The following is a 69,558-nucleotide window of genomic DNA, read 5'->3' as shown; positions in this document are numbered from 1 at the left end:
TTTTGTACTTCAAGTAGAGATGGGGCTTCACCATGTTGGCCAGGCTGGTCTTGAGCTCCTAGCTTCAAGTGATCTGCCTGCCTTGGTCTCCCCAAAGTGCTGGGATTACAGACGTGAGCCAGTGTGCCCAGCCTCCAAACTTTTATCAGAAAAAAATTTTGTCTTCTCTTTCTGTATACATATAAACATTTTTTTTTTTAAATGAGGCAAGGTCTCACCATGTTGCCTAGGCTAGTCTTGAACTTTTGAGCTCAAGTGATCCTCCAGCCTTGGCCTACCAAAATGTTGGGATTACAGGCATGAGGCACCACACCCAGCCCATATAAACACATTTTTAAGCAAAGTGACTGCACGTGGAAATCCTAGTGTTTTCTGCATACATCCCATTGGATTGTTTTACACCCACTATGTATGACTCATGTCAGAGACCACAGAGGTGGGGCCTGTCTATGGCAGTCCTCTGAGGTTGGCTTGGCATGCGTGGGTCTTAGGGAACCCAGGCCAAGTGCCAGGGATGAGCTTCCTCTATGCTCGCATCATTCCAGAGTCCCACAGTCACTGACATTACATTGGATTCCTCTTTCCCTCCTTTAAAATGTTTGTCAATAGATGGCTTCTTCTCTGTGAGTCTTCTTGTGGCAGGCCAGGTCTCACTAATGCAGGCCTCCATAACAACCGTTTCAGTACTGACTGAGTGGCGAAGTTAAATATTAAAAGCTGATAGAGCCAGTGCCCTATACAAAGGCTGGAATGTAACAAAAGCCCACCAAGAGTTCTGCCCTGGCCTTTCCTGGGCCTTGAAGCGTGACAAGATAATGAGGAATTTTCCACAGGACCCATTTGGGATTATACAGGTTTTATTGGGGGTCTGAAGAAACTCCCCAGGCCTCCACAGACAAGTTTATTGGGGTCTGAAGGAAGTCCCCAAACCATGATTTAGCAGGAAACAAGACAAGGGTAATCACCCCAGCACCTGGACCCATTTAGATTAAATAAATTTACTGAGGCTTCAGGGGAAGGTCTTCAGGACTCGGATCTTAGTTAGAGATCAGAAAAAGTCGACCACTTATGTCTGTAAATGAATGCACACTTACACACAGACATATAGCTTAGAAGGTATATAAGCTCTGGAACACTGTGATTTTGAGTTGGTCTGGGGATAATTTCTAGGCCTTCTCCCTGTATCCAGTTACAGAAATAAACTCCCTCCTTTCCCAGTTCATCTGCATCTCATTATTGGGCTGTGAGAATAAGCAGCCCTCGATTTGGTCCGGGAACATTCAGAAAAAGCATTATGAAATATTGTTTGTGTTTTTTCTCTTCCTTTGTTCAACTTTATATTAACTAGATTTGTAGTGCTTTAAAATAGTGAAATTTTTAGACAGATTAGCATAGGTGCACAAATCCAAGGATTCTATAAAATGTAAAGTTCACAAAGTATTTACATACGGAATTTTTGTTTCATTTTCTTTTAAATTATTATTGTTACTATTTTTGAGACAGAGTTTCTCTCTTGTCATCCACTGCATTCTTGTCATCAGACCGAGTGCAATGATGCGATCTCAGCTTACTGCAACCTCCATCTCTTGAGTTCAAGTGATTCTCCTGCCTCGGCCTCCCAAGTAGCTGGGATTACAGGCATGCACCACCACGCCTCACTAACTTTTCTGTGTTTTTATTAGAGACAGGGTTGCACCATGTTGGTCAGGCTAGTCTCAAACTCCTGACCACAGGTGATCCACGTACTTTGGCCTCCCAAAGTGTTGAGATTACAGGTGTGAGCCCCTGCACCCGGTCAATTTTTAGTAGAGGTGGGGTTTCAGTATGTTGCCCAGGTTGGTCTCAAACTTCTGGCCTCAAGCAATCCTCCTGCCTTGGCATCCCCCAGCGCTGGTATCACAGGGGTGAGTCACTGTGTCTGGCCTCATTTTCTTCTTTAACACCTGCTTCTCTGCTTACCTCTACTTGTCTGTACTTTCTTCGTTTCCATGGTTACCACCTACACTTTTTTCCATTTCCATGGTTAGAATAACTGTTGTGTATTTTTGAATGAGGACACGAATAGGTAAGGTATTCAGTTAAAGCAGATGATGATGTTTTATTGCATAAGCTTTTGCCACATGTGCTGATTCTCTAGATGTTAGTCCGAGAATCAGTGTCCTTGGCTGGTCCTTCTGGTTTGTTTCCTTGGACTGCTATAATGTCATTTCCTGCAAAACAGGCATGTACACATGTGTCCACAAATCCCAGCAGCAGATTTTTCCCACTAATAGATGCCAAGGCGTATTGTCAGGCCTGGGACTTTTTTTTTTTTTTCCTGTTGTAAGCAGGACTTTCAGCCAGAAAAGGATGTGTTTCTAACACTCTCGAATTCAGACATTTTATCATGCCTTAAATTATGGCTAATCTAGTGCAGGGCTGGATTTTCACTAACACTTATCAAATGCTCCCCACAAACCTTCCTGAGTCAACTGGTGGACAGAGATGAGCTAACCCAAAGGACTCCTTATGCATAAAGTCCACATGTTTGATTGCAACTGTCCAGGTCCAAAAGCTCTGAGATGGAAACTATCCCAACAGCTAGATGGAGTCTAGCTGTATTGAGTTGATTTTGTTGTACTTTAGTGATTCTCCACGTGATGGAGGTAACAAAGCCAGCCTCCTCTCACAGGTTTCTCATCACAATCTCTTGACCCTTTTGGATGTTCAGTCAAGATACCAGGAAATGAGGTTTGAAATAAATAGCTTTTCCTGTAACTATCTTCATTAAACCAGTTCATTTAAATACAAGGGTGAATTCCCTATGGCAATATGACCCCCCAGTGGGAAAAAACTGGTCCCTGGGGGTTGAAAAAAATTACTATTTTTATGTATAAAGCATAGGTGTACAGACTTGGCGCGGTGTCTCATGCCTGTAATCCAGCATTTTGGGAGGCCGAGGTGGGCAGATCACCTGTGGTCAGGAGTTAGAGACCACCCTGGTCAACATGGCAAAACACCGTCTCTACTAAAAATGCAAAAATTATCCAGGTGTGGTGGCACGTGCCTGTAGATGCAGCTACTCAGGAGGCTGAGGCAAGAGAGTTGCTTAAACCTGGAGGCGGAGGTTGCGGTGAGCCAATATCATGCCACTGCACTCCAGCCTGGGTGACAGAGCAAGACTCCGTCCCAAAATAAAGAAAAAAAGAAAAAGCATAGATACACTTACAGTACCTAGAAAGATAAAGAATACAGTACTTCTGTGTCATGGGTGGGGAAATTAATTGGGAAAAATGCCTTGAAGGGCTTAGGAGGATGGTCATGAAATAAAGGTGGAAACATCGATATAGACTAGGGTTTGGTGGTTGGATCCTTGTAGAATCCTGGTGGTTTACTTTTCCCTTTAATGTATTTCTCTATATGTAAATGGTGGGGCAGACTGGAAATAAGAGCTGAGGGTTCAGTATTGACCCAAAAGACAGTGGCTGAAATGATGTTTATTTCTGTCATGTAAGCAGTCTGGTTCCACAATGTCAGGGACCCAGGGTCCTTCCAACAAAAATGTCACAGTTGTTTTTTAAAAAATTTTTCTTTCGTGGCAAAAAAACATAAAATTTACCTTCTTAACCTTTTTTTTTTTTTTTTTTTTTTTTTTTGAGACAAGGTCTTGCTCTGTTGCCCAGGCTGTGATCTCGGCTCACTGAAGCCTCCACCTCCTGGGTTCAAGCGATTCTTGTGCCTCAGCCTCCCAAGTATCTGAGATTACAGGCGCCCGCCACCACATCTGGCTAATTTTTGTATTTTTAGTAGTGATGGGGTTTCACCATGTTGGCCAGGCTGGTCTCAAACTCCTGACCTCAAGTGATCTGCCCGCCTTGGCCTCCCTAAGTGATGGGATTGCCACTGCGCCTGCCTGATCTTAACTATTTGTAAATGTCCAGTTCAGTGGTATTACATTCATAATGTTGTGCAACCATCACCAGCATATACCTCCAAAACTCTTTATCTTCTAAGACTGAAACTCTATGCCCATTGGACCACCATACTGTTTCCACAGTGATTGTACCATTTTACATTCTCACCAATGGTGCACAAGGGTACCAGTGTCTCCATATCTTTACCAACACTTTATTATTTTCTGCTTTTTTATGTTTTGATAGTAGTCACCCTAATGGGTATGAGGTGGTATCTCATTGCAGTTTTGATTTCCATTTCCCTAATGATTAGTGATGTTGAGCATCTTTCCATGTACTTGTTGGCCATCTGTAGATCTTCTTTAGAGAAATGTCTATTCAAGTCCTTTGCCCGTTTTTGAATTGGGTTTTGTTGTTGAGTTTTAGGAGTTCTGTCCTGTGCTTGTTCTCATAGTCAGTGATCATAACATTTACATAACAGGTGGCAGAACAGAGAAAGAAGGGGAGGTGGAACTCCCCTTAATTTTGAGGGCACACCCAGAAGTTTCTTTCATTTCTTTTGGGGGTAACTTCAGCTGATGTATTCTATTGTTTTATGAAACAAAACAATTTTATATTTGCATTACAATATGTTTAGAGAAAAGATAGCCATCAAATACAGTGAATGTTTCAAGGACAACTGGTATATTTTCTCAGCCAGCTTTGAACTCTGTGATCCTAGATTCACTTAATCTCTTTTTTAGAAAAATATTTTTTATTTTTATTTTTAGAGATAGTATCTCACTCTGTTGCCCAGGCTGGAGTGCAGTGGTGCAATTACAGCTCATTGTAGCCTTGACCTCCTGGGCTCAAGCAGTCCTCCCACCTCAGCCTCCTGAGTAGTTGGGGGTGTTACCTGGAAGGGCAGAGTCCTCAGTTCTTAGTCTTCCTTGGGAGAAGGAATTTGGCCACGAGGCAGTTTAGCCAAAAAAGAGAGAATTGATTGAAGGAAAATAGAGAGCAGAGAGTTTATTTAGAGAGACAGAATACTCTGAAAGATGAGGCAGAGCCAGCTGCGGAGACAGAATGAGCCAGCAGCCACCCCGAGAGTTCTGTGGTGGGTTTTAATGATGTCAGATTTTTTCTGGAAGTTCCCACCTCTGTCTTAAGTCCCTGCCTTTTTTCTTTGTCTAGTTTCCCTGCTTCTGCCTTAAGTCCCTGCCTTTATCCCTGCCGCATTCCCTCCCAGGCTCACGGGACCCTCTCTTACTACTAGTTGGTGGGTATGTGTGGCCGGTGTTGGGTATGAACTCTACCAAATGGCTGCATTGCTCATTGCCGCCACCCCAGGAGGTTGTATAGAGGTCAGATCTATATTTATTGCACCTGGTATCTCTTAGGAATTTCTGCTTTGCCCTCTTTCCCTCCTTATCAGCACACAGCTAGCGACATTCTGAGAGGTTAACTGAAGAGTGGGTGATTACTAGGAGTCTTAAGGGGTGCTCCTTTCTGCATAGGTATTTCTCCTCCTCCTTGCTCACACTGGACTCATTGCCCACCCCCTCCAGCATTAGAGATGTTAATAATTAGCAAATTTTGGGTGGTCCCTGGGCATGAGGCTTCCCAGACCTTCCTTTTCTCAGGGGCTCCCCCTCCTGCTCATGTCTAGCTGTTTGCCTACTGTAACAGGACTACAGGCGTGTGTCACCACACCCGGCTAATGTTTGTATTTTTCTGTAGAGATGGGGTTTCACCATGTTGCCCAGGCTGGTCTTGAACTCCTGGCCTCAAGTGATTCTCCCTCCTTGGCCTCCCAAAGTACTGCGATTACAGGCATGAGACACTGCCTGGCGTGATATTTTCAGAAGTTTCATGTATCACTACTCATATCCCATGAACCATAACTTGGTCACATGGCTTCATGTAGCTACAAGGAAGCCTGGGAAATACAGCCTACCTGGGCAGCTTTGTGCCCAGCTAAAAGTTCTGTGATCATAGAAGAATGGATGTTGAGGAACCACTGGCAGTACCTGCCATTACTCATGTGAAAAGTACATTCTTTTGAAGGTTAAGGTTGATGTGTATGGCTTCAGGTACACCATTAGTCCCTCCCTTCCTTCCTTCCTTCCTTCCTTCCTTCCTTCCTTCCTTCCTTCCTTCCTTCCTTCCTTCCTTCCTCCCTCTCTCCCTCCCCCTTTCCCTTCCTTCCTTTCCTTCCTCCCTCCCCTTCCTCCCCTCCTCCCTCCCCTTCCTCCCCTTCCTTCCTTCCCTCCTTTCTTCCTTTTCTTCTCACTCTTCCTTTCTTCCTCCCTCCCTCCCTTTCCCTCTCTTTTTTCTTTCTCTTTTCTTTCTTTTTCCTTCTTTCTTTCCCTTCCCCTCCCCTCCCCTGCCCTCCCCTCCCCTCGTCTGCCTGCCTTCCTTCCTTCCTTCCTCTCCCTCCCCCTTCTTTCCTCCCTGCCTCCCTTCCTCCGTCCTTCCTTTCCTTTTTTTTTTTCTCTTTCTCTTTCTTTTCTTTCATCTTGCTCTATCACCCAGGGTGGTGTGTAGTGGTGCAATCACAGTTCACTACAGGCTCAAACGATCCTCCCACCTCAGCCTCCCGAGTAACTGGGACTACACCAGGCTAATTTTTTAATTTTTATTTTTGTAGAGATGGGGTTTCACCATGTTGCCCAGGCTGGTATGGAACTCCAGGCCTCAAGCGATCCTCCTGCCTTTGCCTTCCAAAATGCTGGGATTACAGTGAGCCACTGTACTTGGCCTGATGTCTTCTTGAATTTCAAAAACTCTTACTGTATTTAATACAATGTATAGGTGCAGCTGACTTGTCTGTTTACAGTAGATAGGTGTTACTGTTTTAGGGTTTTAATTAGCGATCATGCCCTTTGTATCTCATGTCCATACGTATTCTTGTTAGTTTTGTAAGGTATAACCTAGTTAGGAATATGGCTATGAAGCTCTTGTTCCACTTTATCTTTTTTGTTGAGACAGAATCTCACGCACTCTGTCGCCCAGGCTGGAGTGCAGCGGTGCAATCTTGGCTGACTGCAACCTCCGCCTCCTGAGTTTAAGCAATTATCCTGCCTCAGCCTCCCGAGTAGCTGGGATTACAGGTGCCCACCACCATGCCTGGCTAATTTTTGTATTTTTAGTAGGGATGGGGTTTCACCATGTTAGCCAGACTGGTCTGAAACTCCTGACCTAAAATGATCCACCCACCTTGGCCTCCCAAAGTGCTGGGATTACAGGTGTGAGCCACTGCGCCATGCCTTGTTCCACTTTGTCTTTCAAGAGTAAGTTTCATCAGTGGATTATGGTTAAAGACAAGTGCTGATTTGGTTTTCCTACCTGATCACGAGGCCACTCGATAGAACTAGTAAGCTATGCCTTGGGCCTGCAGGATGGCACCTGACTTGAAGATGGCACCTGACTAGCATTTGGACTGGTTTGCAGGTATACTTTTATTTTTATTTACTTTTTATTTTTTGAGATGGAGTGTCGCTCTTGTTGCCCAGGCTGGAGTGTAGTGGCGCAAGCCTGGCTCACTGCAACCTCCGCCTCCTGGGTTCAAATGATTCTCCTGCCTCAGCCTTCCAAGTAGCTGGGATTAGAGGTGCATGCTACCACGCCCGGCAATTCCTCAAAGATCTAGAACCAGAAATACCATTTGATGCAGCAGTACCCATTACTGGGTATATACCCAACGGAATATAAATCATTCTATCACATAGATACATGCATGTGTATGTTCATTGCAGAACTATTCACAATAGCAAAGACATGAAATCCAAATGCCCATCAGTGATAGACTGAAAAAATGTGGTACATATACACCATGGAATACGATACAGACATAAAGAGGAACAAGATTATGTCCTTTGCGGGGACATGGATGAAGCTGGAAGCCATTATCCTCAGCAAACTAGCGCAGGAACAGAAAACCATACACCACATGTTCTCACTTATAAGTGGGAGCTGATCAGTGAGGACACATAGACACAGGGAGGGGAACAACACACACTGGGGCCTGTGGTGGGGTGGGGTGGGAGGAGGGAGAGCATCAGGATAAATAGCTAATGCATGCAGGGCTTAATACCTAGGTGATGGGTTGATAGGTGCAGCAAACCACCATGGCAGATGTTTACCTATGTAACAAGCCTGCACATCCTGCATATGTACCCTGGAACTTTAAAAAACAACTGTCAGTACACTGAAGCTTTTGTCTGCATTTGCAGGCTGAGCACAGGGTTGCTCCAGGTGGACCCAAATGCTGAAGAGCCTCATGTTAGAGTTTTTCACCTCTGTGATGGAACTGTGGTGGACTCCAGTATCATCATTCCAGGGAGGCATAGCCGCACCAACTGGGTTCCCAGGTTTCACATGGAGAAGGGTTTTAGAAAGTGCAGATAGCCTTGAAACCACTGGTTTCCTACCACTGTTTATTCAGCATAACTTTTTTTATGTGGAATGCTAGCTCTGGAAGAGCAGAAATAAATACAGCTTAAGCTTTGAACCATATCCTGCTGTACTTTTTCTCATAAGCCGGAAATAGAATTTTCTAACACCGTTGTGGTTGGAAATACTGAATTTAAATGGGACTGCAGATATAAACAAAAAGAACAAGATATGGACTGATGTGCCTATTTCAGTAAAACACAGCCACATTATTTCTGAAATATGGATACTAAAGATGACAAGTAGAAAAAAAATTGGAGATGTGCACAGTTGTGACAATAAGCCTTTAAACGTCACTAGTAGGTGCTAATAAAAGTCCTGAAAAATGAATGTTTTATTTTATTGAGGGTCTATTCAGGTCCAGCTTTCCATTGTGTATACATTTAAGATAACATACTTTCTCATTTTAAAACCATACTTGATTATTACTGATCAATCCATGGTAGTAACATGGGTAATTATAAATATTCTTTTTTGTTTTTCCTTTTAACAAAGAAGTACAAAGCTGAGAAATCAGAAAGGTGAACTAGTTGGGTCTGAGCTCATGGCTAAGGATTCATGATTTTCTGATTTGTGCAAAAAATTTTTTTTTTTTTTGAGACAGTTTCATTCTGTTGCCCAAGCTGGAATGCAGTAGTGTGATCTTGGCTCACTGAAACCACTGCTTCCCAGGTTCAAGCAATCCTCCAGGCTCAGCCTCCCAAGTAGCTGGGACTACAGGCGTGTGCCACTACAACCGGCTAATTTTTGTATTTTTAGTAGAGATGTGATTTCACCATGTTGGCCAGGCTGGTCTTGAACTCTTGACCTCAAGTGATCTGCCCACCTCAGCCTCCCAAAGTGCTGGGATTACAGGTGTAAGCCACTGCGTCTGGTGACAATTTTTTTTTAAAGATGTTTTTAGATGTTTTAAGATGTTTTTTCCACATTTACCTAATATGTAGAATCCTTTTAAAACAAACACCCCATTGTAGAAGTACCTGTCTTATATGCATTTTTACAAATTATTATAGAATGACACCTTTTCTATCTGGATTAAGTAACACAACTGGTGTAAATCTGGTTGAGTTAGGGAGCAAAAAGCCACCAACACGTGATACGATTTTGTTATATGGCAGTAAGAATTTATATTAGATGCCTGACATTAAACTTTTTAATTCAAAAGAAAACCTTCTTACCTACATAATCTACTTTGGTAAGGCAAACACTTTAAACTGATTACCCTTTATTGGAAAAAAAATCAGATTAAAGAAACCAAAGCTGTCATAATCTTATAAACACTTAGTTCAAATAAAACTAGATACAGTATATTTATTAATGTACCACTAGAAAAGTGAGGTCTATAGTCCCCTAGCACAGCATGCAAACTGGATTGTGCTGTACACATAGGTCTCTGGAAATGGTTTCAGCATTTCATGCTCCGCTGATTTGGATTCTGAGATACACACCAAAACACACTACCTAAGTCAGTCTATCGTATGGCACCAATTAGTAACTTCTCTATGAATTTACAGGGCCAAAAATGTTCTCATTTTACATATTCACTGATTGACTTGGAAGAAATCTATGTATAAGAGTACGGACTTTTTCTTAGCTCTGCCAGTTTAATCAACAGCTCTAGACCAAAGCCAACTGTCACCTCCTCCCTACCTTTGAAGCTGGCTTTGGAGTTGCACGTGCTATTCATTATAAAGAGGTGCATTTAAGACTCTTTTCTTTATATCCTGGATTATTCAATTCAACTGTCACCCCAGCCAAGTGGATTAGTCACTGGGGTTACGTTGCACCATGGTTACATTTGCAGGCCGTGTGCTGTAGTCCCACACCACTGACAGGGTGAAGCCATGGGGGCCAACATCAACACCGTAAAGCTGTCAGGAGGCAAGCGAGACTTTTTATAGCTGCATTTTGATTTAGTTTATTATTTAATTATGCATTGTTATTTCAAACAAAGTGTTTGGCTTTAAATATCAGCGATGAAATAGGTTAAAGTCATAAAATATGGTTAAGATCTGTAAACAGGTAGACTATAAAAATTACAAAGGAAGAAACTAATTTAGTTATAAAGCACTACTATAAAAAGCTTTCTTTGTAAAAAGCCGTTTGCTTCCTGGTAGCTCTAGAGCACAAATTATACCATTGTTCTAGTTCAGAGGTCTAGTCAGAAGACTTTTTCTATCAAATAGGTGGTAAATTAGGTTTTGTGGGCCATAGAGTCTCTGTCACAATTACTCAGTGCTGCTGTTGTACCTTGAAAATAGCCATATATGATATGTACACACACAAGCATGGCTGTGTGCCAATAAAACTTTATTTGCCAAAACAGGTGGCAGGTTGGCTTTGAAGAGAGGGCCCTAGTTTGCTAATCTCTCTTCTGTACCAGCGCTGTCCAAAAGAAATATAATGTAAGCCACATATGTAATTTAAAATTGTTTAGTAGCTAAAGAAACAGGTAAAACTAATTTTAATATTTTATTTAAACCAAAATATCATTTCAACATGTAATCAATATAAAAAACTGTTAATACATTTCCTTTCTTTTTGTACTAAGTCTTTGCAACTGCTATGTATTTTACACTTAGATATTATAGTGGCTGCCACACTGGACCATACGTTCTAGAGCTTCCATGCTCGGATTCTCTAATTTGGAGGTTAGTGACACAGTTTCAGATTGGGTTCTTCTTCAAAGACAGGGGATATGATTATGTTGTCCCTGGGAAGCATGGGACGAAATATTTGGCCTTGGTCACTTTCAACTGAGGTAGCCCAGGATTCTAGGGCACAAATGGATAACCAGACCCACGATACAGTCAGATGATGTTAGCTTCGTCGATGCAACAAATATGTCAATAGCTGTCTGTATAGACTACAGAATGATCAAGGTGTGAACATATCACTGTAGTTTTTGGCCTTCACTAAGGAATGCTAATTCCTTAGTCAATAGCAGAACTAGTCTTTAGCACTTTGACTATATCAGAATTGAAAGCATATAAGCGTGTCACATTTGGAAGAGAAACTGAACTGGGTAGCAAGGAAAAAAACTTCAAAATTAGACTTAATTTTTAAAATGATTTTAAAAGCTAAATGCTTATTCAGTTTATCTTCGTGTAACAGTCTAATGCTAGTCAGCAACAGATTAACAAGTTATCAAGAGTCATCATAACCTTCATTTAACTCTTGGGAAGCTTTTAATTATTTACAACTTTCTAAGCAATAAAGTCATCATTTCCAGGAAAAGAATGAACACAACCTGTGGTTAATAGAACTTGGAGCCAAGTTTTTTTTAACAAAAAATTTATTACCAAAATACAATATTAAAGTCAATACATGACAAACTCCTGTAAAGCAAAATAAATTATTCTAACATTGTACAGTATTTCCAAAGGTAGTTAAAGAAGCACTACAGACCTTGCCTCACTGTTCTGAACAGATGAACTGCTCTCCCATGAACACAGTCCTAGAGTTTCCGCTTTAAGGCATGCAGCTCGATGTGCAGGATAATTTTACAAAATGCAAATCATCCTATTTTAATAAGATACAGTGTCAGAATTAACTGTAGTCTTTACACGTCAGTATTCCAGAAATTTTTATACTTTGGCTATAGAAGCAATGCCATAGTGTTACACAATACTTATTTCTTAAAAAAATACATGTATTCATGTTGATGAATATCAAACGCAAATTTCTATTAAATATATTTTATCGAATATTACTTAGAGCACCTTGCTGTACAATTTAAAAAGATTAAATAAGTGTCTATGAAAACTAAAAACACAATAAGTCTCAACAGAGAAGCCTGCTTGTCTTTGTCAAGCCAATTACAGCACGGGAAGGTGCAATGTAAACATGGATGCCCACCATTTACTTTGTGAGAAAAAAAACAGAAAATTATGAAGCCACCAGCAGCCACCTTCAATAGGAAGAAAGATCCAGAACAAAGGCTTTGGTCGGTGTCACAACATTGCACTATCTGGCCAAAGAACTTGGACTACCGATCAAATGGAATATTAGCATGATACTGTTGAACACTGGGACACCCGCCATATTCTGGATGATTAGAGAAAGGGAGAAAATGATAGAGCCCTGAAAAGTATTCTTTATAATGATCAGAATGCATCATCTTCCCCCCTCCCCACCTTTGCCATATGTAGTTTCTTTTTCAAAGCTATTTTCACTATCACGTCTTAGTATTTTTTAAGTGTTCGGAGCAGAAAACAAATACTATGAGCTCTGTCTAATAAGAAGTCAGTACCAATAAATAAAATGTTATTCCTATGAAGGAATTCCTACTCAATTTTTTTTTGGGGGGGGGTAAACAGAGGACCTCATCTGTCACCCCGGTTGGAGTGCAATGGTGCCATCACGGCTCACTGCAAGCCTCTATCTCCCAGGCTCAAGTGATCCTCCCACCTTAACCTCCCAAGTAGCTGGTGCTACAGGCACGTGCCAACTATGCCTGGCTAATTTTTAATTTCTTGTAGAGACAGGGTCTCCCCGTGTTGCCCAGGCTGGTCTTAAACTTCTGGACTCAAGCAGTCCTCCAGCCTTGGCCTTCTAAAGTATTGGGAATACAGGTGTGAGCCACTATGCCCAGGCTACTGATTATTTTAATAGCTATCTCTTCTACAGTTAGAATTGCATAATCTTCATTATTACTTTTAGAAAACTCAATTGTTCTTGGTAGACACACTGTTAAAACTTAAGGCTTGCCACAAAATGATAATGGGAAGGGAAAGAACCTCCTTGATATATGCTTCCTCCTATCGGCCAGGAGAAAAGCTTTTAAGGACAATTCTAAGGCCAGAATCAGATGAAACTTTAAAGGCTTTGAACTTCTGGGTTAGTTTTTTCCCCATGAGGTGGGGAAATTTTAAATCCATGATTCCAGGTGGAAAATTTAAGTAAAAATCAATGGAATTAGTTTAAAGAAATAAAGATAATTTAAAAATTCACATCATTGAAATTTTGGGGATGCTTTTCATTATTATTTTCTAAATATGATATAAAACTAAAGCCAAGGAAATTTTGTAAGACAAAATCCTTCTAAGGTTGTTGATTTTCAGAACAACAGATTTTTATAAAGAAATACTGAGTCATTGTACCAGCAATGAAAAAACTGACTTACAATATGAGTGGCAACAGTATGGGTAATAATAATGAAATCATTTTAAATGTTTTATTTGAATTTGAAATTAAAATGTTTCAATTCCAAAAAAAGGAGAAAATGAATATAAGTCCACATACAGTGGATCTGAGGAATATAGTATATATAAATCCATTTCATATTTTTAAAAACCACATATCAGAAATGGATTAACTTTCATAAATAAATTAAAGCTACCTAAATAAAAAAGCTGCAAAGTTACAATCATTTATGTTTGTTTAAATATTACCAAAATCAGATTAGAAAGAAAGAAAAAAAAATCAGAAAATGTTGCAAGATGCCTGGCCCCACTTAAATAATTCCTAATAATAATTTTATAAATATTAATCCAATCATACCTGGACTTTAGGAACAGAATACTTCCTAAAACGTGCCTACAGCGTATCCCATTCGAAAACCTTTACAGTGTTCCAAGTTGATCGGTCACAGCCTCATCCAGGTGTTAGAAATCAATATTCAGATATTCAGAAATAGCACCGTGAGGATGGTGCACAGAAGAGCGCACCGACCTTTTCACTTGTAGGCAGAATTTACTTAAAACAATGCATAAATGAGTAATCAGAACTACAAAAACAAAAACACCCTGTTTTCTTCACTCCTTGAAATAATTAAAATACAAAATGTGTAATTAATAAGATTACATCTATTTGATGGTGAGTTTTAATGCTAAAGCGCTTTGCGTTGGTTTTCTGTATGTCCTATCGCACTCTAACAAAATAGAATTTCCAGACAGGAAGAATCCTATAGACTTGCCAAATGCTATTTGTTATTAAAATTTTTACAAACAACCTGTATTTCTGCTATATTTTAGTCACATTTGGTTATATTCCTCTTCTGCTAAATATAACTAAATTAATATACCCCAGGAAGGAAAAGCTCAACACAGCAGTACTCATTTTCAGGAGCTTTTAAATTTCACCCCTCATCCCCTAAGGGATTTTTGGAAATAGTTCAAACTATTTCCAATGCCGGATAATCAAATGTAAATTTTCATACATTGTTTCTTTTACACACTTTCAGATAACAAGCATGGTTTCATTTAGCAGAGTATTAGAAGGTCTACATACTATGGAGAAAGTATGCCAAGTTCTGACAGACACTGAAAAGAACCTCTGAGAACACGCAAGACGATTTAGCATTACTATGAATTGAGATCTGGTTTGAGTCTGGTGGGAATTCACCTGTTTCGTCCTCTGCTCACAAGAAATTCATCGTAAATTTAAGACAATACTTCTTGAATGCCTATTTACAATCTAGCTTTGAATTTAGAGATCTTTCCTTTCTTTTTTAAGGAGTAAAGGAACATGTCCTAGATTAAGTATGATTAATTTCTATCAATTTAGGGATTTCAGTAGATCATTTCAAAGCCCTCTAATTATGTTTCCTTGTTGACTCTGTTGGTGACACTGAAAAAACCCCCTCCCAGAACTGCCTCCCATTTCTCACTGGAGGCCTCACAGTCTGCATTTGACAAGTGAGAAGAAAACTAAGCTCTGCTTAAGACTGTGACCCTTTTATGACTTTTAGAATAGTTCCTGAAAAGCCCTTTCTTAACTCTTGCTGGCATTTCTACACTCTAATAAGCTTTTATTAATAAATACACTCGACACTAAGAAGGGGTGACAGAGGGTTAATACAGGATTACACCTCTACTTCCTCTTCGACCCACTCCCCCTCACTCAAAATATTTAAATACCATTACTGCTTGTCCATTTGGAATTCCTTTTATTACAAGTTTGGTTCCAAAGTCACATCTGTCATTTCCTCAAAAATCACATCGACTTCTTCTGTGGCAGGAAGTTGTCTGACAGCGTAAAGGTGAAACTGTGGTGAAGGAATCCTCTTCTACTGCTTTCCTGCTCGAGTCATTATTCCACCTAATTTGTGTTTAGAGCTGTGTTGTGGTCCTTATTCAGGATGATGTTTACAATTTCACCCTCATGCTCTTTCATATGATCCAAGAGGTTTTCTTTGCTGGTTGATTCAAAACCACAAATACAACAGCAGAAGAGTAAAACGCAGTACTCCATGCTAGGAGGGGCCAGACTGGAGATTTTTTCTAAACTATATGAGGTATTACTTGTAGGGCTCAGTTTCTCATTCTCGTTGGTACCCAGAACTTCACTGGGAATCTGGGACATCAGTTCTGAAGATGACACCGCATTTTCCGAACTTCCAGTGACGGGATCTGCACTCTCTTCACTGCTCTTTAATTGAGTCTTTCCAGGGGATTTCCCCAGAACTCTTAAAAACAAAACAAACACAGCACACTGTGAGGAGGCTACAATGTAGGACTAGTAGATTTAATCCTGGCTTTAATTTACATATAGCAATAAAGGGAGGGGGTAGGATGAAATACCTGCCACTTTGTGAAATCGCGTCGTTAATAGCCTTGTTTACTTGTTCGTAGTTGTAATTTTGGTCACTTGCATGTTTCCACATATGAGACTTCAAAGAAGGAGGATGGCTACACACATACCCACACAGAGAGCATCTGGAAGACAGGCAGGCAAGGGAAAATCAGAACGGTCCCATAACATCAGTGAAAAATTATCATGATTCTGTAACAATTATTATAGCCCTTCCTCCGAACCCTTATTAGACATATCGTATTTCACTGAATCTAAGATGTTACTGATTCTAAGAGGTACACTGACTTCAGAGAGGTCCTAGAATGAAGTCCTGGAATCAATGAAAGAAGGTCTTTTATATTATAAAGAATTAGTAAGAATCAAGACAAACATTCCAGATTACTTTAGTTATTACAATATTTGGAAAGATTTTTGATGTAGTAATATGCAAAATATTTGCTCTAAATTATTTAATCATACACACAAAGAAAAACTTACACGATTAATACTTTGTACCACTCTACTACTTAATTGAGAAAGCAAAAAGGAACAAAATGATTTTCAACATGAACTGTGCATTCTTTATAGATCCACAAAAAATGGAAGCAGTCGTCTTGAAAAAGCTTCAGCAATTTAGATTTCATAAATAAAACAAATAATCTTAAAAAGTTTCTATTAGAAAACATAATTGTTCCACATACTTGAGTACACTTGGTAAAATCTGAATTTAACAATGAAAGATTTTTAGAAAAATTAATAGACTTTATTTTTTAGATGCCTTTAGGTTTACAGAAAAAACTGGTCAGATAGAACTGAGTCCTCATATAACCCCTCCTCCCCTGCACCCAATTCCTCCCATTATTAACATCAGTGTGCTGTATTTGTTATAAATGATGAATCTATATTGATAAATTTTTATTAAAAGTCCATAGTTTACATTAGGGTCCACTATTTGTGTTGTACAATTCTGTGGGTTTTTTTGTTGTTGCTGTTGTTGTTTGAGACAGAGTCTTGCTCTGTCTCCCAGGCTGGAGTGCAGTCTTGCTCTGTCGTGATCTTGGCTCACTGCAACCTCTGCCTCCTGGGTTCAAGCGATTCTCATGCCTCAGCCTCCTGAGTAGCTGGGATTACAGGCATGCACTTCCACGCCTGCCTAATTTTCATATTTTTGGTAGAGATGGGGTTTCACTATGTTGTCCAGGTTGGTCTTGAACTCCTGGCCTCAAGTGATCCACCTGCCTCCCGAAGTGCTGAGATTACAGGTGTGAGCCACCATGCCCAGCCAATTCTGTGTTTTGACAAAGGTATAATGCCATGAATCCACCATTCCAGTGTCATATGAATAGTTTCACTGCCCTAAAAATGCCCTGTACTCCACCTTTTCATCCTTCCTTCCTGCCCCTGAATCCCTGGCAACCACTGATCTTTTTGTTGACTCCATAGTTTTGCCTTTCCCAGAAGATCACATAATTGGAATCATAGCAATATGCATGTATGGTTTTTACATGTCTTTCAGGGCTTGATCATTCTTATTGCTGAGTAATATTACATTGTGTGGATGTATCATAGTTTGTTTGTTCACTCACCTGCTGAACAATATCTTGGTTGCTTCCAGTTTTTTGCAATTATGAATAATTGCTGATAGGAACATTCATGTGCAAAGTTGTTTTGTTTTGCTTTTGAGTCTGGGCCTTACTCTGTTGCCCAGGCTGGAGTACAGTGGCATGACCATAGCTCACTACAGTCTCAAACTCCCGGGCTCAAGCAATCCTCTTGCCTCAGCTTCCCAGCAAGCGCAGGTTTTTATAAGGAAAGCCCAAGTTTTTATAAGAATAAAAGTTGTCATCATTTGGGCAAATACTTAGGAGCATAATTGCTGGGTCGTATTGTAAAACTGTCATCTTTTTAGGAAACTGCAAATGCACTTTTCCAAAGACATTTTTGTTAAATACTTAATTACAAACCTAACAAACCAGATAACTTACCTGAACTCTTTCCTACCCCAATAAGAGACACAGTCAGCAATAACGAGGCACAAAGAAAATCAAACGGCATAGGAGTAAATAAAACAATTAAATACGGTCAAAGACTAAACTCTTTTTCTCACCCACCTCCAATTTAACTTTGTGATAGCATGCAGCTGTATTCTTTTATCATACACTCTGAGGAATCAGGTCCAAGGCCAAAGGTCTCTAAGAAATACCAGCCCACTTACAGGCAATACACAGGCAGTTAGTTCTTTTTTTTTGAGACAGGGTCTTGCTCTGTTGCCCAGGCTTGAGTGCAGTGGTGGAATCATGGCTCACTACAGCCTTGGCCTCCCGGACTCAAGTGATCCTCCTACCTCATACTCCCTAAGTGCTAGGATTACAGGCATGAGCTACCATACCCGGCCTAAATAGGCAATTCTTGATAGAACTTCTAATAAATTCAACTATATGAAAAGATGTTCAATCTCACTAACAATCAGGGAAATGTATCACACCCCTCAGACTGGCAAAGATAAGTAAGTCTGATAAAATGTGGAATCTGATAAATCTGGTAAGATTTTTCACAGATGTGGAAAAATGGAAATGTACAAATTTTATGTATGGCACTCTGAAGAGCAATTTGGCAAAATCTATTAAGGCTGAAGTGGCACACACCTGTAGTCCCACAATTCTGGTGTTCACAAGGAAACACATACAAGAATCATCCTAGCCATGAACACCAAAAAAGGATACAACCCACAGTGACTGTTCTTCCACAAGGATATGAAAACAAATTGGTTTATTTTCATATAGTGGAATGTTACAAAGTGGAAAAAAAAACAACCAAAAAACCCCCATGAGATCTACACTTAGCACCAGAAACCAATGTCAATAATGATCAGTGAAAAGAAAAATAAGATCTGTTAAGCTTTTAATTTAAATAAATTGTTAAAACACCAAAACCAACAGAATGTATTACTTAATACATCCATATGTATGTATATACACATACATATGTTATATACATAGAAAGTTATTCACGAATACCTGAAATGATACACATCACTGTCAAGACAATCGGTTACCTCTCAGGAGGAAGGGGTGAAGAAGTAAGAAAGTGAGGCTTTAGCTATATCTACAATGTTTTATTTCTTCAAAATGTGGTAAAATGTTTGACATTTCATTAAATATTTAAAAAAATTGTTCCCCTATTCTCTTTAAGCTTTTACAGCCTGCATTCTCCTTAAGACTTTATTACAGCTGGCATAATAAAACAAAATCACTACATTTTATTCTTGGTTATCTACAAAAAAACCCTAACCTTAATTCATTTTATTTTGCCCATTTATATCTGAGATGCAGCAATTTTTTGACAAACCTCAATAAATCTATAATATTTTCACTAACATCTTTATCAGAGGGTGGGCAGCTGGTAACTTCTCCACCCCCAAGCCATTAAACTCAGTGTCTGTATCTGTGACTGTGACACAGTCGTGGTGTGTACTGTAGTGTGGTCACAGTCCCCTGCTTAAATGTCTCTGGATCAGTTGCTTGAGAAGGGCAACTGCCCTGCACCATGATGGCTGGGCACCCAGCTCATTGCCAGCCAAGAGATGCCCACTCCCTTCCGCCTAGTGCCTCTACCAAGGTGACTTTACATATGTTGTGCTATCATACGTTAATTTTTATGTTATGCAGAGGGGAAACAGACACGAAATGCTGGCTCTTCAGACACTCGCCTCCTCACTTTCATTCAGACTGTGGTCCCGAGGCCTCACCAGAAAATTCTTTATCTGGAATGATCCCCCAGTGACAAGTCAGACTTATGCAACAAGAATTTCATACTTCTGAGAAAACTGGGTCAGAAAGTAAATGCCAGAAATCTCAAATTGATCCTATAGAACATCTCTAATGTTATTCCAACCTTTTAAAAATAAGAGTGATGAACTATTATTTACTGTTTTCCTTTTTTTTTTTTTTAAAAAAAAAAGCTTCTAATTTTAGAATAGTTACAGATATAGATACAGATATATAGAAAAGTTATTTCCCTTACTGTTAACATGTTACCTTCCTGGGGTACATCTGCCATAAATCAGGAGCCAATGTTCCTTACATCATTATTAACTGAAGTCCACACTTTATTCGGATTTCCCTGGTGTGTACTTAACATCCTGTTTCTGTTCCACGACCCCGTCCAGGACAACATGGCTTTTAGTCCTCACGTCTCCTTAGGATCTTCTAGACTGCAATTATTTCTCCTGCTTGCCTTGTCTCTTTGAGACGGAGTTTCACTCTGGCGCCCAGGCTGGAGTGCAGCGTTGTGGTCTTGGCAAACTGCAACCTCCGCCTCCCAGGTTCAAGCGATTCTCCTGCCTCAGCCTCCCGAGTAGCTGGGATTACAGGTGTGTGCCACCACGCCTGGCTAATTTTTGCATTTTTAGTACAGATGGGGTTTCGTCATGTTAGCCAGGCTGGTTTCTAACTCCTGACCTCAGGTGATCGCCTGCCTCACCCTCTCAAAGTGCTGGGATTACAGGCACTGAGCCACCAAGCCCGGCCAACTTGCCTTGTTTTTAATACCCTTGACAGATCTGAGGAACATGGGTCAGATATTTTGTAAAATGTCCCTCAAGTTGCGGCTGTCTGCTGTTTTTTTTCACGGTTAGACTGAGCTGATGGGTTCTTGGGAGAAAGGCTACAAAGGAAAAGGGCCATCCTCCCCACATCCCACTCTCAGGAGAACTCGCCCCTGACCTTCCTCCCCTGGCTGAGGTCAGGTTTCTCCAGGGTCAAGTTCCTCTTTCTCAACCCAGTTTCCATAGTGTACCACTGGGAAGGGGGTCACTGGGTGCAGCCCACACTTAAGAGCTGGGATAATCAACTGCCTCCTTTAGGGAGGGGTATCTACATCAATTATGTGGAATTCTTTTGCATGGGATGTGTCTATTCTCACCCACCTATTCAACCATTTATATACATCAGTATGGACACGTGGTTATTTTATACTTTGGGATGTGGGCAGCAAGCCACCTAGGTGCCGAGGCAAGAGACCGAGGGCACGAGCTGTTCCAGTATAATAAAATATATAAAACAACAAGAGTTATGCTAGATATAGATCATAGATATGATTATATATGAATATCATTAATCATTAGTTTGTAGCAATTACTCTTTATTCCAATACTATTATAATCTTTGCTCTATAATCATAACCTAGGAAAAACCAGGCCATATAGAGATAGGAGTGGAAGGGACATAGTGAGAAGTGACCAGAAGACAAGAGTGCAAGCCTTCTGTTATGCCCGGACAGGGCCACCAGAGGGCTCCTTGGTCTAGCGGTAATGCCAGCATCTGGGAAGATGCCCGTTGCCAAGCGGACCATGGTCTAGCGGTGCCGTCAGTGTCAAGGAAAAACACTCGCTACTTAGCAGACTGGGAAAGAGAGTCTCCCTTTCCCCACTCTATTCCTCCACCTCTTGTGGAGGGCCTGACATGAGTCAGGCCCGCCCACAGTTATCTGGAGGCCTAACCGTCTCCCTGTGATGCTGTGCTTCAGTGGTCACGCTCCTAGTCTGCTTTCATGTTCCATCCTGTACACCTGGCTCTGCCTTTTAGATAACAGTAGCAAAATTAGTGAAAGTACTAAAAGTCTCTGATATGCAGAAATAATGGTGTAAGCTGTCTCTCTCTCTCTCCCTCTCTCTCTCTGCCTCTGCTGCCAGGCAGGGAAGGGCCCCCTGTCCAGTGGACACGTGACCCACGTGACCTCACCTATCATTGGAGATGACTCAACACTCCTTACCCTGCCCCTTTGTCTTGTATCCAATAAATATCAGCGCAGCCTGGCATCTGGGGCCACTACCAGTCTCCGCGTCTTGGTAGTAGTGGTCCCGCAGGCCCAGCTGTCTTTTCTTTTATCTCTTTGTCTTGTGTCTTTATTTCTACAATCTCTCGTCTCTGCACACAGGGAGAAAAACCCACTGATCATGTGGGGCTGGTCCCTACATTGGTGCAAATTCTGTATTGCACTATTTATTTTGTTGCTCAAACTCCTCCAGCCTTGCCCCCTGGGCCTCTGTGGTTGGGTCCCGTGTCCTGCTGCCACACCTCAAGTTTTGTTTCTTAAGCACTTCCTTACATGCTGGACCTGAGACGCTCCAGGATCACTTTGCATATTCCCCACCACAGTCCTAGACTAGACTGATAATTTCTCCAGTTCTTTTATTGGAGAAAGGTATCAGAAACCAAGATTTGGGTGATAGGTGAACTGCTTCAATTTTGTAAATAACTTTTTTCCTGATTTCAAAAATTCGCTGTAGAAAATTAGAAATATACAGGAAAAAAAAGAAAATAAAAATCACTCATAGTGTTATCACTAGATATAACCATTATTATTATTTTGAGGTCTATTTTCCAGTATTTAAAAATACATATATTTTTTATAAAATTGGAATTATGGAAGGCTACTGTTATAATTTAAACTTTCTACAATAAAGTATTTAATGACTACAATAAGCTGCCTAGCATTTCACATTGGATGGAATTGGTGGAATTCCATTTAATTCTCTATTGTTTTATGCAGAATATATAATTCTGACAATTGACAATCATCTTTGTATAAAAATCTTAGGCACTTAAAGCTTCTGAGAACACAGTTTATAAACTTTAATTTGTGCACTAGCATGTGCTCATTCTTTTAGGGGAGGCTTATTCTAGGAATACAGACAGTTCAGTATTAGGAGCTTCATTATTATGAGTCACCATTTGAAAGGATTGGAAGCAAAAAGGCATATTTTCATTGGTGTTGCTGAGACTAAATCTAAAAAAATCAATATTCATTTTTAAATTTCTGATTATGGAAATCGTTAAACAAAGGGAAAATTATAAATAAAAATGTGATGAATCCGTACCATCGTTTCAATAACTGATTGTCGGCATTTTGCTAATCTTGTTTCACGTATTCTAACTTAAAGTTGCCTGATTTTTGCAGACATGTCTTATTCAAATTAGGATCCAAATGAGATCTACATTTCATATTTGGTTGGTAAGTCTCTTAAGTCTCTTTTAATCTATAATATCTCTTCTTTCTTTCCCGTCACCCCTCATGCATGTATCTGTTGAAGATATGAGGCCCATCTGTCTTGCAGAATCTCTCACAGCATGGACTACACTGAGGACTTTCTGGTGATGTCATTTATCATGTCCCTGTGTCCTTCATGTTTCTTGTGAACTGGGAGTGAGATCTAGAAGAGTTTCTTGGCCTCTGCATTCCTGACATTTGGGGATAGGTAGTTCTTCACTGTGGTGGCTGTCTGGGGCACTGCAGGTTGTCCAGCAGCATCCCTAGCCTCTACTCACTAAATGCCAGTAGCGCTTTCTCCCTCAGTTGTGACAAATGCAGTAATGTCTCCAGACATCGGCAAATGTCCTCTGAGGGGGCAAAAGCCCTTAGTTGGGAACCAATGAGCTACATGTTTCATTAGATTCAAGGTCATATTTAATTTTTTTTTTTTTTACAAATATACTCCATGTGTATAGCTGTGTATTTCCTACTGCCATACTCAGGAGGCACTTAAACCAATAGCACCTAGCCCAATATACATTCCTAATAAAACTTCTCTACAAAATAAGGTAGATGGATAATTCTTCAATATCATAAAAATATAACTTTCTCAACTCCAAAACTAGTATCAAGCTTAATTAGGAAACACCAGAAGCATTTCCATTAAGTTCAAGAACAGAACAAGGACATTTACTATCCACACTGCTATGCAGTGTTGTGGAGGTACCAGCTAGGACAATCAGACAAGAGAAAGAAAGAGGAGGTATAGGCCGAGTGTGGTGGCTCATGCCTGTAATCCTAGCACTTTGGGAGGCTGAGGTGGGTGGATCACCTGAGGTCATGAGTTTGAGACCAGTCTGGCCAACATGGTAAAACCCTGTCTCTACCAAAAATACAAAAATTAGCCATGCGTGGTGGCGGGTGCCTGTAATCCCAGCTACTCAGGAGGCTGAGGCACGAGAATCTCTTGAACCCGGGAGGCAGAGGTTGCAGTGAGCTAAGATAACACCACTGCACCACTGCACTTCAGCCTGGGTGACAGCACAAGACTCTGTCTCAAGAAAAAAAAAAAAAAAAGAAAAGCTATAAATAGAAAGGAAAGTATGAGAAAATGATTTGCAGATAATATAATGATATACCTTAACAATCCAATAGAAAATTAAAAACTGTTACAAATAATAACTCAATAAAGCCACAAAACTAACATTCCGTCCAGATCAACAACTTTCTTATATGGAAACAATATTAAAATGCTAGCAAAATGCTAGCAAGAAGGAAAAAACTATTTATAACAGCAATGGAATAAAATAAAATACACAAGAACAAGCCTAACAATGAGTGAGAGAAAGAGAGTGTGTGTGTGTGTGTGTGTGTGTGTGTTCCTTGCTTTGCACGGTTCCGAGCTGCATGAATTTCAGTTACTATGGCTTAGTTAAACATTATCAGTCCCCCGACAGCATGGTTCAAATTTCAGTTATTAACTACTATGGGAATACGAACTGTGAGTAACTGCAGAGAACAAACTTCACTGGCAGCTCTTCAGTCTACTATGTAAACACAGATGCATCATGCCCAGTGACTAAGCAAGCCTTTCAAAGCTGGTGACTGGTCATTGTGCTATGCAGTTCACTTCCCGACAGCAAAACATGTAGTTATGCTGCATCCTTATCTCCCAATGCTAAACCTGCAGGACGTGTTACGAAAATGGATAGTCACAAGAGAGGAACTGGCCAACAAAATCGAAGTGCAGCAAAAACCCACAAAGTGATAATGCTGGAAGCAAAATTAGACATACATGTAAATGAATTCTAGAACAAATAAATAATTGGCCACAGGAATGTTGACACTGCTGCCACTGAAGAAAACTTGGGATATGCAGCCAGAGGATCTTAGTGAAAGTGAATTTAATGACGAGGTATGTAGTTCCTGAAGGAAGTTATGGCGGCCAAAAAGTTTGCGTTAAAGGAACTCTTGGAGACATTTCATGATGATGACAATTACTTAGAAAGGACAACTGACCACTTGCCAAAGGCATAGGAAAGATGCTCATTCTAGACTGCAGGCAAGCACTGTCCAAACCACTCGATAAGTCTCTTACAAACAGACAAAACATTTTATTTCTCAAAGTTCCTAAGTTTTAAATTACAGTGTGGTATGATCTGAATTTATGTGACCCACCCCCCACCGAAATTCCTATGTGGAAACTTAACCTCCAAAGGGATAGTATTAAGAGGTGGGGCCTTTGGAAGGTGACTAGGTCATGAGGGCAGAGACCTTGTGAATGTGAGTGGTATGATCTGAATGTATGTGCCCCCCCGAAATTCCTATGTGGAAACTTAATCCCCAAAGGGATAATATTAAGAGGTGGGGACTTTGGAAAGTGACTAGGTCATGAGGGCAGAGGCCTTGTGAATAGGATTAATGCCCTTATAAAAGAGGTTTAGGGGAGCTTTATTGCCCCTTCCAGCATGTCAGGATGCTGCAAAAAGGTGTTATTTATGAAGCAGGGAGCAGGCCCTCATTAGACACCAAAGCTGCTGACACCTTGAGCTTGGACTTCCCAGCCTCCAGAACCGTGAGCAACACATTTCTGTTGTTCATAAATTACCCAGTCTAAGGCACTTTGTTATAGCAGCCTGAAGGGACTAAGACACACAGCACCACAGTTTAGATATGGTCTGTTTGTCAACACCAAAACTAACGTTGAAATTTGATCCCCAATGTGGCTGTACCAGGAGGCAGGGCCTAGTGGGAGGTTTCTGTGTTTGGGGGTGGATCCCTCATGAATGGGATGTTGGTGTTGTTCTCTCGGTGGTGGGTGAGTTCCTGCTCTTCCAAGACTGGACTGGTTCTTGGAATGAATTAGTTCTCTTGAGAGTGGGGTGTTATGAAGCCAGGACGCCCCTCAGTTCTTCCGTTCTTCGCATGTGTCCCCTCTTTTTTGACCTTCTCTGCCATGTTGTGACATAGCACAAAAACCTTCACCAGAAGCCAGGGCCAGACCCTCAAACTTTTCGGCCTGCAGAACTGACAGCTGAAAACAACGCCTTTTCTTCATGTGGAGCGTTGTGGGTGATCTGGTTTGCCATGCTATCAGAGCCCCTTGCTTATGGATTGTTAGTTTAAATTACTGAGCCAATTCCTGTCCACTCAACTGGTCAGCAAATGCTCTCTCTTTATTTAAACCCTTTTCTGATTATATAATCTATATTCCTTGCACAAAAATGGAATATAGGTAAGTATAAAGACAAATTCTAAAAAATTACTTGCATAGCTTCCTGGTCTTTTTTAATGTACATATGTAGATCTGAAGCAAAAGTAGAATCATACTATAGATTTTTAATCCTACTTTTGACAATGTTCCATGAGTATTTTCTCAAGTTAAAAATTATGCATTTTCAATGGGGTATAATGTTCCATCCTATGAAAATACTGTAATTTAACCACTCTACTAAGTAGCATAGAGCTAGAATGTTTTTGATCTTTTTGACATTATAAACAATGCTATAACAAATTATCTTGCACATCAATATAAATGCATTGCAGATTATTCTTTAGGATAGAGTTCATTTCCCCCCCAAGACTCCTTAAGAATAATAAAGAATGGGCTGGGCGCGGTGGCTCATGCCTGTAATCCCAGCACTTTGTGAGGCCGAGGCAGGCGGTTCACGAGGTCAGGAGATTGAGACCATCCTGGCTAACATGGTGAAACCCCGTCTCTACTAAAAATATAAAAAATTAGCCAGGTATGGTAGCGGGCGCCTGTAATCCCAGCTACTTGGGAGGTTGAGGCAGGAGAATGGCGTGAACCTGGGAGGCAGAGCTTGCAGTGAGCCGAAATCACGCCACTGCACTCCAGCCTGGGCGACAGAGCGAGACTCCATCTCAAAAAAAAAAAAATAATAATAATAATAAACAATTAACACTCCTAGTTGAGACACAGAACATTACCAATATACCTTTGAGACTCCCTGTGTGCCTCACCTCAATTGCCTCCCCTTCCTTTCCAGAGATAAGAACGTTCCTGGGCTGAGGGGCACAGTCATTTTTTTTTTTTTTTTTTGAGATGGGAGTTTCGCTCTTGTTGCCCAGGCTGGAGTGCAATGGTGCAATCGATCTTGGCTGACTGCAACCTCCCCCTCCTAGGTTCAGGTGGTTCTCCTGCCTCAGCCTCCCAAGTAGCTGGGATTACAGGAATGCACTACCATACCCGGCTAATTTTGTATTTTTAGTAGAGACAGGATTTCTCCATGTTGGTCAGACTGGTCTCGAACTATTGGCCTCAGGTGATCCACCCGCCTCAGCCTCCCAAAGTGCTGGGATTACAAGCGTGAGCCACCGTGCCCGGCCGGGCACAGCCATTTTTAAGGCTCTGATCTGTACATGTAGTACCCAGAAAAAGGAGAAATGATAGAAAATATGTTTTGACAGTATGGTAAGGGCATAAAAACAGAAGTGCAGATCCATGGAACAGAATAAATGGCCCAGAAATAAATCTAAAAATACACAGTCAATGAATATTTGACAAGGGCACCAAGAGGACATAATGGAGAAAGAACAGTCTCTTCAATAAATGGTGCTGGGAATACTGGATATCCACATGCAAAAGGATTAAACTGGACCCATATCTTACATCATCCACAACAATCAACTCAAAATGGGTAAAATAGCTGAATGGAATATCAGAAACCATCAAATTCCTAGAAGAGAATACAAGGAAAAATCTCGCTGCAGTGGCAATGATTTTTTGGTTATGATACCAAAAGCGCAGGCTACAAAAGCACAAATAAATAAATGGGACAACATCAAACCAAAAAACTTCTGCACAGCAAAGAAAACAATCAACAAAATGAAAGAGTAACCTAAGGACTGCAAAAAAATATCTGCAAACCACATATCCGATAAGGGGTTAATATCCAAAATTTATAAAGAACACTTATAACTCAATAGCAGAAGGACAAATAACTCGATTAAAAAATGGGCAAAGGACCTGAACAGATATTTCTCCAAAGACATAAAAACTGCAACAGTGATATGAAAACGTGCTCAACATCACTAATCATCAGGGAAACACAAATTAAAACCACTAGGAAATGATAACCTGTTAGGATGACTATTATCAAAGACAAAAGAGAGAATAAATGTTGGCAAAGGTGTAGGGAAAAGGAAATCCTACTACACTGTTGGTGACAATGTAGATTGGTACGGCCATGAAAAATAGCATGGAGGTTCCTAAAGAAATTAAAAACAGAACTACCACACGACCCAGAAATCCCTCTTCTGTGTAGGAGATGAGATCGCCACCTCACCAGGTATCTGCCTTTCCATGTTCAGTGCAGCATTCCCCACAAAAACCATGGTATGGAAACAACCTAAGTGTCCACTGACGACAAACGGATAAAGAAAACGTGACGTGCACACGCGTGCGCACACACGCATGCACGCACACACACATAATCATTCCGCCTTAAAAAGGGAGAGCCTGCCTTTTGCCACAACATGGATGGGCCTGGAGGCCTCATGCTAACAAGCCAGACACAGAAAGACAAATATTGTTCAATCTTACTTAAAAGTCCAATACACACACACACAGAGAAGGAAGGAGTGGTTACCAGGGGCTGGGGGTGGGGAGGGAGAGAAGATTCCGGCATATAAAGCAGCATGTATATAGGATGAACTTGTCTAGAGACCTAATACACAGCATGAGGACTGTAATCAAAATGTGCTGTATTAGGAATTTTTGTTAAATAAGTAGATTTTAACTGCTTTTGCCACAAAAAAGTACGTAAGATGATAGATATGCTAATTTGCTTCACTATAGTAACCATTTTACTATCTACATCCTATACATCATATTGTTAACCTCCAATATATACAATAACATGTATTAAAAAACAAAACAAAAACAAAAAAAGAAAGTATGTTTTGAAACAGAGGCTATGTCTAACAAATCATTTCTAACCACCTCACCAACAGACCAGCAACAACCATATTTCCACGTAGGGTAAACTGCTCCTTCCTATCCCACCCCATCCATTGGCCAAAAAAAGTCTTAAACCAAAACGAAACCACACTGACAAAAGAGCACACTGATCATGACACTACCTGTCACGATTCTGCTTTGCTTCCTTGGTGGAACTGCTGGATGCTCCTGATGACAGAGCCATTTGGGACTCAATTATTCAAGTCTACCAAGGCAAAGTCATACACATGACATGGGGAAAGAAGTGAACACCCTAACAGTGTGATTGCTGGACTCCTAGAGTGGCCTGTAAATATGGCCATTGCTAGATCCAGGCTTTGGAATGTCCAAAGCAGCACAATTTCTATGTTAACCAATAACACCCAACCTGTATCTGTATAAAAAATGATTTCTTCCCAATGCAAAGAAGCTACTTTGGCAACCCAAAGAAAGCCAATGTAGAAACCCAAGGCTTCTTATAACTTGGCTAAAAAGCCTGAGACTGAATTTTTCTACAGACTCTCCCACTGTTACTAAGTCAGTTACTTCGGTCTCAGAATCCCAAGGAGATAAGGATGTTGGTTTAAAAACCCCCACTTTCCTGGCCTGGGACCAAGGTTAGTTTCCAGGTCAACTGCCTTGAGGGCTTAGATGGAAAAAAGCAGCTGGATGTCCTACAAGATTTGGGGTGACCTGAGTCTGGTTTGAACACATACACAATGATTTCAATAGAAATTTTGCAATAGGGCTTATCTTATGACCTTCAATTCATTTTCTATGCTTTTAAAGAAATAACTAAGGCCCCCACAAAACAGCCACTTCAAATTTTGTGATGAACCTGAGAGATCTTTATGCCACTGAGAAAAACAAACTCTTTCAGTTCATCTCTTCAGAACAAAATATATATTTTTTCCTCCTGATAAAACTATCTCCTTCACTATTTTCCTTAAACAAATTGAAGCTTTCTAAAGACTTAAGTTTTTCCCCAAGCCAACACATTGACTAAAGAATCACAATGCCTACAGATGAAAAAAGACTGAAGCCTGTAACTCTGGTGGAAGTGATGGGCTGTGACTGCCAAGGTTAGGTCATAAAAGGCAACACAGCTTTTGCCTACTTCTTATCTAAGAAGCTCATTTTGGGGACTAGCAGACCTGCAAAGTCCACAAGGAGAAATCATGTATGTGTTCCAGCTGATGCCCAACCAACAGCCAGCACAGCCACCAGCCTATGCTGAGGCAGCCTTCAGAGGACTGTCACCCTAGCTGTCTGGGACACTTCCAGCCTTCAAGCCTTCCCTGATGAGCCCCAGACTGTATGGGACAAGCCATCTCTACTGTGTCCTTTCCAAATTCCTGACCGACCCACAGAATCCCTGAGCATAATGAAATTGCTTCTGTTTCACACCCTGATTTGGTGTGGGCTGCTGGCATGCAGTAGCAGTACACTTCATAAAGAGATCTCCCTGGTGTAGCACAGACAGGCAGGATGACACAGTTATTAGGAGCAAGAGTTCAGGCCCCGGCTCTGAGACATGGGGAAAGTTATTTAAGCTAGCCCAGCCTCTGTTTCCATGTCTACAAAATTGGGGTAGTAATATTCCTAAGTACTGGGCTGCTGTGAGGACTGAACTGACACGTATTGAATGCTTAGCACACTGGGTCTGGCCCACAATCTTCTCAAAAATATCAGCTATTATCATCATTTCTAATATACTTCTATTTATACAAATCCCATACAATAACTGACTACACTGAGAGACAACCTTATCATTTCCATTCCAAACTGTCATTCCCCCTGCTGAAAGACTTTCTGGAATGTTTTCTGTTTAGATTTTTTTTAGCTTTAGTGCCATATTAGTAAATGAGGCTCAGTAATACCTAAGCACGCATAGTTGATGTGCCATCCCTGAAAATCAGCACACATTTTTATTTCTGTATCATCATCTACCTTACTCAACAGACTATTTCAAAAAATCAAAACTAGTTTCAGAATACAAGAATACAAAAGTCCTAAACACAAAGAAAAAGATTAATACATTTGACTATATTAAACTGGAAATGTCTGTTCATCAAAAGACATCATTAAGAAAGTAGAAAGGCAAGCCACAGTTAGATGACATCTGCAATACGCCCCACAAAGGCCTTGTACTCAGAATACATGAAGAGCTCCTGCAAATCAGTAAGAAAACAGCCGATGATACAGTTTGGATATCTGTCCTTTCAAATCTCATGCCGAAATTTGATCCCCAATGTTGGAGGTAAAGCCTGGGGAGAGGCGACTGGGTCATGGGGATGGATCCCTTATGAATGGCTTGGTGTAGCCATTCATGAATAATGAGTTCTCTCTCTGTTACTGCAAGATCTGACTGTTAAGAAGAGCCTGTACCTCCTCCCCTCTCTCTTGCTCCACGTCTCACAATGTGACTGACATATCTGCTCCCGCTTCACCTCTGTCATGACTGGAAGCCTCCTGAGGCCCTCACCAGAAGCAGAGGACAGCCTGCAGAACCATAAGCCAAATAAACCTCTTCTTTATAAATTACCCAGCCTCAGGTATTCCCTTATAACAATGCCAAACTAATACAATAGACAATGCAAAAAAGAAGTGGGCAATAATAGCCCATAAACAAATGAAAAGATGCTCAAACTCAGAAATTATCAGGGAAATGCAAACAAAAGCACAGTAATACACTGCTATACATCTACCAAAACAATAAAGATTAAAGACTGACAACACAAAGTGCTGGTGAGGATGTGAATAGGTACAACCATTTTGGAAAACTGTTGACACTGTCTACCAAAGCTGAATACATATACATGTCCAATTACCAAGAAATTCCACCCCTAGGTATAAACCCAGTGGAAATGGACTCATTTCATATATGTGCCCCAAAACATGTAAAAGAATGTTAAAATGGTATCAGATCATATCAGGGAGGAAAACCTTACAATAACTCAAATGTCTATTCACAGAACAATGAATAAATTGCGGTGGTCTTAACAGTGGAATACTATGTAACAATGAAATGCAATTCTGCTAGGTGGAACTATACAGACACACACATACACACACGTTGAGCAAAAAAATCTGAACATAAAGTAGAATATGTACTGTATGATTCCATTTTTATTAAGTTCAGAAACAGAAAAAACTAATTGATAATGTTAGAAGTCAAGATAGTGGTTACCAGAAAGAGGGGAGGGGTGGTTAATGACTGGAAGGCCCACGAAGGGGTGCTGCTGAAGAGCTCATAATGGTTTGTGTTACAAGCATGAGTTGAATTTGTGATTATTCATCAGCTGTACCTTTATGATTTATGCAATTTTCAGGAGGCATGGTAACATCAATTATAAAATCTATTTAAAAAATTTAGAGGGAGGGAGGGAGAGAGAGACTTAAGATACTCTCTTAATAGAGCGGCTGGACCTTGTTTGGTTCTCAATATGAAAAAGCTACCTCCAAAAGTATGTTTTGCAAACAATTAGGGGAAAATGGGTATTTTTGGACTGGGTATTAAAAAAAATTCATCTTATATTATTTGGGCAGCTATTCTACTTAAGGAAGAAAAGGCATAATAATACCACTACACATTTATTTTCAAGCATAAATTAAACTTACACAAAAAGCTTATAGAATCAGACCCATTTTATAGATGGGAAAAACTGAGGGATATGGACAACTATCAGTCAACATTTACCGAGCACCTACTATGTCCCGGGCAGTGTGTGGAGTACTTGAGCCAAAAGCCCATGTACTTCCCTTGACATCATGCTGTCCCCCTGCCACAGTATAGTTTCAGAACCTAAGCACAGTACAGTTGTATTTCTAAGGGAAAATGGGTTCCATGCCTTATGGTTAAAAAGAAACTGACACTCTTAGGACAATGTTTTGTTCTCCCATCTTGTTCTCTACAAAAGTGGTACTGGGAGATGTAAATCAGGGCAGGTCCAGCAGTGCAATATTGAACTAAACCAAGGACCATCTAATATGAAAAATTTTGAGTGGAACTTTTCAGTAAAACTTTGGGGTCAATGTTATAAATGTCAGGTATAATCTCTCACCTTATACAAAAATCAACTCAAGATGGATTAAGGACTTAAACCTAAGACCTGAAACTACAAAAATTCTAGAAGATAACATTGGAAAAACCCTTCTAGACACTGGCTTGGGCAAGGATTTCATGACCAAAAACCTAAAAGCAATTGCAATAAAAACAAAGATAAATAGCTGTATCTAATTAAACTAAGGAGCTTTGGCAAGGCAAAAGGAACAGTCAGCAGAGTACACAGACAACCCATAGTGGGTGAAAATCTTCACAATCTATACATCTGACAAAGGACTAATATCCAGAATCTACAATGAACTCAAACAAATCAGTAGGAAAAAAACAATCAATCCCATCAAAAAGTGGGCTAAGGACATAAATAGACAATTCTCAAAAGAAGATACGCAAATGGCCAACAAACATATGAAAAAATCATTAATGATCAGGGAAATGCAAATCAAATGCAACGTCACTAATGATCAGGGAAATGCAAATCAAAACCACAGTGTGATACCACCTTACTCCTGTAAGAATGGCCATAATCAAAGAATCAATAAACAGTAGATGTTGGTGTGGACGTGGCGATAAGGAACACTTCTACACGGCTGGTGGGAATGTAAACTAGTACAGCCACTATGGAACAGTGTAGAGATTCCTTAAAGAACTAAAAGTAGAACTACCATTTGATCCAGCAATCCCAGGAAAAGAAGTCATTATTTGAAAAAGATGCTTGCACACGCAAGTTTATAGCAGCACAATTCACAATAGCAAAATTGCGGAACCAACCCAAATGCCCATCAATCAACGAGTGGATAAAGAACTCTGAGATATATATATATGATGGAATACTACTCAGCCATAAAAAGGAATGAATTAACAGCATTTGCAGAGACCTGGATGAGATTAGAGGCTATTATTCTAAGTGAAGTAACTCAGGAATGGAAAACCAAACATCGTATGTTCTCACTGATACGTGGGAGCTAAACTATGAGGACGCAAAGGCATAAGAATGATAAAATGGCTTTGGGGACTTGGGGGGAAAGAGTGGGAGGAGGACGAGGGATAAAAGACAACAAATATGGTGCTGTGTATACTGCTCGGGTGATGGGTACACCAGGTTCTCACAAATTACCACTGAAGAACTTACTCATGTAACCAAACACCACCTGTACCCCAACAACTTATGGAAAAATAAAATTTAAAAAAGAAAAAAAAAGAAATGTCAGGTATAACTATAATTGGTGTATGGTTTACACAGAATAAGAACAAAGTTATTAATAGCTGCATTGGTAGGCACTGGGATGGAATGATGTCATTTTAATCTTTCCCTGTCCTTCCACAGGAATGGAAAACAGCTCTCTTTTTTTCTGGGTAAGAACAGGGCTTCTGAGATAATCTGACAACTTCATGAGCAGAAAATGGGAACAAGCCCCTTCAATGCACCAAGTAATATGCTGGGTACTTCATAAATATAATCTCACCTAATCTTCACAAAGCCTTATGAGCGGGGAAGTATTCTCCCGAGTTTCGTATGGGAAAAGAGGCTTAGTATGGCATAACATTCCCAAGGTCCCCAGTGGGGCACAGGAACTGTGTGGTCCAGGCCTGGGATGCTCCCAAGATACTAGAGTGACTCCAGCAGCCAGACATAGCATGGGGACCTCAGCAGGGACAGCACTCTGCCTGGGCCCAGCACCTCTCCTGTAAAATGAGCTCTGCCTGCCTACCCTGGCACAGAATTAATTCTTCTTTGTTTCCCTAGTGTTTAGAGGTCATGAGCCTTTTAGTACTTTTCTTTGGTTAGATAATGAATTATTGAGAAGATAAAAGCTGGGCCCAGTAACTACCAGCTACCACTTACTGGCTGTTTATTATGTGCTGGTACCTTATATGGTATTTCATTTCACCCTCACAACCTTAATATCCTCATTCTATTAATGACAAAACCAGCACAGAGAGGTGAAACAGTTTGCACAAGATCACAAATCTCACAAGTGAGAGAGCTCAGATTCAATCCCAGGACTATCTGCCCCCAGAACCAGGGATCCATGAAGCCGTACTGCCCAGACCACAAGGATGGGGTCATTGAAGGACTGGAATGACAGCATAAAAAGCAAAAGCACGAGAAAGGAACAGGTTTCACCACTACAGAAAACTTGTTATGTAATAGGCACACTAAAATAAACAATAAATCTTTTGTGCCCTTGTGCAAAGTTTAGAAGTTGTGCAACAAGGCCTTGTAGCTCTTTAAGAACTCATTACTGCTGCCTGTGAGCATGTTTCTTAACAAAATGTAGGGAATCAGAAATGCATAGGGTATGGCATGAACTCTGAGAAACCAAGCCCAAACTCTGACCATAAGTGCACCAGGCAACGAAACTGAATGAAGCAGACATGAAATGAGCCAGAGAAACTCCTGTGATCCTTGAATTAAGTCAGACATTACAAAGGCTACGCTACCAGCTCCGCTTAAGGCACACAGTATAGGACAACGAGGAGAAAGTCCTAGAAATATCCTGGAATAGAACATGTTAATCCGTAATGCTCTGCGACCAGAAATCTCATGAAGGCAAAGGATGGTGAGTATTTAAAGAAGGTTAAAAGGAGAGCCATGACATTAGAAAATAAGACTTACGAGGAAAAACTGATAATAAGTACAAAGAGGGAGATATGACAAAATTGTTTCTAAGGCATAACCACACCAAACCCAGTGACAAAGTGCAGTGTGAATAAATTTGAAAAATAACAGACTGAGAGTTCTCTGATGTTACACAAAGAGGATGCTCACGGGATGTTGCCCGTTGGTAGGAAGACCCTAGGACAACTGCAATGAATCCTATGAATCTGTGAATATTTTAAGAACACAAGAAAACATCCCTGAGACACTGACAGCTATCAAAATGAATCTTTAAGCTGCAAGACTGATCTAATAAAGCAGATGTAAAACCTTCAACAGAACTAGAATCGCTAACCTTTTTCCTAAGTATTTGAGGGTTTACTTCCTTATTGTTTGTCTACAAGTTCCATGACAGCAAAGATGACGTCTGTTTTGTTATGACTGTAGTCCAAGAATCTAGCACGGCCCCTGAAGCATAATATTTGCTCAATAAGTATTTCTCCATGAATGAAAGAACAATCTAATTCTGGATCCGGAGAAATGTTATTTTCTTCTTACTTAAATCACATGAATCTGGCACGGTATGTCTAAATTCAAGGATACCAAAAATATAAAGGCAAAGCTTTCTCCTCCTATCAGGTAAACTAGTGTTCCCTGTTTCCATCACATTCTCCTAAACATTTCCCAGTATAAATCACGAATGTAAATATACTCAGTCCCACCTATTAAATAGACTTATTGGACATGGTGTAACCATGTAATCCCAGCACTTTGGGAGGCCAAGGTGGGCGGACACTTGAGGCCAGGAGTTCAAGACATGGCGAAACCCCGTCTCTAATTAGCTAATCATGGCACATGCCTGTGGTCCCAGCTACGCGGGAGGCTGAGGCATGAGAATCACTTAAACCCGGGAGGCGGAGGTTGCTGTGAGGTGAGATCATGCCACTGCACTCCAGCCTGGGTGATGACAGAGCGAGACTCTGTCAAAGAAAAAAAGGAAGGAAGGAAGGAAGGAGGGAGGGAGGGAGGGAGGGAAAGGAAAGGAAGGAAAGGAAGGAAGGAAAGGAAGAAACGAAAGGAAGAAAGGAAAGGAAGGAAGGAAAGGAAGGAAGGAAAGAGGGAGGGAGACAGGGAGGGAGGGAAGGAAAGGAAAGGAAGGAAAGGAAGGAAAGGATGGAAGGAAGGAAAGAAGGAAGGAAGGAAGGAAGACACTGAGGAGGACTGAGGCAAGGTCAAACACCTTCCACAGAGTTTTAAGACTCTGCAAACAGATGTACTGTCTGAAGAGTGATTATAAGTAAGTCTGCTGGTTTGCAATTAAGCACATATTAAATATTCGAAACCATACACAGATCACCACACTTTGGGATTAAACAATGACCTTTTATGGCACAATCTGTCAGGTTTTCATTGAGATTAATACAATAACTTTCCCACACTCACTTGTATCGTATCTACAGAATCTGGGGAGAGAGTTAAACCTGCTAAGTTTTGACAAGGGGGTGAAAGTTCATGCCCATTGCCTAGCACTATCACTGAGAATGCCTATATTTTCTGAAATATATATCTGAATTTGCTTTTGGGAAAAATCAAGTAACGAAATTAAATGACTTATTCTACACATACTAGCTTAATTTTGAAAAATGGACTCTTTCATAGAAAATTTTATTGCCTTTAAGTTTTAAGGATCTTTTGCTGAATACTGAGTACCTTACTGCCAAATTACTGAAATGAACTCTAAGGCATTGAAAATTGCTATGAAATTTATACCCATATGAAATGAAAACATAAAATTGACAGATAAAGACAATTTCCTATATATCAACTAGACAAAATGCCTACTGTCCTAAGATTCAAGCTTAAAGTTCACATCTTAACAAACCAAACAAGACTTATAAAACCAGCCAGGTGCAGTGGCTCACGCCTGCAATCCCAGCACTTTGGGAGGCTGATGTGGGAGGATCCCTTGAGGCCAGGAGTTCAAGGCTGCAGTGAGCTGTGATCATACCACTGCACTCCAGCCTGGGCAATACAGCAAGACACTGACTCAAAAAATAAATAAGTAAATATATAAAACAACAAAATATAAAACCAATTAGTGAAAATTTCTTACTTCTTAACCTGTGTTTCAATAAGTGCTATACATTTTTATTTCATTTTATTTCTTTACTATAAAATATTTTAATACAAACATTAAAATTCTAGAATCATAACACTTACCTGTACGGCTTATCAGAGTTATGGATTCGCCTGTGGTTTCTGACACCAACATATGTTGTACTTGTATAATCACACACATCACATCTATACTGTTTCTGGACTGAAGACTTATTCCCTAGACAAGGTATTTCAGAGTTTTAGTAGCAAGCTTTGACAAGATTCAAATGACAGCATTTACATTCCATTGTAAATGAAAATTTATACCACACAGTTGTATTAATATTTCAATCACGGCTTTCTCACTGTTTTAACAAGTCTGAAGTGGTTTTATAGGTTTTCCTGCATATACACTATCAGCAGATATAAACTGAACATCATCTGACCTATAAACACAGATAGGTTGGGATGATTTCTGCATAACCATGTACAATATTCTAAATCATAATGAACTTGCTTCTGGCTATGTAGGAGCTAAATTAATCAGGGACACCCTGTTGATCTGTATCACCAAATAGGTGTTACTCTAACCAATATTGGATATACTGTCTTACAGAAACACTGACTTGCCAACAAGCTGTAATTTAATACTATACTCCAATATTATAAAGTGTGGCTATGAAGCATATATAACCAACTCAATATAAAAAGCCTGGCTGGGTGTGGTGGCTCATGCCCATAATCCTAGCACTCTGGGAGGCTGAGGTGGGGGGACTGCCTGAGGCCAGGAGCTGGAGACCAGCCTGGGCAACAGAGCAAGAGATCTCTCCCCCACTCTCCGCCTACAAAAAAAAAGCCTAAGGCCTTTTCACCCAGTGCATTTTCTTTGTTTACCACTAAACGTCAGCTACCAATGCAACAAGAAAGGAAAAGCAGCCGCAAATTTTTAAGTGCTATGCAATGTATAATTCTTTCTAGTTAACTGACAGGTTACAGGGACAAAGGTTATGACTGACATGAATATGCAGCTCTCCGAAACGCAGGAGACATGGATCCAACGAAAAGAAGCCATGTTACTAAACTCACTCTGCAACAACAGGGCTGAGTAATTCAAGTTGGGGTAAGCTTATGTCAACACGAGTTGAGTGACTTGATCATATAAAACGATTTCTTGAAGATATTCAACGCTTCATGTACTTGTCTGTCAGCATACAGTCCACAGGCTATTCACACTCTGCTTTATATTCAGAAACAATGCAAGCATGGAAGCTCATGAAAAAGGCAGAGCAGGAAGAACTGTGTGTCTCTTGGCAGGAAGAAAGCTTAGGTAGAACACCTGTATACACTGCATAAAAGTAAAATCCGTGGTATTATACAAAGGAAAACCCACACTGAAATTTCAACAAAGAAAATCCTTAAGTTAAATTTACGGTTTCTAAAATTGAAATTTTCTTTTGCTAATAACTACTGCCAGGCAGAACAAAATGTCCTAATTTCCTGGTATAAATCTATAACGTTAATATACACACTAATCATAATTATAATCTAAGTATTGCTCTTAATTGGTAGGTTAAAAACTTGGACTTGATTATAAATGGCACTGTTCCAAATACAGTTTTAAAAAAACCCTAAAAAATGAAGTGTGAAATATTGGATAATGGTTTTGTGTGAGAAATATTACAGATCAATGACAACTAATAAAACTGACAGATGGAAAAACTTAATATAGCACAGAATGAGAGCCTGTGCTACTTCAAGCAACTGTTTCCAATGGAAAGAATATTGGATTTAAAGTTCAAAAACTTGGGCTTAGTCCTCGCTCTGCCACTTTCTACCAGTATGATCATGGGTAAATTATTTTGCCTCTTGAAGTCTCAGTTTTCTCATCTACAAATTGGAAATGCTAGAACCTCACAGCATAGTTTAATAAGTCCTATATTTTTCCCTTAGCAAAGTCTGTACTTTACCTGCATGTCTGGATAAAATCTCTGCCCTGTCACTAAGCTGTCTATTCCCTGAGGATAAGGATCTGCTTGTTTTGTTTAGACTGAATCCCCAGCGCTTGGCAAATTATAGGTTTCCAATAAAAAACAATTTAATTAGGTTTCATGGAGTAACACCATACGAAAGGGCTTTGCTTGCGGCTCTATTTGAGCTCCTGCGGTATCTGCTGACATACCCATCAGCCTCGTTCTGTCTTCTTCACTGAGTTGGATTCCTGAAGGGCAGTGATGCCTTTCACTGTACTCCCAGCACCTAGCACAGTATCTAGCTCAAGACAGGCAGGCCATGCCTTTCGGCCAAGCAAATGTTAAGCTGAAACATGCCCTAAGGTATCTGTGCTATCTGAATGGCAGAGACTGAGGATCAGAGAGGCACAAATCTCTCTTCTTGTTTAACAAGTTTACTAAATAGGTAAAGAAGTTTTAACAAAGCATGAATTATTATTACCTTATTTGTGAGCTAAAAATTTTTTCTTTGGCCTGACAACCAGATTTCAAAATATCTAATATTGAGTTAATAAAGTACCCATCCAGGTATAAGTATGCAGCCATTTGAACTGCTACAGTACTGAGAGAAAAAAGCAAATGGAGCCAGGTGGAGGAAAAGAGGCATGGCAGGCAATTTAAAAATCCATGCATGTAACCCTAAAAAAAAAAGCATGAGCCACAAAGAAAAGATGCTGCAACATAAAATCTAGTAAACATACATTACTACTGTAAAGTCTGAAGTGGTTATTTTAATTTTGAGCCGACACTTTAATCTTTTTATTAAAATTGTGAATTTTAATGTTAACTCATTTGGACAGTTTGAAATGTTTGCTTTTTAGGATGGTGCTAAAAAAGACATCTTCCAACACTGATATTAACTGCAGGTGGTGCTACTGAGTAGTATTTACTTCATCCCTTCATTAGGGATTTATGGTCCAATCATATCAGACGTTTTAATGTCTCCTTTAAAGGGGATATGGAAACATAATGAATTAAAATAAAAGGAGGCATTTAGGGCTATTTTGTAAAAAGGAAACAAAACTGTTTTAGCTCAGCCATCTACTGCAGAAACAGATGCTATAGCATAAACTCCTTTTGTTTCGGAGAGTTTTACAGGGATGACATCTGTTTGACATGAGAATTTTGGTGCTACAGTGGTGTCAAAATCAGTTCTTTCAGAAGCATTCTAGAATCAGTTATGCTTTCTGGGTATAATTTAATGAAACATTATGGTAAAACATTTCACTCTGTAGTCGTTTCTAACTTTAATTCTTAGCAAATCTAAAAAGGAAAGTCACCCCAATATGTTTTATCTCCCATAAACATTATGTGCCACACTGGAGACATTTAAAGTATATCAATTTAAGTGAGCTGAACCAAAGCGGCACAGCTTAGTACACTTTATCCTTAATTCTCCGGATGTGGCATCCGCCTTTTCATGGAGCTCTAATTAAATCTTTTGATTCTAATATTCTTATTACCAGAAACTCGGTTGACTGCTACTTAACTAGTACATAAAAAGATCTTGTGTGTCTGTGTGTGTGTGTTTTTTTTTAATAATGCAGATGAAATCTGGCAGTCATACTTGGGTAAGAATAAGATCACAGTGGGGAGCCCCAGTTAAAGTTTGGGGTGGGGGCCTACCGTCTGCAAAAGCTCTGTTCTCAGTAGGTCAACTGGTGCCGACAGAGGGAGGGGAGGCCTGTTTTCCATGTTGTAGCTTTTCTGGCTTGCTTTTCTGGCTTGCTGGTACATCACCTTCTAAGGGGCTCTTAAGTTTCAACTGAAGATGAATCCTTACTATCTAGGGCTTCTCACCTAGGACCTAGTAATCATCTGCTTCATTCAGTACTCGGCATTTCCTCAGAAACAGAGATCAGATTCACTCACATCCATGGTACAAAAATGGAGGAGAATATAGGCTTTTGCCCTGAAAATAACCAACCATGACAACTAAGGGCACTTTTATGTCATGTGCGAGTCACTGCAGCCTGCATAACAAAATACATAGATACCTTCCTGGACACATTTTCCATCAGCTGTATCACTGGAAATTCTTGGCTCATTAGAAGTTGCTATTGACAAGGTATCTGGAAGACTGTGCTGTTCTCTCTCATGGTTCCTCAATTGACTCTAAAAAGTGGAAAGAAATATGTAATTTTCAATAAATATACATGTCCAACTCTTAGGAGGCTGTAGAACAACAGGTTCATTGCTTTCATGGCCTAGTACAACGAATTACCATATTTTAAAATCAAGTCTGCTAAAGGATCATTTGACACATTTGACAATTTATAGAAAGAAGTACATTAGCAAATCATAATCACATTCAACGGACAGTTCCTCTTCATATTCTCTGAAAGGAAGTCACCATTTTCTTAGGTGATTACACAGGGCGTGTCCGTATTTACTGAAACACTGGTAGGCCCAGAGGAGGAACGAGCAGAGTGTTCAGAATAATGCAACTTCACAAAAAAAAATCCAATCAGTAATCGCCAGACTCCTAATTTTTCATTGAAATATCTAAATGTGTAAGAGATCTAACTGGAAGTGCTCCTCCAAGGACATCCTGTCTCCTCTACTTCCATTCCCATGAATCAAGAGCTCAGTAGCAAAAGAAACTCCTGGAGACTTCAGGAACTTGTCTTTGCAGCCTATGTGGACGTCCTACTTGGAATTTCATGAGTGTAATCTGAGAAGCAGTGAACCTCAGACTCAAGGGCTTTCTTATTCCTGTTACCTTTTTTTTTTTTTTGAGATGGAGTCTCGCTCTGTTGCCCAGGCTGGAGTGCAGCGGCATGATCTTGGCTCACTGCAAGCTCCGCCTCCCAGGTTCAGGCCATTCTCCTTCCTTAGCCTCCCGAGTAGCTGGGACTACAGGTGCCCACCACCACACCCAGCTAAGTTTTTGTATTTTTAGCAGACAGGGTTTCACAGTGTTAGCCAGGATGGTCTCAATCTCCTGACCTCATGATCTGCCCGCCTCGGCCTCCCTCCTGTGACCTTTTTACCACAGCTAGACCCCAGCTCTCGGTAATCTGAGGGAAAAAGTCTACCTCCTAGTTAGCCCTTAGGATAACATTTGTAATACATTTTCAAGGAGTCACCTGGCCCACTGAAGAAAAGTTCTAAACCAATGATTCAACAAGTTTCCTTTATAAAAGAATAGCACTTCATACAGGATATTGGTTTTGATAAGGTCAGCACTTAAGATAAAAATCAGACAGTCAAAATAACTCTTGAAAGTTCTTTACCCTGCCCATAAAACACGACACACATGGCTCTATTTCCATGACAGAACCTTTTAATAGGTCCACCATAGCCCATTTTTCCTTCTGCAATGATACACATCACTGTTGGTTATGTAGAAGCTGAACTGAATGCCTGGCATTCTGGGGCCATATAAGATGAAAAATATGTATTTTTTTGTTGTGATGATGTACGGTTAAATTTGTTTAAGTCAAACGTATGTCAATCCACTATACACTCCCTATAATTCTCTTGCAACAGAAAATCAACACTTTAAACTATACACACTAAAACACAGAGGCTGTTAAGGAGGCAGCAGGCAGGGAAAAGGATTCTACAGCAGAAATTCTGAACAGTCCCAACTTTAATACTGGTAAGTTGGGATCCCCTTGGGCAACTTATCAAACTTTTCTGGGACCCAGTTTCCTTATCTATAAAATGGGTGATTGGACTAGATCTACAAAGTTCCCTTCTCACTCTAAGATGCGAAGGTCCTCTGAAAGACTTCCTGAACCAATGCTTACCTTATAATGGAAGGATTCTTCACACTGCTTGCACTGGTATATTCTTGTCTTACAGTGGTGGATCATGTGACTCTCCAAATCTTTGCTGTTGTCCGCTATGTGCTCGCAGATAGGACACTGATAAGGCTGTCTCTGTCGATGGACTCGTAAGTGCTGCTTGATGTAGCCCTTGTTGCCACTTGTGTAGTGACACAGGCGGCAACGGTAGGGTCGCTCAGCATTGGGGATGTATTCCACCACATTGTTTCCGGACAAACTTGTATCGCTGTTGGGTTGGCACTGGGCGTTGTCCTGCAACTCTTTCAAAATGTCATCGTCTGAAGCGTTTTGGTCTGTCCTTTCTCTCAATTTTTCAATGACGGTGAGTAAGGACATGCTGATGCCTGTCTTAACCTGCCCATCTGACAATTCCTGCCTACCCTCTGGGAGTGCTACCAAGGTGGAGTTGCTTTGGTTAAGACTAGTTAATCCATCTGAAGAGTTTTTAAGTGGCGACATCATTTTTGAGTATGCTGCCAATGTACTATCTACTTGCCTTTGACTAGTATCTGGATCTAAAAGGTTTATATCTCCATAGTGCCCCAGGTTGGCTCTTGTCAACTCTGCGGCTCTTATAGGCATTGTGACAAGGGCTTCTGCAGCTAATGAGTGTAATCGAAGAGACTCAGAATTTGTCCTTCTCCGGCCTGGTGGGGCATTCTCATCAGTAGCCAGGCCTTTATTCATTAACTCATCTTTCTTCTCTGAACTGCTCCAGCCTATGATCAATCCCCCAATATCAACAGTACATTTATCAGCACGATAAACATCATCCATTCCTTCGCGCCCAATCTGAGCTTCTGTCGGGCTCAGGTCCTTCCCTTCTTCCATTTCAGTGTTCATGAGGAAGCGCTTCTGTGAAAGGGTTTCTTCAGCACTTGGCAATCGCTCCACTATCACGTTAACATGCCCTTTTTTATTGGGGCTGCTGCTGATGATTTTCTGTGCTGATGTAAGCAGGCTATCAGGAATCAGATTCTCCTCTGCATCAGAAATCACTTCTAGCATTTCTTCCTCATTGGGGTCCAGGGTAACTGACTGACTTAGGTGTACTCCTCTTTCTGCACTCTGTTCTAAAGGAGATGAAGATGATAACTGTTCTGAGCTGCAAATCTGCACTTGCACTGATGGCCCATTGTGGATACTCAGTTCACTGTCTCCAATAGCAATGACCACTGCATCGACCCCACCAGGCGCAGCAGCTGCTGAAGAATCCAGCAGGCCTAGGGGTTCATTTTCATTTTCAAAGATTGGATAGGAGCAATCAACCTCCCCAGCATGTTTCCAAGCGTGTGTTTTCAACATTCTCTGCTGGCCACAAGTATAACTACAAAACAAGCATCGATACATGCCGTACTGTTCGTATGCATACCATTTCCTCCTACCCATTTCTGCCACAGATGCAGTTTGGACAGTATGAGTCTGTAGATTGTCCACACTTACTGGGATATCTGGAATGGTTTCATTTCTTTCTGTGGTTTTCCCACACAAAGAGCTGGAGGGGCTTACGCACTGTTGGGCTTTGGATTGGGTGTGGATATTGGCATCATTGTCATGGTCATTCACCACGTGGGCTTCAAGTTCCTCCTGGCTTCTAGATGTAATATGGCACTCTGAGCACATCAGTATCACTTCATTTTGCTGACCATGCTGCTTAATATGATCTTTTAACACGGAAAAGGATGATGATAGAAACTTACAAAGGCTACACTGATAAGACATAGCCTTCCCTTCATTCTGGGCAAGAGTGTCAGGGGTAAAATTTGTTTGTGACATCTCAGCCCTTCTAGTATCAGCAGCAGGTGACTGGGTTACTTTAGCTGGAATCTCACAAAGTTCTTGGGTTTCAAGAGAGTGTGTTGCAGCACTTGAACGTGGGCGTTTCTTCCCAATTAAAAGACATTTTTGTGACTTTTCATTTTCCACTATCTTGCTTAACTTCTGGATAACATGGATTAATGGATCTGGTTTAGTTTTTCTTTGTTCATCAATTTCCAATGAAGGACTGATGATACTTTCAGCAGTCAGTATAGCTTCCTGTTCCCCAATATCTGGCACCAACATGGCAACACTGCTACTTTCTTCCATATCTAAAAAGGATAATGTAAAACAGAAAAATACCAGGTTACAGGATAATTACAGGCATGTAATTTAGAAAATATAAGAGAATGTTAGTGTCTGTAATCTCATCTAAGTATTTTCTAAGCTGGAAGCTCCATGTCCACACACCTGGCGATCCCCAGTATAGATTTAAATTGGTTAGAATTTCTCTTTAGAATGCAATCTTCTATCAAGACTAATGATGAAGATACTCCCCTCTATCACTTATTTCTTCGGAAATGATGATCTTTTTCTCCATTTTTCTTCACTTTCTTTGCCTTCAGCATCCAGCAGGACCAAAAGTACTCCCTCCCTTTTGCACAATGCCAAGAAAGAAAGAAAAAAAAAGACTCCTATTCCTTGATTAAAGGAGCACAGCCATTCTCAAGGCATGTGAAGCCCCTCCAGTTACTGTGAAACATCACTCTGTAAAGCCAATGACTGATACAATTCTTGAGAGTATTTCTTATACCAAATATAGCTGCAGTTTTATTACTAAAATCACAAATTTGTTTTTTTCTCCCCAAATCTTTGAAATTGTGAAACTATAGTCATGTAGTTTGTACAGGGCATACTGAATTTGGGAAAGTACTATATAAATGAAATTAAATAAACGCAATGATCTAGTTCCTACTTTTACTTCCTTTATCTTCCTGAAGATAAACCACAAACTATGTTGTGGTTTTTTTTTAGAGGTCATATTAGTGGTCAACTATTACTCATATCCACATATATGGTTTTTTTTTTTTTCCTGAAAGGGTAAGGGACATCAGAGAAGGAAAAAATTGATATCCCAGTTGTGTTTCAGTTCCAGATATGAACAGAGTCCTTAGAAGAGGTTATCTGTTCGTTCTAATAATGCATTATGGCTGACGAAGTCACTAAACATAAAATACCCATAAATCTTTCTGCCTAAGTCTAGAATACTCTATTTCCTGGCAGTACTTTCATTTCAAACATTTCCTTTGGCTTAAAGTGAGATTAATTTGTTGACTTGGATCACATTTTTAAGTTTAGGCTTTTTTCCAGCAACAAGTTTTGTTTTTCCACATTTTAGGTGCATTCTGGAATCTTACTCACAACATTCAATAAATGCCAACAAAATTTTTAGTGGCACTAGCTATAGACCAAAGACCACACTATTCTTAAACTTCAGTCCCAGGCTCTGAATTCTTATTTTAGGTGGTGAATCATGGCTGTTCTTCCCCGCATGGTTGAATCAACATATAAGGGCCCTTCAGCCCCTGCCAAGATGATACCTAATGTCCTGCCAGGCCCCGCCCCCCCCCCGCGCCACACACACACACCAGGCCCCGCCCCCCGCTCCACATGCGCGCGCGCACACACACACACACGCGCGCGCGCACACACACACACACACACAGCTGACCAGCTTCAGTGCCAGGTCGCCCACAACTCTGGGCAGCAGCTATGGCTTTTCTTCCTGATTTTCTACTCCTTCTGGCAAGCCAGCTTTCTAGATCTAGGTCCACATCAGGCAAAAATGCAAACACTTTACTCTTGGCTTCTTCAGTACTATTTCTTCCCTTCTTCCTAATAATACTCTGCCCTATGGCATCAGCTTTTTTTCTCTTGGCTACTAGCTGTCTCTAACTGCCCTCACATGCATTCCATGGCCATTCCAACAATGACAGCTACCCTGGCTCCCAAAGGCTCGTGGTCCTTCAGCCACTCTCCCTTAAACAATCTCTCAAAAGACTAGTTCTGTTTCATCTTTCTCAGGTAGAAGGAACAAAAGTCTTTTTAGATCTCTACGCTCAGCTGTAAGTCATTAAAGAGGAGACCAATGGGGGAACAATTTGTTTCCTTAGAAAAACCCTTTTGTGACTTCCTAAGTCGCTTTACTGTCTTAGAATTCCACATTTTTAGGCCAAGAGGAGCTGTGGCTCTTCATGTGACTACTGATTTCCCTTTAAGGTGATTAACTTAAGGCCTTATGTCTGTCAGTTCAATGGTTAAATGCAAATTGATTAAATAATAAGTTTAATAATAGGAATCCTCCTGAACACGATACGGCTCTCTGCTGTAGATCTAAGGTCTCCTTCCCCATGAAATGTAACACCCATGTAGGCTGACTGATCATCTGGAGGTTAACAAGTGAATGTTTGTTCAAGAGACTTTGCACACCCATAGGGTTACAAAGGTGACTTATGTTATCTTTCTTCTACTTAATAAAAGAAGTGACACAGACCAGTGCAAATTGCTCCCCGTGGATATTTCAGTGTGTACCTTAAAAAGAAAGTGAAATGAAGAGAAGGAGGAGTTCATCTTAACTCAAGAAAAAGACTAATACAAAAGAATCTAACAAAACATTCAGATTTTTGAAGCTGTGTCTGCTCAGGCATTAAGAGCTAATGGAAATTTGCAGCAGATGCTCCAATTTTCCCTGAACATTTATGTAAGTATCTCATTTTAAAGGCTGCATACATTTGGGGATAAGTACAGTAATGGCAGCTATAAAACAGATATGACAACATAAAATACGTCAGGAAACACCTGAAAAACCAGTTTGGGTCCCCATGCAAAATCAATGCACACGTTAATCTCATAAAAACAAGTCTGTGTTAAAAAAAAAAAAAAAGGTTAGATAAACAGCTGATAATACAGTATACACAGAGGGGAAGTTACTGTAAGGCCAACTCTTTCAATTTTCACAAAAATGTTACTTAGACCACTAATGCAGAAATACATATATATGAGATTGTGTGTCAAGTGAAGCAAATCTGAACAAAAGAGATGAAATAAGGAGTATACATACAATGTCAGTGGCTCAATAGTGATGACAACATAAACTATGACAATCTGCATACTCTCCTTGGCCTCCAAGAGATCAGTGTAAACACAGCTTTAAAACAATTACCTTGGTGATACTGCAGTGGTGGGGTGGATAGGATGAGAATAAAGACAGAATGACTAATTCTGTAATTGAAGTTGCATGATGAGTACCTAGGAATTCACTGTTCTTTCTACTTATGTAAATGTTTAACATTTTTCATAATAAAAAGGCTAAACAGATCATAATAAAGTATACACAGAGGGGAAGTTACCTTAAGGCCAATTCTTCAAATTTCTTGATTCCTTAGAATCACAGAAATTTTATTTAGACCACTAATGCAGAAATACAAATATGTGTGTGTGTGTAACAAACAAATTGTTATGTGCAAGGCGCAAGGCAAAGTATCAGGAAAAATTTTAAATTCTTAATACTTGTAGTTTAAAACTGAGTTGAGTGGATAAGGCAAACATTTGGAAGTTAAAAAGTAACAGCATTTAAACAATGCAATGGTACACAAGGTAAAATAAAAGGCAACAGTCAATGACTAAATCCTGAAAGAGACTGAAGAGCTCCTTTGGGCTAGCAAGGTAAGCAAAAGCTTCATGGAGAGGTAAGATGTCCACTGGTTCCCAAAGGATGGGCAGCATGCCAGACATCATCCATTTGCCCTCTAGGCTCACTGTATCCTCCTTTCCATTCTGCTCTCTGTCAGAGGGATTACATCACTAGGCTCCCCTGTCCTCTGCCTTCTGGTTGAGGTCAGCCAATGAAGAACCATGACAGATCAGAGGGAGGTAGCAGAGTGAGATCAGAATATTCATCGTCCTGGTTCTCTACCTCTAGGTCACCTTGGATTGGTTGTATTCCTCAATAGAAGGCTATTTCTTTCCAGGTAGGCTGCTCTCCAAGACCCTTCTTCTGATTCTGATACCTCTCCCTCTCCTGGTGCTGCTAGCTCCAGATAACTGCATTATGCTGTGGTTTGCTTATTGAAGTCCAACACCTTTATTACTAATATCTTTGTAAATATACCTTCCTTGAATTATCCTCATTTCAACGTGCCATTTGCTTCCTTGGAATACTGCTGATACAAGTTGACACAAGGGTAGCAGTGACCAGAAAAGCAGCCATGACATGACTATATTTTTAGAAGTAAGAATAAGCATGCTATCTGGGGGTGACTGAAAAGATCGATATGGCTGAATAGGGAAGTTCACCAGGAGGAAAGAAGACGACAGGCATTAGCAAAACAGGAGATTTCTTGTTTGGAATATTTAGACATAACAACATTAAATATATCAAATTGTTACCAATAAATAAGTAATAAACAAAAGTTGTATCCCAAACCAGAAAAGTTCTATAACCCTTTCCACCAACTCTCTCAAATCTTTCCTTGACAACAGTATTCCACAGGCAAATGCTTCTAATTAATATCTTTCTCACAAAAAGTTAGGAGCCAAATTATTTCAGTTGTCTTTATTTCCTTATAATTTGCTATTTGGTTATTTGGGTATCTAATTAGTTCTTTATAGTTACAGTAGTATGGTCATCATGAGTAAAATCAAGTTGAACAATTCATGTGGGCCTGGAGTAAAGGCTGTAATTTTCTGTGTTTATATGAAGAACAGTACAATATGATACAAAATAACCTTCTCTTTCAGAACAAGAATTTGTTTTTTCCAAAATGGGAAAAAAAAAAAAATTGTGCTATAGAAGTAATGGCCAATAAATTCCCCATTCTTCCAGATTATTGTAATTCTAAAATATGAGAAATTTATTTTGCTCCAGCCAAAAGAAGGCAGGGGACATAAGCTCAAGGGTCCCTCCCCTAAAGTGCCCTCAATTAGCTGTGTGACCTTAGGCAAGTCACTGTCTCTGTGAGTTTTAGATTGCTCAGATGTAAAACAAGAGGGTGAAGCTAGATGAACTTTCAGGTCCCTGAATTATAAACTGTCTATAAAGTTACCTGGAAACTGCTTACACATTATTTATAGATTTACCTCACTATATTGGCTACAATTTATCTGATTTAAAATCTTCTGAGCCCAAGGTAATTATTAATTACCACTAAGAAAAAAATGAGTATAAATATCACAAGTATATGGAGTTTCATAGTCTAGAGTTTCTTAGTTGGCACATAGCCTGAGAGAATATTCTAATTTGGCAGCTGCAATGAAGACATAAGGTCTAACTAACATTAACCAATATTCAGATTTACTGTCATTTATTGAGCACCTATAATGTGCCAACCAGAATGCTGGAGACTACAAAAATGACTGAGGAAATCCTTGCCCATGAGGTGCAAGTCTAGGGAGTAATGCCTCTGTAGATTTTGTGTAATACTCAAATTTTGTGTATTTTTTTTTTTTTTTGCAGATGAGGAACCTGAGACTCACAGACACAAAGTGGTAACTGGTTTAAGAACAGGAATCCAGGCCAATCTCACTCTAAAACCATGCTTTCTCTAATACACCAATTTTCATCTTGATTCTCAATGAGAATAAAAATGTACAAAATATCAATACTGAAAAGAGTAACAGCTCCTTACAGCTAGGCTCTATCAAACATGTTAGTGGTATCTGATCCTCATAACTCTTTAGGACAGGCTAGGTGGGTGTTATACAATCTTATAAATAAGGAAACACTCAGTGTGGTTTAAGTGACTTACCCAAGGTTACATGGCTGTTAAGTGGCAGAGCCAGTGTCTTTCAAATCAATTCCTGAAATTAATACAGTCCCTTGGATCAATCTTCAAAATCCAGCTGTGGCCAAGAACGAAAGTATATAGTATCAAAACATTTCTCTTTCTTGGTGAAACAAAGTAATGATTTTTTTTTGGCAGTGAAAAATTTCTCAATATTCCATGTAAAAAGAAATTCACAGGAATGTTCATGCAACCCTATTACGTAATGCAAATTTAAATAATTTATCTAACAAGCCGACTTGAGGATTTTGCAGAAGTTAGGAAAAAATAGCTCTGGAAACTTCTCCCAATAATTGTGTATTTTGTTTTACCTCAGAATTTACGTACTGGACTCAAAACCATTGGTTTTACTGACAACGTTTTCTAATGAGAATGGAACAATAAATTGCACATTGCTATTTTAATCTAAACTAAAAATACAATCTAACGAGTGATTCTGCAACCAAGCACAATAGGCAGAAAAACAGCATAAAAAGATATGACACAGTGGTGTGACCTATATATCTTCTAACGCAGTTTCCTACTCTGGTCCTACATTTCTTTGCCACTGTTTCTTATACTGGCTGGAATAAATCTAAAAGAAAAAAAAATGCTTATTCGTTTCACCTAGAATGCAACTACCTTATCGATTACGGTTAAGTAAAATAGCTCACTGCCAGGGCAGAAAAAACATCTTTAGGGCTCCCCTGAAGTTAATTTTCAACGAGTTAGTGAGGTAAAGGAATGAAGGGCCAGGCTTTCTTTTAATCAATAATGCAACCCATACTCTGAGTGAGAGCGGAGTACTGGAGAAAGTGCAAACTCAAAGAGGTGATAAATCCAGTAATTGCCTGAGAAGAGCGATGCAGACTGATAGCAAATTACAGCCCACTGCAGAAACTTAAAAAGACCGCCTTGGGGGTTGGGAAAGCGGCCGCCACCTTATTAATCATCCCGGCCTTCTACACAAACCATTCATTCCGATGCCCCCCGGTCTTAAGAGGTGGGAACTTTCCCTGATGGTCTCCGTGATCTCTGGAGACATCATTCTATCTCCAGAGGATGGTAATAAATGCAGAAGACCAGGGCTGCGTTTCTGTAGTAGCTTTTTCTACACCACGCACTGGCTAAAGGACTGAGGTGATGGGTCGGGAATGAGGGAGCTTAGAAAATTAATCGAAAGATGCTGTGAGAACATCGTGGCTGGGTCTATCCCGGCTGGCCTAAGCGATCTCACATTTGCAGAAAGAAGCAACGCCTGGAGAAGGAAGCAACGCCTGCGGGCGGGCCGGGCTGGTGACAGTATGCAGGGAGCAGCAGGTTCCCCCCACCCCCAGCTGCAGGGCAAGCCCGGAGTCTCCGCAGGCCTTGCTGCACAGAAGACAGAACCGGGACGCGGAACTTGGGGCTTGTGGCTAGCACCGGGCGGGGGTCGGCCGGCTGAGGAGGAAGCGAGCGCCGGCAGAGGCCTGAGGGGAGGATGCACATGGCCGGCGGCGGCGCTAACAGCGGGCGGAGGGGCGGCCCCGGGGCGCGGTACCTGCGGTCAGGCGGCGGCTGCTGCTTCCGCGAGCCTCGTTTGGCCAGCCAGGACCCGGCCGTGCCCTCGCCCTCGTCCTTGCCCACCTCTCTCCCGGCTCTTTTCCCTCTTTTCCCCCAGTTTCCCCCTCCTCATCCGGAGCTCCAAAATGGCGGCGCTGGGGCCGGATCACGTGAGCCGCGGGTGGGTCAGGTGACCCGAATGGCGGGCAGCGGGGGCGGGGCGAGGCTCAGGCCCCGCCTACCGGCGTCCCGGGCCGCCGAGGCTGGACCCGCGAGAGGGAGTCTCCTCAGCCGGTTTAGCCCCTTGCAAACCCTGGCTCCCGGGCGGGGTTCGGGCCCAGTTGTCTGGCTCTCATGGCCCCTTCCAGACGTCTAGATTCAGAAGTCACCGTGTACTCGCTTTGGCATCTCCCCACGTCGCCTAAATCCGCTGTGGGCTAGCCTTATCACCCCACTCACCCCACAATTGGCTTTCAACAATGGGCATTGGGGTTTTTTTTTTTTTTCTTTAGCCTTGTGCTTCTGGATTTGTATTAGTTCTTTTGGTAGGACTGTACATTTCAAGGTGTTCTTGGCTAAAATATAGAGGTCCTAGCCAGATTCACAGCTTGGCGTTAAGGGGTGCCTGTTAAGGGCCAGAGCTGGCCCTGGGGAATCTCTTTGCTTGAGAGATTCAGGATTTTCAGGGTTTGTAGGACCAGACCCAGTAACACAAGCTCAGCCCTCCGAGGGCACGATGGTGTTTGTCATTCGGATGTGTTTTATGAAAGATACTAGGGTGGTTCTCCTGCTAACAGTGAAAAACGGACTGAGTGAAGCATTCCAGCCAATTTCACCAAAAATGCTGGATAGTTTTGCCGTATTAGGAACTACGCAGCGTGGTGCTTGGGTCTGGACTCCGGGTGAGCGGTGGGCATGAGCAAGGGTGTAAAACTGAAGATTCTGGCCATTGTAGTGGAATGGACTCATTTGGTGAGATACCTCTTGGGGATCTATCTGTTCCAGATCTTTTTAGAGGCCTTTACAGCTGGCTGGGCTGTCCACGGTCCTGGGAGGAAGATCCAACAAAATTTAGAATCAGACAGGCTGATAATTCCTGTTACTGTATTTCAGAATTCAAATTCATCTGAATTTGGGGTTTAGGAAACCAGCAAAGTTAGAATTTTTATTTTTATTTTATTTTTTTTGAGACAGAGTCTCACTCTCTCCCCAGGCTGGAGTGCAGTGGCGCAATCTCGGCTCACTGCAACCTCTACCTCCCAGGTTCAAGTGATTCTCCTGCCTCAGCCTCCCGAGTAGCTGGCACTACAGGGCGTGCCACCATGCCCAGCTAATTTTTTTGTATTTTTAGTAGAGACGGGGTTTCACCATGTTGGCCAGGATGGTCTCGATCTGTTGACGTCATGATCCGCCTGCCTCGGCCTCCCAAAGTGCTGGGGTTACCGGCGTGAGCCACCGCGCCCGGCTGCAAAGTTAGAATTCTGCGATTCCACAGAATCCTTTGCCAATTAGACCAAATAGCTGTGAAGAAATAAAAATAAAATGTTGAGTAATTTTTTTTTCGATGAAAGGTAAGAGATTGAGCAGGAGACTAGCATGGAAGGGTGGAAAGAAAAAACAGTGAAGAAAACCCAGAAATACGAAGTGTTGAAAGGGAGAACAAACAAGTAATATGAGAAATTCCTTCCCTTGGGCTATTGGCACAAACAATCCTAACTTACCATTATCTGAAGAGAGGCTTTTCGTTAGTCATGTCTTAAGTGTAATGTCCATGAATCTGAAAGTAGACAGACGAAATGACAGAATTATTTGATCAAGGGAGAGTGCAGAAACACAATAGAGAAAATATAATCTAGGGATAATAAAGAACTTTTAAAACAAGCGAACGAAAGTGTATCTTCGTCTGAAGTTCCTGTGGTGGTCATTACTGGTATTCACCAGCTAGTTCCCATTGTCCCTCTTCTGGCATAAGGTTAGTTTCCATTGACCCTGTGGCTCGGGGGTGTGGCCAGTACTGGTGTTGGCTAATGGGTCGTGTGTGGGAGTGAGGGCATTCCCTTCATGCTGGAGCATTTAATTGCCAATGCAGTTCCCTCCAGAGTATGTTTCCCTTTGGCTTGACGACTGGCAATGTTTCAGGTGGTGGCCATCCCGTCAGCCAGCATCTTAGAGGGACAATGATGAGCTGAGTCCCCAGCTGACCCATGGTGGTGGATATGTGGGGTGAGCAAGTCTCTGATGATTTTGGAGCTGATTTTTTGTTGTTTTTTTGAGACAGTCTCACCCTGTCGCCCAGGGTGGAGTACAGTGGTGCGATTCCGGCACACTGCAACCTCCGCCTGCTGGGTTCAAGCCATTCTCCTGCCTCAGCCTCCAGAGTAGCTGGGATTACAGGCACATGTCACCACGCCCGGCTTGTTTTTGTATTTTTAGTAGACGGGGTTTCACCATGTCAGCCAGGCTGATCTTGAACTCCCGACCTCGGATGATCCACCCACCTTGGCCTCCCAAAGTGTTGGGATTACAGGCATGAGCCACTGCCCCTGGCCTTTTTTTTCCTTCAATTTTAGATTAGGGAGGTCCATGTGCAGATTTGTTACATGGTATATTAGATGATGCTGAGGTATGGGCTTCCATTGATTCCCTCACCCAAATAGTGAACATCGTACCCTATAGGTAGTTTTTCAAACCTTGCCCCCCTCCCTGCCTCTCCCTTTTTGGGGTCCACAGTGTTCATTGTTCCCTTCTTTATGTCCATGTATACCCCATGTTTAGCTCCCACTTATAAGTGAGAACGTGCAGTATTGGGCTTTCTGTTTCTGTGTTAATTTGCTTAGGATAATGGCCTCTAGCTGCATCCATGTTGCTGCAAGGGACATGATTTTGTTCTTTTTTATGGCTGCATAGTATTCCTTGCCGTATATGTACTGCATTTTCTTTATCCAGTCTACCATTGATGGCACTTCAGTTGATTCCATGTCTTTGCAATTGTGAATAGTGCTTCAGTAAATATACGAGTGCAGGTGTCTTTTCGGTAAAATGATTTATCTTCCTTTGGGTATACACCCAGTAGTGGGATTGTTGGGTGGAATGGTAGTTCTAATGTTAGTTCTTTGAGAAATCTGCTTGTTACTCTAGCGTGACACAGCCACTGATACCCACTCCCTACTCTGATGTACCTGGAACAGCCAGAGCCATTAGGAAGAAATCATTATAGGCAGAAAGGAATGATAATGAAGGAATTAGGACCTTCATTCCTGAAGACTGAGAAAGTATACAATGCAGAATCTGACAGGAAAACCAAGACAACTTCAAAAAGCCTGGGACACAGCACCTCAGTATTTCTCTTTCCTAGAAAAGAACTCTCTGGAAAGTTACAGTCAACATTTTTAAGTCAGAAGAATGCAAAGGCATTCAGATGTAGTTCCATTGAACTTGTGGACATCTCACCTAAGCTCTTCTCAGCACCTCTCACTTGCCACAGAGTGTTATTTATCATGATTTAATTAAACAATCCTAGTAAGATTTAGTATTATAGATAGGAAACTCGCTTACTCAGTTATCTAGCGCCTATTCAGTGGAATCTGATTGTGTCTCCAGATGAGAGATGACCCAGTAACTGAATCCCTATCTCCACACACCTCATTATTTTACTTTGAGGCCATTAATTAGTTGATGAGGCTAAAGGTTTTGCTTTATCTACAAGTATCATGGGTCTCTGTATCTCCTAAAGTGACCATGGAGTTTGATGATTTTACAAGCTGAACTGGAGCACTACTTACATTTTGGGAACGCTGAAGACAGTGCCTTGAGTAAGTTGCCAAGGTGATGACTGGTTGTAAACTGAATGAGACATTGAACGAGTTGAAACTGGAGGAAGACCTACTTGTTTCCAGCCACAATACTTATGAAGGACACCTTGTCTTTGGTGTGATAAGATTAGATTAGATTTGTTTTGAAGGGATTAATCATGTAAGTCTTTGGCACAGAACAGAAAATTGGGCGAGACGTGTGGCCCATATTTCTTTAAGGTGTAATTTTTATCATGACCTTTAAAAAGTATACTGCCTCAAAAAAGGAGAGATTGTAGAAGGGTGAGAGGAGGCAAGAGAGCTAAAAGGCAAAAAAGGATGTGGTAGTGCGAGCTGAGAAAAATAAACCCCAAAATTGTCCCTGACTTTGCTACTTAGCCCTTGTGGGACTGTGAGCAAGTGGGCTCTATCTTTCCGATGTTTTCACCTTGCTTGTAAAACAAGAAGTTCAATTTATCCTTTTTTTTTGAGCTTCAGTTGACTGGTATACAGAAGCACGGAGTTTAATGATAGGAGTCCTCTGGGTTCAAGATGGGACTTCATCATTAAGAATAATGGCAAGACTTGATTTTATTAATGAATGAAAAGATGGCTTGATGTAAGTCAGAAGGAATGTAAGATGAAAAGACGTGATATATTATTATATATACAGCTGTCAGTAATAAATTAACATTAGCTCTGGGTTCCTTGCACTTTGCATCCTGAATATACACCTAGAAATACTTCATAATTGTAGTTCAGGTCTCAAGGACCATCATAAATTATCCATCTGTCATTCATTATCTGCTAAAAGCCACAGACCTATGTTTCTTCAACAGCACATCAACATCTAAAATCCTTGGTGCTATGAGGCATACATATTAATTTATTTCTTATTGAGGGCCCAAGTAAACCAGAAGGATACATAATGACCAACCCTGACGATGAAGAGGAGGAGAAAGGGGAGGGGACGTGATTGTGAAAGTCAGGGTTGGCTCTGGCTATCACTGGTCTTTGCTTAATTTGCAGCTCAGCTGTTTTGGGGCTGAGATGCTAACTTATTTAGAAAAGGCCCACCGAGGAACTCAGACATAGCAAATATAGCAGCCCTGCAGTCAATGCTGCGATGGAATTCTCTCCAGAGTTCTCCTAGCCCTGAGACCCTGTCTTAGACTCAGGACCTGGGTATAAGGACAAGAATCAATAATGGTGACATCTAGTGGCCCACCCGCAATGTGCAGCCAAGCCACAGGGCACTGCAGTGGAAAATGGGACCTGTGCCTTGTCCAAGCCAACTTAGGCCTGACCCCAAGCTCCTGAATCAGCCTAAGAGTTTGGTGTCTGGCAGAGATTCCCTGCATTCGTGTTGATTTGTGATTGGGATCCAGGAAACGCACCAGCAGGCTGGGAGTGGAGGTGGAGGGGGGCTGCTTTTGAGGCCGACAGGAGGCTCCTTTCAGTCTAGTCTGCATATGCCACAGACTGGTGCTGCAGGAAAGCGTGGCTCGGCGGAGCTAGCGGTGGAGCAGGGAGCTTGCCTCCGCCAGACTGTCTTTCTGCCTCAACGCAGACTGGTTATTGGAACGCTCAAGCAATTTTCAGTCGTCTTTGTCAATAAAGTCAGTCTCTTCTCTGCAAGGGGAATGAAAATGAGATTTTGAGGCCTCCAAAGAGCTCTCTTCTTTGGCCGTTTTTCTCTACTCAGGAGCCAGGGAGTGGCTTCACCGAGCTGGGTGGGAGCTATTTGCTCTGCCCCAAACCCCTGTTGACAGGTAATACCACCTGCTTCTGAACGAGACAATATGATTGTAATAGTATACTGTTCAATTCTTCCTAGGGAAGCAGTTGCCTGAAAACAGTGGCCTTTATTGATGAGTGGAGCAGAGGAAGAAAATGAAAAGAAGAAGGAGGAGAAGATGAAGAAAGACACTAAAAGGAAAAGTAACTGCTAATCAAACCAAGAGAGCCCAGCTAAGGGGTAATCCTGCAACTTAAAAATATGTCATTTGTTATTTTGACAGCTCCTTTTGAGGTGATAGACTAGGAGGAGCTGCTGGCATCATCACCGACTGGCTGGGAGTTCTACTTCTTGCTTAAGACATCAGTAAATGGATAACTGCAGATTGCAAGGAGTCTATCTTCTAAGATTCCCAGCTTGAGCTCTTCGTATACTGGGGAAGACCAAGCAGAGGGAACATGGTATAGTATTTGACCTTCTGGGATGTTTATTTAATTAATTAATTAATTTATTTATTTTTATTTTTTGACACTGACACTCTCGCTCTGTCACCCAGGCTGGAGTGCAGTGGTGCAATCTCAGCTCACTGCAACCTCCGCCTCCTGGGTTCCAACGATTCTCCTGCCTCAGCCTCCCGAGTAGCTGGGAATACAGGCATATGTCACCACGCCTGGCTAATTTTTGTATTTTTAGTAGAGATGGGGTTTTACCATGTTGCCCAGGCTGGTCTTGAACTCCTGACCTCAAGTGATCCACCCATCTTGGCCTCCCAAAGTGCTGGGATTACAGGCCTGAGCCACCATGCCCAGCCTGGGATGTTTCTTTCACTGAGAAAGAGACATGAGTGAGAAACGAAAGGAAAAAATGCATATCGTACCCAGAGAAAGTTCACTATATTAGTCCGTTCTCACACTGCTCTAAAGAGCTACCTGAGACTGGGTAATTTATGAAGAAAAGAGGTTTAATTGACTCACAGTTCTGCAGGCTTAACAGGAAGCGTGACTGAAAGGCCTCCGGAGACTTACAATCATGGCATCAGGCAAGAGGAAGCAAGCATATCTTACCATGGTTGGAACAGGAGAGAGACAGAGTGAGGGGGGAAGTACCACAAACTTCAAACAACCAGATTTCAGGAGAACTCACTCACTATCATGAGAACAGCAGGGGGAAGTCTGCCCACATGATTTAATCACCCCCACCAGGACCCTCCTGACATATGGGGATTACAATTTGACATGAGATTTGGGTGGGGACACAGAGCCAAACCATATCATCCACACTGCAAATAGCAAATCGCATGCCCCTTCTGGCCTCATCTTCAGCTCCATAAGGCCAGAAGGCAGGAAGGCCCAGTAGAAATCTGTCGCCAGGTATAAGTGGTGCATCCAGAATTAGGCATGAGTGGAGCTGTGGGGTGCATGAAGCTTCATGATTAGGTGGTCAGGCTGCCATGCCATCCATCCCTCTTGCATCAGACCTCCTCCTTCCACTCATATCTCTAGGCCACCTGCAGGGACATCCCTAGGACCAGGTAATGGGAAGGCAAAATCTGAGCTACCTAAGTTCAAGAATGGGTCACCTTGGCACGTGGAAGAAAATGGACCAACCTGAATGGAGCAGGGAGGTGCACACGGACACAGGGCATCTATCTGGATCGTGGAGACCCCTCTGCTGGGGTTGGAGGACTCAGTATGGGGAGCAGGAAGAGCTCTGGCCAGAAAGGCAGATTGGGGCTGGGACTGGGCCAGGCAGAGACAGGCAGCAGGCCTCTGTTGAGGGCGTTCTGACGGAGGGCCCGTGTCGGGGGCTCTGCTTGTGTGATTTCCTGCGTCTTTGTGGACTTCACTCTCTTGTCATTAATTCCATGTGTAATCACTGCCTCAACATCTGTCTACCCTGGTGGGAAATGAGCTTCAAGAGCCCAGGGGAGCTTGTCAGTTTTGTTCATCAATATCTCTCCTGCCCTCCCGGCCTAGAACAGGGCCTAAAATGTAGCTACATTCAGTAAACACTGAATGATCGAAGAAAAAAGTGATTTCATTTAGCAGACATGCTCCCAAGCATAAAGTTTATTGGAGGAGCTACTCAAAAGCATCTTTTGGGAAGATAGGGCGTGAGATTGAGGGCTGGAGGCTTGGAAAGAGAATAAACGTGGCATCCAGTTAGAGACAAGGGAGTTGGCCACAGAGAGGCCCTAAGAATCCAGTCTGTGGACCGGTTTTCATTGACTCTGTGCTTCAAAACCTGTTAGCACTCACTAGCTGTGTGTCCTGGGCAAGTTACTGTACCTCTCTGTGCCTCAGTTACTTCATACCTACCTTACAGGGCCATTGAAAAGTTTAAAGAACCGAATGTGTGTCTGACTCATAGAAAGCAATCAGTAAACAATAAAGTATTGTTCTTGCAAAGACTGGGACTGGAATGATATGAAATGGAAGGAAGAGATGGAGTTGAAGGACACTGTGAACAAAGAATATGTCGCATTCAATGGCTTGTTGGAAACAGGGTGGGCGCTTCTGCTCTTCCACGCGCCCTTGATTGGAAGCTGCTGTTCGCAAGGCACAGACGGCTCTGAGCTCCAGACACCGATGACAGAGGCAGGCACAGAAGTCAGACAACACACGAAAAGAAGAAGGGCAGAATCGCCCAGCGACTCCATAATCAGCTTATGTCGTGGAATTTGATGTGAGCACGTTAGGAATGTCACATACGACTACGTGGGTTTTTCAGCCTATTTTTCCTGAATGCGGATTTTGTTGGCAACTGAATGTGTGCTAACACCCTAAGATTTAGTTGCATTTTGGTTAAGAAGTCCAGAAGACTTTGGACTTGGCTTTGAAAAACCGAAAGTGAATTGAATTTGCATTATTTAAGGGGCTTATTCAGATGAACACTGCTATCTCTTCAGATGTAAAAATTCCAAGACTCAAGAGTTGATATTTCAGCAGCAACAATGACATCTAGGGGCTGGTTGCTACAGGTTTAATCTTAGCTATATATGGTCTACATTTTGAAAACGAAGAGTGCTAACATGTTGATGCAATCCAGAATGTCTGCTTGGACTGTGTGAACTTGGTTGGTGGCCAGGGCAACGCTGATGGATCAAAGAAAAGAAAAAGCTGAAAGTGGCTTATGCTGTCATCTAAGAAAATTACTTTGCTTCTGAAATTGCAACACCTCTCAGTTTGCTTGATATACTCATTTTCCCCCTGACCTTTTAACCAGGGATGTGGCATCCTTCTCAGCTTTCCTGTTTAATCCAGGTCCACTCTTCCCATGAGTGACAGAACCAACTTTCCTGCACGGAGAGGGGCTGGGGCCTCAGGTTCTAGCCGCTTTTGGTTTTTCCCATCCTTTGAAGAGCCGGTGGAGCAAGTCTTTGGCGGTTCATTTCATCTCTCCCCTATGGTTGTTTGTTTTGTTTTGTTTTGTTTTTTTGACACAGGGTCTCTCTCTGTGGCCCAGGCTGGAATGCAATGGCCTGATCCCTACTGACTCCTAGCTGAGCCTCCAACTCCTGGACTCAAGTGACCCTCCCACCTCAGCCTCCAGAGTAGCCAGGACTACAGGTGCATGCTACTGCACCTGGCTAATTAATTTTTTTCTTTTTTGGTAGAGATGGGGGTCTCGCTATATTGCCCACCCTGGTCTCAAACTCCTGATTTCAAGCAATCCTTCTGACTCGGTCTCCCAAAGTGCTGGGATTACAGGTATGAGCCACCATGCCTGGCTCCCTTATATTTTTATCAGATTCTTTCATTTTCATTTTTATTTTTTTTGAGACAGAATCTTGCTCCGTTGCCCAGGCTGGAGTGCAGTGGCATGACGTCAGCTCACTGCAACCTTTGCCTCCTGGGTTCAAGTGATTCTTCTGCTTCAGCCTCCCAAGTAGCTGGGAATAACAGGGCCTGTCACCATGCCTGGCTGATTTTTATATTAGTGGAGACAGGCTTTTACAATGTTGGCCAGTCTTGAACTCCTAACCTCAGGTGATCTGCCCTCCTTGGCCTCTCAAATTGTTGGGATTACAGGCATGAGCCACTGAGCTCAGCCAAATCAGATTCTTTTAAATGGAGACTAAATACATCTCTTGACTTTATGGCTTTGACCATCAGTCTCAGAGGCAGCCTTTGGTCTGTTGTCAGTAAGTCAGTCAACTAACAGTGTTGATTAAGCTCCTCTGAGTACAGTCGTGTGTGTGTGGGTGGGGAAGGGGGCAGGTGTGTGTGTGTGTGTGTGTGTGTGTGTGTGTGTGTGTTCCACTGGTGCTTAGATGGGAATAAGGGTAACTTGAAAGGCAGTACACATGGTATAGCCCACATGAAAAACACATAGTTTAATTAAGGGGCACCAAACATACATGTTAACAGAAAATAAACTATATATGAAAACATCTGTGAGAATACTGGAAAAGTACACAAATATTCAGATAATGTTTAAGTTTCCTCCCAGCATGAACATGCTGTGATTTTTGTGCAGATTAAAACCAGTATCCTGCTCTATGGATGCATAATAATGTTGGTGTCATCGCAAGAATAATAGCTATGTTATAGATTTTTGGATTTTTTGTTTTGTTTTGTTTTTTTGAGACCGAGTCTCACTGTGTCACCCAGGCTGGAGAGCAGTGGCCTGATCTTGGCTAACTGCAAGCTCCGCCTCCCGGCTTCAATCAATTCTCCTGCCTCAGCCTCCTGAGTATCTTGGATTACGGACACGTGCCACCATGCCTGGCTATTTTTTTTTTTTTTTTTTGTATTTTTAGTAGAGACAGGGTTTCGCCATGTTTGCCAGGCTGGCCTCGAACTCCTAACCTCAGGTGATCTGCTCGCCTTGGCCTCCCAAAGTGCTGGGATTACAGATGTGAGCTACCACGTCCCGCCTAGATTTTTGTTTTGTTTTAGTGAGAGCAGTGCAAAATAGAACCCATCTCCATGGTTGAAGATGGGTTGACTCATTGTTATCAAGCTCTGAGATTCGTTTCTGGGCCATTTGCAGAAGTGTACATTTGCAGTTAGCTGAGAGTAGCAAAACTTGGCCTGACTGTACCACTCTGGAGATGTGTGCCCTCAGTGTCTACTTTTCTGTTTACCTTAAGATGGGCCAGCAAGTCCTTTTCATTTCAGCCCTTGCTGTTGACCTTTCTTTTTCTCTCTTTAGTGTGTTTGTCCAGTCTCCTGCCTCAGCAAGTGTGCAGAACGGATGCATAGCTGGTTGTCAGTTTCACCTTCTACATAATCCTCGAATCTTTCCCTTTCTGAAAGAGCCTAAAGGTCCCCAGTGGCTGCTCATAAAGATCCAGACATTTATCTCATCTTCGAGGTCCAGCCTGATGTCCCTGGGCACTGCCCCAGCCTCAGCCCCATCACACCTGCCCATCCTCACCAATCTACACTTCGGTTTTCTAGCTGCACCAAGCTCTGTGTCCTCACTGTCTCTCCCCACTCCCCATTCATTCTCTTACTCTTCCTTCAGGTCTTAACGAAAGAGCTATTTTCTCAGGGATGCCTTCATTGACCTCTGTGACCAGATTAAAGTCTCTTTACCCTCTCTTAACACCATGTGCCCCTTGCTATAGTTGCAGTTTATCTGTGTAGTTTGGGGATGAATGGCCACTCCCTTCTATAGACTGTGGATTCTGTGGGGTCGTCCACAATGTTGTATCAGCATCTGGCATGGTACTAGTAGATTCTTGTAGTACTTCAGATCTGTCTACCCAATATCACTTTGCTCCATTTAACTGTGTAAAATAGAGAACTGGATGGTAGACGCTATGGGTTATCAAAGGTTATATTTATGTGGGTTGTTGGATCCACTGAGGAAATCTTGATTTTCTTTTTTTTTTTTTTTGAGATAAGGTCTTACTCTGTTGCCCAGGCTGGAGTGCAGTGGTGCGATCTTGGCTCACTGCAACTTCCACCTCCCTCGGCTCAAGCAATCCTCCCATCTCAGCCTCCCTTGCTGGGACCACAGGTGTGCATCCCCACGCCCGGTTAATTTTTTTGTATTTTTAGTAGAGACAGGGTTTTGTCATGTTGCCCAGGCTGGTCTTGAACTCCTGAGCTCAAGTGATCCACCTGCCTCAGCCTCCCAAAGTGCTGGGATTACAGGCATGAGCCACCACGCCGGCCAGAAATTTTGATTTCAATAAATACTTAATTAACATTAGTGGGCATCAGTGTTGAGTATAGAAAATTCCAGTTACTTAAAGGGTCTTATTTATCAAAGGCCTCCCTGCATATTAACACTGAAATGATGTAAATCACAAGGACACCTGAGGGGCCAGTTTTGCATCAGTGGAGAAGTTCATCTTTGTTAGCTGGAAATTCTTATACTCTACACCCTTGGCAGAGAGTCCAAGCTGTCTCTGCCTGCTCCCGCCTTCGCTCTGCCAATTTAATCTGGGGTTGCATTCTTACAGCTCGGGGAAGAGCTGCATTCAACTCTCTCTTGGAAAGACCTTCATGTGCCTCACTAACCGCAGGTTAAGCATAGTCTTGAAGTTTAACCTGTAAGGGAGAGATTATCACGTGACATCTTAATTTGGAGCAGGGATTTGTAACTTGCAATCTACTTGGAAAGAAAAAATAAAAGATAAACTCAAGGGAGCAGAGCAGAAGGTTAGAACCCAAAGTCCTCTCTTGGGATGTTTTTCTAATTGTTTTTGAATTTATCCTAGTTTTCAAAGTCAGAAGAAAGAGAAAGCGCAGTACGGGGGTTAAGGGCAGAGATTCTGTCTGGAGTGCCTGGACCTGTTTCCATCACTGTCACTTGCTAGCTGTGTAACTCCAAGTCCTCACCTTTCACGAGCAGAGAATTCTATCCCCCAACTCCTAGTGTTGTCCTGTGAATTTTATGAATGAATACCTTGGAGAGTACTTACAACTCTCCCGGGAGAAAGCATTGTTTAAGTGTTAGCTCTTATTTTTCCCTAGAAAAGTGGTGGACATGTGCTTTTTCTTATTCTGATGTGTGGATAGTGTTTGTGGTTCACAATGTCATTCATTTACTTACTTTTTTTAATTGTTGTTTGTTTGTTTGTTTTGAGATGGAGTCTTGCTCTGTTGCCCAGGCTGGAGTGCAGTGGCACCATCTCGGCTCACTGCAACCTCTGCCTCACAGGGTCAAGAGATTCTCCTGCCTCAGCCCCACCGAGTAGCTGGGATTACAGGCGCCAGCCACCACACCCGGCTAGGTTTTTTTTTCTTTCTTTCTTTTTTTTTTTTTTGTATTTTTAGTAGAGACAGGGTTTTACCACGTTGGCCAGGCTGGTCTCGAACTTCTGACTTCAGATGATCCGCCTGCCTTGGCCTCCCAAAGTGCTGGGATTACAGGCGTGAGCCACTGCACCTGGCCTCACTTGCTTAAATTTTAAAGCATCTAAGTTATGCACGGTGCTGAGGAAGAAGGGATGAGTAGGGAGAGAATCCCTGCTTTCACAGAAGCCATGATCTAGTTGGATAGAGAAGGTCCCTGTAAGCACAACTTCAGAATGTACCGAGTCCATTCATTCATGCAACAAATATTTCTCAAGGGGCACAGTGGCTCATGCCTGTAATCCCAGCACTTTTGGAGGCAGAGGTGGGAGGATTGCATGAGGCCAGGAGTTCGAGGCTGTAGTGAGCTGTGATCATGTCACTGCATTCTAACCTGGACGACAGAATGAGACCCTGTCTCAAAAACAAGAACACAACAGAGAAAAACAAACAAACAAACAAACAAAAAAATAAGTATTTTTTGAGTACCAGCTGTGTGCCGGGTGCTGTACTTGGCACCAAGGATACAGTGGTGGAAGGAATAGACCAAATTTCTGCTCTCCTGGACCTTAGAATCTAGTGAAAGAGACGGAAATAAACAGGCAAAGAGGCAGACCAATGCGAAGTGTAATTTCAGTGCTGGAAGAAACTAGAACAGAATGAAGGGATGGAAGGTACATGAGGGAGGTGGAGGTTCCTGTTTTAGAGAAATGGGGTGTTCAGAGGAGGCTGCCCTGAGGAAGACCAGAAGGCTGATATCCAGGGACTGACTCTTCCAGGCTCAGGGGACCACAAAGTGATTAGAGCCAGGGCCGAACACCACCAAACATAGCAAGGCCACTCAGGGAAATCTCAAAGGAAATGACAGGTGTGGATTGGCAGAGCAAAGGCAGAAGATATTCCAGTGCTCTGTTGGTGAGATCTGATATGGTTTGGCTCTGTGTCCCCACCCACATCTCATGTGCAATTGTATTCCCCAGTGTTGGAGGTGGGGCCTGGTGGGAGGTGATTGGATCATGGGGGTGGTACCTAATGGTTTAGCACCCGCCCCCCCCCCCCCCCCCCCCACTGTCTCATTGTTTAAAAGTGTGTGGCACTTTGGGCTGGGCGTGGTGACTCACGCCTGTAACCCTAGCACTTTGGGAGCTGAGGTGGGTGGATTACCTGAGGTGAGGAGTTTGAGACCAGCCTGGCCAACATGGTGAAACCCCCATCTCTACTAAAAATACAAAAATTACCCGAGTGTGGTGCTGCATGTCTGTAATCCCAGATACTCAGGAGGCTGAGGCAGGAGAATCGCTTGAACCCGGGAGGTGCAGGTTGCCGAGAGGCGAGATCGCACCATTGCACTCCAGCCTGGGCGACAGAGCAAGACTCCATCTCAAAAAAAAAAAAAAAGTGTGTGGCACTTTCCACTTCGCTTTCTTCCATTTTTTTTTTTTTTTTTTTTTTCAGTATGGAGTCTCACTGTCGCCCAGGCTGGAGTGCAATGGCACAATCTCGGCTCACTGTAACCTCTGCCTCTTGGGTTCAAGCGATTCCCCTGCCTCAGTCTCCCGAGTAGCTGGGATTACAGGTGTCCACCACCGTGCCCAGCTAATTTTTGTATTTTTAGTACAGGCAGCTTTTCGCCATTTTGGCGAGGCTGGTCTTGAACTCCTGACCTCAAGTGATCTGCCGGCCTTGGCTTCTCAAAGTGCTGGGATTATAGTTGTGAGCCACTGCACCCAGCCTGCTCTCTTCCTCCTGCTCCCATGGCTGCTTCCCCTTCATCTTCCACCATGATTTTAAGTTTCCTGAGGCCTCCCCAGAAGCAGAAGCCTGTACAACCTGCAAAACCATGAGTCAATTAAACCTCTTTTCTTTGTAAATGACCCAGTCTCAGGTATGTCTTTATAGCAGTGTGAGAACAGACCTGGAGAAGGGGCGTTGGGTGGAGCGGGACAGCTCATGCTTCCCTCACCTCTGTGAAGGGCCTTGCAGGGTCTATGGAAGGTTCCTCTGCCTCGTGCCTCAGGACCCAGCACTGTGGATTTCTCCAGCTGGTGCCATGTCAGGCTCAGCCCCTTATCCTCTCCATCTCAGGACTGGGAAGCTGGGCAGGTGCAGTGACACCAGCGGAGCGCCCAAGAGCAAATGCGATTTTAAAGTTGTTAGGGCATTTTGGCATTCAGTTCCCTGAGATGAACAAAGTGTCTTGTCTGGTAATTGCAATTAATGGCTCTGCTATTCAAGCATATCCGTCAATAAATCTCCTCTAATAACCAGTTGGGCACAGTCGTTGCCATAGTTATGTCTCTAAATTGAGCTCAGGGTAGTTGGCCACGACACTGACCTTAGCGGGGTCAGGGCTGCTTCCTGACTGTATGACTGCATATCCCAGGAATTAGAACGACCCTCCAAATGATTGGCTTCCAGCCAGCTGAGAGGCACGCTCAGCCCCTCAGCTTAACTGCCTGGAGATTTCCTGTAAATCTCTTAAATGCAGAATAAAAGTCTTCGAAACCCTGTAACGCCGGTGGTTGCAGTAATTCTGTCCAATCCACTTCTGTACAATGCTGGGATAGAGTCAACAGGGAGACCCCACATCAGATTGATGGTCACCAGTGTTGTTCATGGCAGGCCTCATCTCAGATTCCTTGGTTGATGAGGTCAGTGCCCTACCATGCATTCATTCTCTTTAATTCTTCCCTTGTAGATAATTCCTTCTCCACTCCCAAGTACTGTCTTTAGGAGTCCATCTCTCTACAAAAAAAAAAAAAAAAATTGTCTTGGATTTCTAGAGTGTCATCTCAAAACCCAGTTTGGAACAGGGTCTTGCTCTGTTGTCCAGGCTGGAGTGCAGTGGGGCAATTATGGCTCAATGCAGTCTTGAATTCCTGGGCTGAAGTGATTCTCTTGCCTCAGCATCCAGAGTAGCTAGGACTGTAGGAATGTGCCACCATGCCCAGATAATTTTTATTTTTATTTTTTTGTAGAGATGGGGTCTCTCACTATGTTGTCCAGGCTGGTCTTGAACTCCTGAGCTCAAGGGAGCCTCCCACCGCAGCCTCCTAAAGTGTTGGGATTACAGGCGTGAGCCACGGCACCCAGCCAGGAGTCCATCTGTCTCTTAATCCCACCCTTTGGTTCTTTCATGGGCCATAATTCTGCAGCCACCATGCTTGCTAGTTTGGTTCAGGGGTCAGCTTCCTGAAGCCCCAGCCATTACTCAGAGATCACATCTGCCCACTGCGTCCTCATTTCATGACATGCCTTGCATCTTTAGGAGATCTTGGATTTCCAGGGTGCCATTTCAAAACCCAGTTTGGACACCTCCTGAGGTGGGGGTGCTTTTAAAAGTGTCTATTTATATGCTTGAGATGATTGCAGATGATCACACAGAAGGTGGAAGAAGGGATCTGGAGGCAAAAGAAGAATAGTCTCTCTTAATTTGTGTCTGTGTAAAATCCCTAAAAAAATGGGAAGACAATGGAAGTCCATTTCCTGTCTCTGATTGGGACTCAGGCTTGATTTAAGCTTTTCTTTCTTTTTATTTTTTTCTATAGTTTTTCAGTCCCTCAAGTCTCTTTTATTCTAACACAGTTCCTTTTTTAAAACATTTTTTATTTTTTATTTATTTTACTTTAAGTTCCGGGATACGTGTGCAGAGTGTGCTGGTTTGTTACATGGGTATACATGTGCCATGGTGGTTTGTTGCACTTATCAACCCATCATCTAGGTTTTAAGTCCCGCATGCATTGTATACTCTTATTCTCTTTTTTCAGAGTTGGGGTCTTGCTTTGTCCCGGCTAGAGTGCAGTGGCATGATCATAGCTCATTGCAGCTTCCAGCTGCTGGGCTGAAGTGATCCTCCTGCCTCAGCATCCTGAGTAGCTGGGATTACAGGCATGTGCCACCAAGCCTGGCTAATTTTTTTTGTAGAGATATAGATCTCACTATGTTGCCCAGGCTGGTCTCAAACTCCTGGGCCCAAGTGATCCTTCTGCCTCAGCCTCCCAGGTGGCTGGGACTGTTGGCAGGTACCACCATGCCTGCCTATTTAAAAAATATTGTTGTAGAGACAGGAGCTCACTATGTTGACCAGGCTGGTCTTGAATTCCTGGGCTCAAGCGATCCTCCTGCCTCCACCTCCCAATATGCTGGGATTGCAGGTGTGAGCCACCGTGCCTGGCCATACTTTTCATTGCTCTCCATTTTTGCTGTCCTGCTCTTCTGTTGTTTATCTCAGAGTTAATGTAGAATTTTAGAGC

At 41.9% G+C, this 69,558-nt stretch overlaps 1 protein-coding gene across 2 annotated transcripts; it reads right to left on the bottom strand.

Moving 5' to 3' along the window:
• Positions 1 to 15,193: 15,193 nt before the first annotated feature.
• On the bottom strand, positions 15,194 to 52,705 carry ZNF507 (zinc finger protein 507). Of its 2 annotated transcripts, XM_055368883.2 has the most exons (7): positions 52,219 to 52,498; positions 50,967 to 51,060; positions 43,363 to 45,491; positions 41,605 to 41,722; positions 37,722 to 37,836; positions 15,851 to 15,985; positions 15,194 to 15,735 (listed from the first exon to the last, which is right to left on the bottom strand). In XM_055368883.2, the coding sequence occupies exons 3-7, from the start codon at positions 45,487 to 45,489 to the stop codon at positions 15,369 to 15,371; spliced, it is 2,862 nt and encodes a 953-aa protein (XP_055224858.1). In that variant the 5' UTR covers positions 45,490 to 45,491; positions 50,967 to 51,060; positions 52,219 to 52,498; the 3' UTR covers positions 15,194 to 15,368. The 2 variants fall into 2 exon arrangements, with proteins under 2 accessions (XP_055224858.1, XP_018872083.2); XM_019016538.4 differs by lacking the exons at positions 50,967 to 51,060; positions 52,219 to 52,498 and adding an exon at positions 52,522 to 52,705.
• Positions 52,706 to 69,558: the final 16,853 nt, after the last annotated feature.

The sequence above is a fragment of the Gorilla gorilla genome, chromosome 20, assembly GCF_029281585.2.
Source record: "Gorilla gorilla gorilla isolate KB3781 chromosome 20, NHGRI_mGorGor1-v2.1_pri, whole genome shotgun sequence".
Lineage (NCBI taxonomy): Eukaryota > Metazoa > Chordata > Mammalia > Primates > Hominidae > Gorilla > Gorilla gorilla.
Note: the sequence above shows the minus strand (reverse complement) of the source record. Positions and strands in the feature narration are given on the sequence as shown.

What these genes read in the sequence shown, in the direction of transcription:
- ZNF507 (XM_019016538.4), bottom strand. Translation starts at nt 45,489, where the DNA reads ATGGAAGAAAGTAGCAGTGTTGCCATGTTGGTGCCAGATATTGGGGAA. An exon ending in TGGAAAATGTGTCCAGGAAG is followed by an intron (nt 37,837 to 41,604) that starts GTATCTATGTAT and finishes TACCTTGTCTAG; the next exon opens with GGAATAAGTCTTCAGTCCAG. An exon ending in GCGATTTCACAAAGTGGCAG is followed by an intron (nt 15,736 to 15,850) that starts GTATTTCATCCT and finishes TTTGTTTTTAAG; the next exon opens with AGTTCTGGGGAAATCCCCTG.